General features: G+C 33.6%; 1 protein-coding gene across 5 annotated transcripts; it reads left to right on the forward strand.

Moving 5' to 3' along the window:
• Positions 1-18549: 18549 nt before the first annotated feature.
• On the forward strand, positions 18550-57716 carry LOC118201995 (uncharacterized). 5 transcript variants are annotated; one of them, XM_035374151.2, is made up of 6 exons: positions 46115-46144; positions 46226-46330; positions 48876-49084; positions 50065-50208; positions 53171-54619; positions 56025-57716. In XM_035374151.2, the coding sequence occupies exons 3-6, from the start codon at positions 48892-48894 to the stop codon at positions 56153-56155; spliced, it is 1917 nt and encodes a 638-aa protein (XP_035230042.2). In that variant the 5' UTR covers positions 46115-46144; positions 46226-46330; positions 48876-48891; the 3' UTR covers positions 56156-57716. The 5 variants fall into 5 exon arrangements, with proteins under 5 accessions (XP_035230041.2, XP_035230046.2, XP_035230045.2 ...); XM_035374150.2 differs by lacking the exons at positions 46115-46144; positions 46226-46330 and adding an exon at positions 18550-18693; XM_035374155.2 differs by lacking the exons at positions 46115-46144; positions 46226-46330 and adding an exon at positions 30838-30937.
• The last annotated feature ends 14373 nt before the right edge of the window (positions 57717-72089 follow it).

The following is a 72089-nucleotide window of genomic DNA, read 5'->3' on the forward strand; positions in this document are numbered from 1 at the left end:
CTACATAACAGCCCTACGGCAGGTCACTTTGGAATAATGAAGACCTTACAGAGAGTTCGTGAGCGCTTTTACTGGAATAATGCAAAGGATGACGTGCAAAAGTGGTGCCGATCTTGCGATACCTGTGCAGGTAGAAAAGGACCGAGAAAACGTAGCCGAGGCAAGCTGCAAAGTTACAACGTAGGTGCGCTTTTGAACGTATCGCTTTTGATATCTTAGGACCTCTGCCACGAACTGATGATGGCAACAAATGCATACTCGTTGTCATTGATTACTTCACCAAGTGGCCTGAAGCGTATTCTATTCCTGATCAAGAGGCTGTCACAGTAGCTGAGGTGATGATACAGCACTGGATTTCCAGGTTCGGAGTGCCTCTTCAGTTACATTCAGATCAGAGAAGGAACAGTAATCAAAGAACTATGTAAACTACTCGGCATTGACAAAACCCAAACGACGCCATTACATCCCCAGGCGGACGGCATGGTAGAGAGGTTCAATCAAACCATCCTTAATAACCTCTCATTAGTGGTTTCCAGAAACCAACAGGACTGGTACAAGAAATTACCACTCTTTTTACTGGCTTACCTCAGTGCTGTCCACGAGACTACCGGCTATTCCCCATCACAGATGCTCTTCGGTCGTAACCTTCGTCTGCCTTGTGATCTATTGTTTGGTCGCCCTCCAGATGCTCCTTCATCGTCTGAGGAATATATTCAAGATCTTCAGGCCCGGTTTGAAGTGATGCACAACTTTGCACGAGAGCGAGTCAACTTGGCGACGGAGAAAATGAAGACCCGCTACTACACAAGAGCTACTGAACATCAATTCCACGAAGACGAGGTGTGGTTGTGGAATGCGACTCGACGGAATGGACTTTGTCCGAAATTGCAGTCACCTTGGGATGGTCCGTACACGGTCCTAAACAGGCTGAATGACGTCGTGGTTCGGATCCGTAAGTCTTCGAACTCTAAACCTAAAGTTGTTCATTACGACAGGTTAGCTCATTACTATGGCCATAGTACGTAATGTAAATAATTGTAAATAGTATAAGACCATGGTCCTTTTTGTTTTTAAATGTGTATTTGATTTGATTTGTATTTTTTTTTTTATTTAAAGAAAAAGAAATCCTCGTGCACCACAAAGTATCACACCAGACAAAAAAAAAAAAAAAAAAAAAAAAAAAAAAAAAAAAAAGATTTGTATTTAGAATTTGATTTGCATTTAGTATTTGATTTGTATTTAGTATTTGTTTTGTATTTAGAATTTGATTTGCATTTAGTATTTGATTTGTATTTAGTATTTGTTTTGTATTTAGTATTTGATAGCATTTGATTTGTTTAAGTTAGTTATTGCATTTATTATTCATGTTGTTTGATATTGTAATGTAATGTTTATGCCTCAGTTGCATTTATGCCTCAGTTATAAATTTGACTTCCTTTCCAGGGATTGTACTGCCCGGGATGTGCAGTCCTTGGGAAGGGAGCAGTGTTACGAATTTGGTATTTAAAAAGCTAGTGTTAGTTCAGTTATAAATTACATGGTTTCATTTCCCGCGCAGTGCAGCGCTTGACGAATATTAAAAGAAGAAAGCTAACCCGGAAAATTAAAAATACAAGAGCACGTGCATTTAACATTAAATAAATAAATATGTCTTTTTGATTTCGAGAAAGTACCAGAAAATTCTGGCATGCGATTTAAAAATCTTATAAAAGGAGGAAAACCTCTCAGTTCGTGGTAGTTACTTAATTTGTTGTTGTTTAGAAAACTGCTCTCGTTGACTGTAGCGAATTCGCGGATTAGATTTCTTTAGCTGTTTTGAATTAAGTTCTATTGAACGTTTGAGTAGTTAGAAGATAACTACTGTGATATATTGTGATACTGCACGTTTATTTGAGGACATTTAATCATATTTGTTGTGATAAAAATAAATTTTCTTCATTTTTCATCGGACTTGTGCATTCATTTCGTAACGAACCCGTACGCACGCAACAATATTTTATGATCAAAGGTATTTCGTTGCCTTTACTGCATAGGAAATTTCATAAAAAAAGTGTTGTTTACAATTGAAAGGGCACCGAATTATCATCAAAGATCTTTTATTCAAAGCAAATTACATTTTTATGTAAACATAAGACTTAAAATAAACACATTTTTCAAAGTTAAACTGTGATTTATCATAACCTGAATTTTAATTATTTGTAATATAATAAATGGCGATTATTGTAACATTTATTTTCACATTATCATTACTTCTGTTACAATTTCTGTTATATTAGAATTCAATAAAATTCTTTTTTATAATATATTCAAAATCTTTAAAGATTCTGTTTCTCTATGGATTGGATTGGATTGGATTATTCAATTATGGCAAAGGACACGAGGGCTATCTGCTTAAAGGGAGGGATGCCTTCGTGGAGGACTTTCTAAGGGAAACTGGCTCGTATACACGTTACACATGGAAAAAAACACGAAAATACCCATGCAGCCAGCCCGTTCGCGGGATTCGAACCTCGGACCGAACTACCACTGTTCAGCGTCTTTGCTGCTCGGTCGTTGGACACATCGTTAATTTTTAATTAATTTTATTTCATTTAAAATTTTAATACCTGGGCTTCTACACTTTCCGTCAACTCTGCCAAACGCCACAAATTACGTGAGTGAAATCTGCAATTCAACTATTGACACTATATCTAACACATTCTTCCCGAATGGATAATTACACTGGGCTTCAGATAATTTCTGGCTTTCTTAGTTTAGGAATATGCATTAAGATATCTCGCATAAATTAGGGTGATTAGTTATTTATATATGGCAAAGCGCATGTAGGCTATCTACATAAAGCGAGAAATGCCTTCGTGGAGGACTTTCCTACGAAACAGGTGCTCACATTCAAGTTACACGTGGGAAAAATCACGAAATATATGCAGCCAGTTTATTCGCCTTGATTGGTTTCCGAGACAAACTATCAGCCGCCTAATGCAGGCGCTAGTGAGGCAGCTTACAGTAAGAGTCAATTTATTAAATTTGTAACGTTGTATGGATCCTACCTTTTATTTATTAACTAAGTGTTGGAGGAAACTAGTAAATTACTAAGCGAATAATCGCTTACCTTCAAAACGCTTCTTCCGTTTCAACGAAACCGCATTTGCAAGTAAAGTAAAAACTAGGTTAGAATACTGTGTTTATAATTTCCAGCAGTGTTTTAGTCTTCTCTTTTTAGCAATTCATACAGAGTAATAAAGTTTAATCAAAGTTTTGCCTATTTTGCGTATATTTTGTAACATCATAATCTTTCCTAAGTTAATGAACTTATAGTTAAAACAATGACCATAAAAATTCTATGACGTTCTTTTGTTAGATTAAGGCATTTTTATCAGTATTCGATATTTCTAGATCCGAAGCCTACAGATAAAATTTGAGTCCATTCATTTTGTTTTGCTATGTCGTTGTTCCAAAATTTATCAAAAACAATTTTCCATCTAAATCAGCTTAAAAGTTTCATTCCGAAAAGTTGAAATAAAAGCTGAGTTAGGTGCCAAATTATAGTAAACAGATGTAAATCTTCAATAAAATAGTTACAATAAATGGACTTTTGTTGATACTTCTTAGTACACTGAACGAGTTATTTGAGCGCATTATTTGAGTTTCATTTTGCTCCCCCAACTTGTAAAGTTGTGTGGATCCTACTTTTTATCTATTAATTAAGTGGGAGGAACATAGTGACCTACAAAGCGAATAATCGCTTACGTCCAGAATGCTTCTTCCGTTTCAACGAAACCGCATTTGCAAGTAAAGTAAAAACTAGGTTAGAATAGTGTTTATAATTTCCAACAGTGTTTCGGTCCCTAACTGATCAAATAATTAAAAGGTACTTAAAGAAATCGTAATTTAAATAAATAAAAAATACTTAAAGAAATCGTAAATTTATTCCAAAAATCTCCTTCCGCACCTGCTAGGAGTCAGACCTGCTTAGTTTTTTAATTGTGTGAACTGAATAGTCAAAACATACCTACTCAATAAAGCGTTGCACAAACTTTGCCTTGCAAAAAAGCTGCAAGTTTGTATTAAATGTCTAAGGAGCAGTTACGCAAGTCGAGATATTCCGACATGATGGTGTTTCAGCTCTGAGCTGCCTCTCCACGACGTCGCAAATGTGCTTTAATCGGGTTTACATCCGCGAGTTAGGTGGCCAGCGCATTAATTGAAACTGATCCTTATGCTCCTCGAACCCTTCCAACACAGTTCGACTCATGTGACATTGTCCTGCTTAAGATTATTGATTGATTTCTTGTCTATTGCAGCTTAAGATTCTTTGTCTATTGCAGCTGGGAAGACAAATGCCATGTAAGGCTAAATTGATCCGCAGTTATGTTCAGCTAGTACGCAGCTTTTATGACCTGTTCTACTACAACTAATGATCTCAGAGCTGCTCATGAGAACTCTCTCAAAGCATAATACCGCCACCACCAGCTTATGTATGGCCTGCTGTACAGGGGGGGGGGACACATGTTCGCCTGGAAGACGGCGTACAAGCCATCGAATATATCTTCGAAGATATGGCTAAGTGGATGATAGTTGTCAGTTCGTCCGATCAGGCAACTATCATCCACTTATTCATATCTCGATTTTCCCGGGACCACTGTAGGCGTAGTTGAAAATCACGTTTGGACAACAGAGGCACACGAGTGGGACGTCTGCTATCCAACAGTGTCCGCTGAACTGTGTGTTCCGAAGCACTTGCACTTAACCTGCATTGTATTGGGCTGTTAGCTGAGCCATTGCCTGGCGCCGAATTTGCTGTACCAAACGGGACAGTCTGCGACGTCCTGTTTCTTTGGGGACAACACCTTGGCGTCTACTACTGGTTTCACAGTCATTTATTTACTTCGCATTAATACTAACAAAGGCAGATCGTGAACAAAATGACAGTCGTGCAGTTTCGGAGATATTCGTTGCGACTGTTCGGATCATTAAAATCTGACCTCTCTCAAATTCGCTTTGATCAACAGCCTTTCCTATCACTCGCAAAAGTAAAGTTGAAAATGTCGGGATGATCATAATTTGTTGGTTCGTCAGTGTGTATAATACATATATAATATATATTTGCATAAATAACAAAAAATACAATTACAAATTGTATACAGATATTATTTACATTTTGCAACAAAAATTATTTTCGAAAAAGAAATTCCGAGCCACGAAAGGAGGAACACTTACTTTACCAAGTCTACGTATTATACCCCAATTCCCGCTTGGAACAGACAGCCCTCCATCAGTTTTTTTTTTAATTTTATTTTATTTTATTTTATTTCCAATGGTCTTTTCCTAATAAATAATGAAAAATTATAGAACGTTACTGAAGTACAGTAATTGTCGGAACACTAGGAAATTAACATTTTTACAGTGTATAAAAAAACAGTTAAATGTACTTAGTTCTGAAAACTTTCTACTCAGATTTTTTTATTAAAGCGTAGGAAGGAATTTTAGCATCTGCACTTCATATTTTAAACTAAATGCTGTGCCCTAATATAAGATAAATTATAACTGAAAAAGCTAAGCGCCGATGTAAAATAAAAAAAAAAAAAAAAAAAAAAAAAAAAGAAAGAAAGAAAGAAACACTACTATCTAAATGCTTTCGGATTTTATATTACTCCCAATGGGGCGTTTTTTTTTTTTTTTTTTTCATTTACACATGCATGCATACAAGTTTGTAAGGCATGTTACTTTGTTAAGTTTTGTAAGGGTAAGGGATGTTTATTTTGTATTTAAGCTTAAATGGGAATCTGAACATTTTCTGAATTACTCGCAAATAGCAGAGTTCTGCTCCGATTAAAAGTTTCAAATTGTGTAACCATTTGCCGTGTTAATGAATAGGCTTTATTTTAAAATCGGCAGTTCAAGATATACCTATGTAGTAATACTTTGAAAAGAATCTTAACAGAAATTCATTTCCAGATGTCGTTCGAATAATTACTAAATAATGATAAATTTAAAACGTAACAGTATGTGGTATTAGAAATGCTCTTTTGCTTATCCAATGATATGAACATTTATAAAATATTTAAACTTCATGAAAATATTCCCTTCTCAAATTTCCTAATAAAAGTAATAACAATGCTTTCTTTAAAGGTTCGCAAGTTCTGAATGGAGAGGTAGTGACTTACATCTGATTATCTTCAATTTCCATAAATATTACCTTAATTCTAAGCGTAATTTTATTTTAGGACTGTGGATTATCTAGCTGACCTATAAAAAACTCTTAGTCAATGTGCCTAAACAATTGAAAAAATATATTTATGGAGAATTCTGGAGCAATACATTGTAACGTTGCGCGCTTCCAACCTGCACGCAACAATAGTGGTGACTGCTAAGAACTGGAAGTAGACCAAAGTCTTGAGAAGGGTTTAAATCCCTTTTTATTCAACTTTAGAAATTACAAATGCATGCTCTTGACGCTCACAAACTACACCGACCCGGCGGTAAAAATAAAAATAAGAAACTGAAAAGAGATAATAACAAGTGAACACAAACTACGCCGACCTGGCGGTAAAAATAAAAATAAGAAACTGAAAAGAGATAATAACAAGCGACTAACTACGAGGCTCTCTAAACGTAACTAACCTCACAGCGTTCTAAGATACCGCTGATAGTTCAGCAAACTTCTGAATATTAGGTTGAAAGATTAACCTGAATTACATAGGGGCCTTCAAATTTTGGAGCTAACTTTACAGTAAAATTGTCTGGGGCACTTGATAAAGAAAATTTCCGCTTCAACACTTTATCTCCAACTTTAAAATCTGCTTCACGGCGTTTTCTATCATAATATAACTTTGGTCTATTTCTTGCCGTATCGGAGCTTTTAATCGCCTGGTCAATAAATGTTTGCACATCTTTCTGTTTAAATTCTTGCTCTCTTTGTTGCACAAAGAATAATTTATCTAATGGCGTAATTAACTTTCGTCCTATAAATAATTCTGCTGCGGTTTTTCCCGTAGTATCGTGATTTGCCGTTCTTAAAGCATAAGCTAACTCATTTATGTATATCCATCCCAACGCTTGTGATGTGTGCTAACATAACTTCGAATTATTTTTACAATGTTTTTATTAACTCTTTCTGCTATGTTTGCCTGTGGTCTATACGGAACCATTTTGATATGGCGTATGCCAAGTCCAGTGCATATGTTTTCAAATATTTGACTAACGAATTGTTTACCGTTATCGCTAATGACTTTTATCGGGGCACCGTATTTTAAAATATATCTCTGTAAGAATGCATTTGCGACTGTTTTGGCTGACGCGCGTGTAAGTGGAACAATTTCTGTTCATTTTGAAAAATGATCTACTATTACTAAAAGAAAAGGATTTTTATTTAACTCGCTCTGGGGGAAGGGACCAAGAAGATCTATGACTAAAATTTCATTCGGAAATGTAGCGCGAATGCTATTTAAGTACCAGGCCGGGCTGTAATTAATATCATTTATTAACTAACATTGATTGCAGGACCTGACATACGCAGTTACTATTTTGTATAATTGCGGGAAATATACCGCCTCGCGTACCTTTTTTAAAATCTTTCTGACCCCTAAATGACTCGCTGTTTTCGCGTCGTGTAATTCCTTCAAAATGCTTAATCAAAGCGAGGCTGGGATGACTGGTTTGTACTCGAGATTTTCGTTTGTTGTTTTCGTATAAAATAATAAATTATCTATTATTTCATAGTTTTCTGCTCTACTTCTTATCGCATCGATATCTGTGTGCTCAAAGCTTTCGGGGTCTTTCAAATATGCATAGATACTTCCAAATTCAGGATCAGCTTTCAATTCAGCAATAATTGTATCTCTAGAATCTAAAATTTTTGAAGTCAACATAGCGCATTTAAGTTCATTGCCTTCATCGTCCAGTTTCATACGAGAAAGTGCGTCAGCTACATTGTTTTCCTTACCCGGTTTATATTTGATTATTAGATTATATTCTTGGAGTTTTAAAGTCCATCTTATTAACCTGGGCGTTAGGTTTTTTCCCGAGTAAAGTCTACAAACAGCCGCATGATCCGAAAAGACTGATACTGGCGCTTTGCCGAAATAAACTCGAAATTTGTGTACAGCCATTAATACGGCTAATGTTTCTCTCTCTGTAGCTGTATAATTCCTTTGTGTATGATTCAACGTTTTACTAAAAAATGCCAAAGAATGGCCATTTTGCATAAGAGCCGCACCCACAGCATAGTCCGACGCATCTGCTGCAATTTCCAGGTTTTCGTCTCCCTCCGGGAATTTCAAAACAGGGGCATCGATAAGCGCTTCTTTTAACCTTTCGAATGCGGTATTTGCTTCTGCTGTCCACGTGAATTTACTTTTCTTTCTTTTAATTACTAACAAGGGTTCAACAATATTAGCAAAATCTTTTATGAATGACCGATAATAAGAACATAACCCAAGGAAAGAAGAAAGTTTCTTGGCGGTGTTGGGAGGTGGGAAATTCTTGATTGCTTTTATTTTTGAATCTTGCGTTTCTATACCCTTTTGCGAAATTTTATAACCGAGATATTTAAGTTCTTTAGTTGCGAACTTGCATTTTGAGGCGTTAATTGTAAGACCGGCCTCTTTTAATAATTTAAAAACTTCTTCTAGATCTTTAATATGTTGTTCCAACGTACTACTCGTTATAATTATGTCATCTAGATAGATTAAAGTCGATTTTCCTGGGACAGGCTTTAGAACAATGTCCATAGCTCTCTGGAATGTTGATGGGGCCCCACACAACCCAAAAGACATGCGTAAAAATGCATAAGTGCCCGATTTTGTTATAAACGCGGTTTTATGTATGTCTTCTGGTCTCATAGCTATTTGATAGTAGCCAGATGTTAAGTCCAAAGTAGTCATGTATCTTGTAGATTTAATCTTTCTAATAATTTCCTCTATAACCGGCAAAGGGTAAACCGGGAATTTAGTAATACTATTCAGTTTTCTGTAATCGATAATAAACCTCCAAACCCTTTTATCCGAAGGAGGAAACTCGTTCTTTTTCCTACATAGTACGACTGGACTCGCGTACTCACTATTTATGGGCGTTATTATTTTGTTCTTTAACATTTCCTGAATATATTCTTCTATGATTAGCTCTTTCTGTTTATCATAGCGATAAGGTTTAGTCCTACAGGGTTTGTCGGCAGTTAACTGTATCTCATGCGTAACTATTTGACAGCTACCAGGCCGTTCTGAAAACAAGTTTGAAAAAGTACTCACCACTTGCCGGATGGCTTGACTTTCAGGTTATTCAAATGGCTAAGGTCGACTTGCGGTTCTTCCACTGGTTCCACCACCCTCCGGTCCATCTCCAGCACAATAGAACTGTCCTGAAAATTCAGTTTGGCCTTCGCGGCTTTTAAAAACTCCATATCTAAAATAAGTGGACTTTGCAAATGTTTTACGACAAAAATTAATACTTTAAGGCTTTCATTTTGGACCTGTATGTTTAAAGATAGTTTTCCGATACATTGACAAGTTTGTCCTTGTGCTGCTATGATTTCTGTGTTTTTATTTTTAAATAATCGAAACCTATTAAAGTTCTTCTTCAAAAAAATATTACTCATAAAATTACCTTCTGCTCCTGTTTCGATGAGGGCTTCTACTGGAACTTCGCCAACCAGGACTTGTATAATTGGTAACTGTGAGTTCCTTACGATGACCGTATTTAAGTGTCTTTTTGAGGGTTTTTTCAAAACTTCCGGGATCTGGACCCTCGCTTTCACAGGCCCCTCTAGAAAGTTTAAAGCTTTCCTTTCAACGTCAAAAGTAAAGGGTTTGTCAATGTGCATAAAAATGTGAAATTTGCAGCTGCACCGTAGGGGCTCAGATCACCCTTATAAAGTCTTAAAATTGAAAATTTATTTGGAGCTTTTGAAAACTGGATGACGCTGTGGAGAATTGCCTTTAACACTGACCATTATTTTCAGAAAAGGACAAACAAACTTCCTTCCGCCTTCCCATCTTCTTTGACGACGAAATTCAGTGGACGGATCAAGTGAATTCTCTCGGAGTCACACGTGACAAAAAACTCACTTTTCGACAACATTTACACGAAACTGTCAGGAAATTCAGTATCTCAATAGCTACTATAGGTCCTCTCCTCGGCAGACATAACAATCTGACTATCAACAATAAGCTTATTTTATACAAGTCCATCCTTAGACCTACTTTACTTTACGCCAGTCCGGTATGGGGACACGCCGCTAATACCCACATAAAAAAGATCCAAGTTATTCAAAATAAAACCCTTCGTGAAATTATTAATGCACCCTGGTTCATTCCGAGTTCATATATTCACAGAGATCTTCAAACTGATACTATACAAAATTATATCAAAAAAATTTCAACGATTTTTTTCCTTTCTGTATACATCCAAACCGCTGTATCAGCTCTTTGCGAAGCTCACCTTTTCCTAGGGCAAAACACAAATATCCTTCCGATATTCTAACCTAACATTTTGTTAATTATTTGAAGTACTTACTACCTTTCTGATCCAACTTTTTTTCACATTGATGGTCTATTTTCATTCATTTCATCTTTCTTCGCCGACTGACGGCGGCTAAGTGAAATATCTCATTCTACTATCTTGATTCTTCATATTTTACTTTCGTTGTTCCAGACATTCTTTTATCTGATATAGAGTAGCGCGCTGTTACTCTCTTTCCATTCGACACAAGTCAAGTAAAATTGAAAAGATACAATGCACTGGACAGTAGCTTACATATTGCAACGTAGAGTGCTGTCTCAATCTAAGGAAAGCAAAAACAATATTTTTCTGCAGTATCCACTCAGTATCTCATAATCTTGCCATTTCTGTATCATAAGATAGCTGATACTTCTCTTCTGAGAGGACGCTACATTTCAAACAGAATGTGTCGGCAATGCTATATCTATAAGGTATTTCTCCCGCCTTCCTAGCGTGCCTTCGTGGTGTGGTGGTTCTGCACGCTGGGCCGGTATTCCAGAGGTCCGCGGTTCGATTCCCGGCGAAGGCGTTCGCTAATTTTTCATCTTGCCTGCTTCCAAAAAATATCTAATGTCTCTACAGTGGCGCCCGAACTAAAAGGGTGATGGACGATGATTCTTCCCACCCAGGATTTGGCGATTGGGTTCCCTAAAAAACCCCAGTCACCCTTTAAAAGAGGGAGTATATAAGGTATTTCTTCCACCTTCTTGGCATGCCTTCGTGGTATAGTGGTTAGCACACTGGCCGGTATTCCAAAAGTCCGTGGTTCGATTCCCAGCGAAAGCATTTGCATATATTTCATTTTGCCTGCTTCCAAATAACCTAATGTCTCTACAGTGGCGGCCGAACTAAAAAGGGTGTTGGATAAAGATTCTCCTCACCCAGGATTTGGCGATTTTGTTCCCTAAAAACCTCAGTCGCTCTTTAAAAGGGGGAGTATATAAGGTATTTCTCCCGCCTTCCTAGCGTGCCTTCATAGTGTAGTGGTTCTGCACGCTGGGCTGTATCGCAGAGGTCCGTGGTTCGATTCTCGGCGAAGGCGTTTGCTCATTTTTCATCTTGTCTGCTTTCAAAAAATACCTAATGTCTCTACATATCTACTGAGGGTTTTTTAGCCATAATTTTTAGAAAACATAATCATAGTTTACATACTTAGATAAAGGGGTGATTATCAAATAACAGTTATCTCCAGTTTATGCAATTCAGGATATAACGACTTGATTCATTATATGGACTAGTAAAGAATTCCGAACAGATCTTCCATTAGGCAAATGTAATTCTTTCTTAAATGTGAAAGCTCATCTCTGTGCGAATCCGATTATAACGATTTTTATGAATACACAAAGAAGGTTAAACGCGAGCTTTTTATTTTGAAAAACAGATGAAAATCATTTTCATGAGTTTCCTGGTTTCGATGCCGTTTTCTCAATGATGCAAATAATGAAGAATGTTAAAATTTTCGCCAAAAGATACTAAATATGTGAATATTCAGAAAAATTTCACTTTTGAGTGTCATGTGGAATTTCATAAAGTGTTCAATAAAAAGAAGATTAATGCAAAGATGTTCTAACTGCAGTTTGCTGGCCTCATAACAAATAAGAAACCAGTGTTATGGATTCCAAAACCAGTGTTATTAAAGAAGGGGAAAAAACATACACAGCGTGTTTCAGTTAAAAATGAAATAGGAGCATTTCAAAATTTCTCCCAAGAAGTAGCTGACGGACTAGGTAGTAGCTAAGCTTCCTACTTTCCTCGCGCCTTCGCGGTGTGAAAGCATACTCGAGAGCTCCAGGGCTCAAGTCCCAGCGAGGGCACTGCACATTTTTCGCGTCTCCTGCTTTGAAAAATCTTAATGAGGATCCAAAGCAAAATAATCTTTTACCCTAAATAATTTTCTGAAAAATGGAATGGATCAAATTGCACTACGTCATCTTAAGTTAAATAGCTTGAATGATTTTGTCAAAAACGATTGAAATCTGTGATTTTTTGCTTATATTATCAGGTCCAGTGTTCCACCTTACTTGCTTTGGGAACATTAAATGACTTGACTCGGAACAGGGAGCTTACTAAAGCTATGTTCAATAAATGTGGGAAGTAGACAAGATACACAGGAAGGGTATACGAAACCCATTATTTTTCTCTCTTTACAATGATTTCCGGACTTCGGAATACAGAGACCAATCACTTGTGGTCTGAACGTAAGAATATAAAAATATTAACTAAATTCTAACTAAACTAACTTTGGATTAATAAACAAGTGTCTACTTGAAGATTGGCCGTATATTAACAGAAAGGCCGTATGTAGTACAGAGAACTGTTAACACTACGATACGTTTAAAATTATCAAGAGGAGTAAACTTCTGGCCTTGAAGGCAACCAGCAACCGAGTAAAACTACTATGGCAAGCGGCCTGCTCCTAATCACTCCTTCCTCTTTCTTGCTTGGCAAAAAGCCACAACTTAAGTACTTGGCGTTCGCAAGACAAATTTGCATAAATTAGTTAAAGCTTTTAATTCTGGCCGGAAGTAGAAAATAAGAAGTGATAGTAAAGATTTAAAATAAAATAAACGTTAGTAAAACTTAAGATCCTTACAATATAACTTATAAAAAGATTAATATCTTTTGAATTAATTTAAAAATTAAATTTAAAAAAATCTTTAAGCAGGAATATTTTAGTTAAAAAATTTTAATTATCTGATAATTTCCATGTTTAAATAAATATGTTTATTTTAACCTTCTCAAGACTTAGTTCTCAGACATTGCTCAAACTGATTTATATTGTTCATGTTTTCAAATGCATTTTATTATATTATTCTGAGGCAGGATTTGTTGAGAACTTCGCTTATGCTATCAGGAACGACTGTATTTCATTAAATCATTACAGTATATAAATGCCCTCGGTCAACATTTATATAATTTGCAATAATGTTGTAATGTTCCTTCCTTTTATCTTTTAGTTAAGTGTTGAGGAACCTAGAGAACTACTAAGCGAATAATCGCTTGAGTCCCAAAACAGAAACGTAAACTCAGGGTTAATTGGTGTCTTCCTGTTTGCGCGGTTGTCAAAAACGTTCCTGTTTGCGCGAAATCATCAATTTTCATTACCCCCCTTCCAAAGGGGTTCCATAATGGGGGCCGACTGGGCGTTGGCCTCTTCCGAAATGTAGGAAGGCAAAAATTTTTTAGATTTAAAAAAAGAATTTTTAAAAGAAATAATCCAAAGATATTTACGAAGTCTGAGTCTTTGTATATCTTTGCATAAATGAAGTACTGTATTTAAAAGGGAAAAGATGTTCAAACTCTGCGATGATTTTGGCAATGAACTAAAAGATAGTTTCCTAAAGTAAAAACAGTATTTTTCCGAAATTCTGCATAAAGGTGAATTATAATAAAATCTCAGAATATTTATTCGTTACGAAAAGAAAGGCAGATGAGAAGAAAATATACCTCGAATATCAAGGAAGCTTTTGAGAAAGCTTTGTCCTAGCCAAAAGAAGCTTTTTTTTCCAAGCTGTAAATTGTCATAATTCAGAAATATAGCATCTGAATCTCGATTGAATGGACTTGCTTTACTTGCATTCATCGGAATATCCAAATACATTAATAGAAACCATTGATAAATTTATTAATTGTCAAAGGTAAATTTGTTAGTTTCAAAGATTTAATTCAGAAATTCCAGAAGCATAGCGCACGATTCAGCAGTGATTGTATATATTTATCATACAAATTCAAAATAATTAATTATGTGTATATACTTGTTAGTAATTATTGGCAGTAAATATAAATAGTTAAAGAGTATATTTTAAATCATTTATTTTTATATACACATGTGTATTTGTATATAATGAAATTGCTAATTATTATCAACTTATTTGATATTATTTCATTTTAAAATGCTCTTTTTCTAAATCTCCTATTCATCTAGCTTCTTTTTTAAGAGAAACTGTACTTTGTGAGTCACTTTCAATTCCAACTGTAAATGAGATTCGCAATTTAATTTATTCGTATGGTGGCAATATTAGAAACTTCGGAAACACTGGTTCAACAGTTGTAACTGAAGAGTAAGTACAATCAGCTTCTTTAAGACAAATATCAAACGACTTTAGTTTACTCTGACGATGAATATTTAAAAAAGTGGAGAATTCAGTATTCGTCGAATATTGCGATATTCTGATAGTCCCTTAAAATTCGTGCTCTCGAAATCTCTGATAAACCCTTAAAATGCATGCTACGATTAGAAAATTTAATAAATTTGATTACAGTGTGACGTTATTAGGTTTAATCAATGCAGGAAACGTGAAAAATATGCAGTGCCCTCTCCGAGTCTCGAACCCTGGACCTCTCGAATACACGCCCGAGTATACTTTTAATTAATCACGAAGGCATGCGGAAAGGAGGCAGAAAATACCTTATAACTAAAATTATGAATTTTATCAATTAATCAAAGTTTTTTTTTATACTAACTAGCTTTATATACCTGGTGTGTACCTTTAATAAGGCTTACTTGTACATTATGTAAACTTGTATTTTATGCCAATCGGTCCCCCTCCCCACACATGTTGATGTCAGCATTTATTCCTATTCCTTACATTTTACAGCAATAAATCATAAGTTTGTCTTATGGATATCTGAGGTATGAAGGAATATGTGAAGAACACGTTTCCCCCCCCCTCTTCGGGGCCGAACTTTAAAAACGCTTGAAATTCGTTTTTAGGTATTCATATTCCATACATTTTAAAGCAAGAATCTTACGTACATCTGTTTCTTCCTCATATGAAAAAACATAAAACACGTTTTGCCCGCCGAAACTTAAAAAATCGCTTCTTAAATGACATCTTCGGTACAAAAGGAATAAGCTCTTAAGTTTTGACATCTGTATCTCTAATAGCTTTGGGCGATGATCTGTAGATGAATAAATGAATAAATCAGGAATTCTTCCTTTATGTATAGATTTATAATAAAACATCTGAACAAATAAATATGTATACCAATTAAAAAGAAAACTACTTCAGAAAAACTAATAAAAGAAATTAATTTAAATTCAGTAATGCGCACCAAGTTCGTAACGTGCTAAACGCTTGGCGTTTTAAAAAAATCGGCTTTGACCACGCCGAGCTCCTTGGAGTAAATACACTGCGCGTGAATCTGCGCAAAAGATCAGGGAGGAATCAGAAGGAAACTAGCATCTGAGGGGCTAGACGCTTGTATTCACAAAGAAACTGCCCATCTTTTCTTAATGACTCATCCTGACATCCCCTGAGGAACTTAGGGGGACTGTACTCCCCGATTTCGCGCAAACAGGAAGATTTTTTAAAAACGCGGAAACAGGAATCGCGGAAACAGACCTAAATCGGGTTAATTACCCTTTATTGTTCAAAATAAAGATTCACAGATAGCACCTTTCTCGGGACGTACAATAAAGCCTCCTCTTAGGCTTAACTCAAAAAAAAAAAAAAAAAAAAAAAAGGAAGAAATAAGAACACAACTAACGACTAATTAAGGAGATTTAGCCGAAGCTAACACAATTTCTTAACTAGTTATATTAAATTAGCTAGCGAAGCTATCAAGGGCACGCAATACGGCCGAGCGTAGTAACAGATTAGAGAAACGTAGTGCAAGGCAAACGCGCGCTATTCAGGAATCCTAATTCTCTATACGGAAATCAGTGAACTTTGACTTAAATACTACTCTACTTCTCATTTGCATTTAACGCGATTCTAAAAACTCATTCTGGTAAGGCATTGTAAGCTGAAGCTAGAAGAGACAGGAAAGTGGCATAAACTTAAAATAACTGTTATAAAATTAGGATATACCTTACAATATTTTGTATTTCCAATTTCTATCTATTCCTTAAATATAAGTAAGTATTTTAAACCAAGTATCTTGAAAGGTGATGCTGAATTTTTTCACATTAATTGTAATTCGCACTTCAGTTAGTACAACAGCTATAATATTGTTGCGTGCGTACGGGTTCGTTACGAAATGAATGCACAAGTCCGATGAAAAAGGAACAAAATTTATTATTATCACAACAAATAATGCTGAAATGTCTTCAGATATTCGTTTACTACTGTGAGATTTTGCAGTATTACAAAATCTCACAGTAGTTATCTTTTAACTACTCAAACGTTCAAAAGAACTTACTTCAAAACAGCTAAAGAAAGCTAATCCACGAATTCGCTACAATCAACAAGAGCAGTTTTCTAAACAAACTCTTAAAACAACAACAAACTAACTAACTAATCGAATTGAAATCGCAATCGAAATCGAGTGAATGGTTAGGCGGCATTTAGTAGCCTGTGCTACTTTAACCGTCTCTGTTGGAGATATGCCCTAAGGCGTAGGGAAGAATTAAAAATTAAGGTGATTTACACCGCACCGACAAAGGTGAAGCAGGAACATGTGCTAATGCACGTGAGTTGGTCAAGTAGACTTTGGAGAAGGAGGGTTCAAGCATCTGGCCGCCGTACAAGCTGTGATGTATCTTCACTAGTTGAAGAAAGATGATACGTCGAGGCCAGTCACGTGGGTGGTCACTCACCCAAGTACTGACCCCGAGCTCTGCTGCTCTAAACAGGGAAACCTGTGTGTTGAAAAAGTGAAAAGAAATCGTAAACATAGTGAAATTCCCTCAAATGCTTCTAAGCTGGTGATTACTCTTCACTTTCAGCAAATCTCATCAGTGTCATGGCTGCTTTGAACCCGGCAGTAAACTTCTCAGCCGCGGTTTTTGCAGCGCGGATCTTCTCAACGTTCTCAACTATACTGTTCAGAAACTTTTTGATTTTAAGATCTTGAATCCAGTCTATGACTTCATTGTACTCTTTGGGTGGGGGTTCCAATTTCTTCTTTACTCTATCACTGTAGAGAGGTTTCATGTGGGTTTTACTGCTGTCTCTTCTGGCTTTAGAGGGCATTCTTTACTTCTATGGTGCTGTCCACACTTGCAACATCGCTCAGGATTAATCGAATTGAGAGGTTTTCCTCCTTTTTATATGATTTTAAATCGCGCGCGCGAATTTTCTGGAACTTTCTCGAAATCAAAAAGAGATATTTATTTATTAAATGTTAAATGCACGTGCTCTTGTATTTTTAATTTTCCGGCTTAGCTTTCCTTTAATATCCGTCACACGCTGCACTGCGCGGGGAATAAAACCATTTAATTTATAATTCAACTAACATTAGCTATTTAAATACCAAATCCGTAACAATATAATATAATATGCCAGCCTATTCACAGATCAACAAAATATCAAACAAGGCAATTAACCAAATATAAAAACCATTAGCGAGTAGTGCTGAAAACTGAGTGCGCGCGCACTACGATATCAGGATTGCCAGCTGTAAACTTTTATTTAAGCTTTAAACAAATTATGATTTTTATTATTAATTAAGTTAATAGATATGTTATTTTAACATGTGGTATTTTAGGATATATCAAAAAAATTTGAATAGCAAAAAGTAACTCAAGGCAAAGATCGAGTAGCAGAAAATTCGTAAAATCCCATAGAGAAAACATTTTAACAGCGCTGTTTTATCAGAAGCAGCAAATTTATAAAAATCGCACGATTTGATAACACTGCTCCAAAAACAAATTCTCCCCCCCCCCATACTTTGAGAAGCACAGCTCTGGAACATCACTAAAATTTTAATTGAATGATTAAAAATTTTTTGAAATTTTCATATTAAATATGAAAGAAATAATTACGCATAATGTCTGTTTAAAATAATAGCAAAAAATTTGCTAGAGATATTATAAGGCAATGATAAACATTGTTTTATCTTCATTGTATATCAAACTATTCAAAGCTTCAGTCGATGTTTCGCGTTTTATTTGCAGTGTTTAGATAATTAGTTTTCTTTGATGCTCTAACAGGAGAAATGTACTATATTATATGCTATATTAGTCAGTTTTTTTTTATGAAACATGTGAGTTCAATATTTGGTTTAAAACACGTGATTAAAATAGTGCTTTGTCTGGTCCTGTGCGACATCATTTAGGCTATTATTTTTGTTGTTAAGAGGCTTATCTGATATCTGATACACGATAAATATAAATTTCCCGCAAGTTCTACCGTCAGTAGCCAGTCTCTTTGTGTCTTATCAGCGACGCGAATGTTTTACTTGGTGTTTTTGAAAGGTTCGACGCTCAAGAGTACTCCCGGGATCGTGCTTCAAACTTGGAAAAGACGTCTGAAGGTATTCTAATTCCAAATGCTAGTTGCGTAATATGAAGTTGATTCAAGTTGATCTGCAAGTTGATCATACAAATGAGAGATTTAAAGAGCGAATTAGTAATAACTTATTTTAATCGATTTAATTTTTTATTTGATTGACTTGAATTTGATTTATTTTTTTTTTATTTATTTTAATTTTTTAATACTGTCATCAATAAAAATTCATCACAAGCAAAATTTAATTACGAAAACGATGACTGTTATTTTTCATGTTGCAATAGTTAATAACATTTTTAAATAAAAGGATATGTTTAAACTGTCATAAATGTTAAAATAGATAAGTTAAAATCGCAGTAATTATAAAATAATACTTTAAATAACTGAAAATATTTTCAAAGAAAAAACAAAAGGTAGCGTTTTGCTGAAAGTAGACAGTTCGCAAATTGTGATTGCAGGAATTTTTATCCACTTATCCTATGCATGCCATCAAATGATTTATATAATCTGAATTTAGAATTTAATCAGTTTTAAATTCAGATATGCTTTCAATAATTAATTGATAAACAAGAAAAATATTTGGGATCTATCTGTAATGAAAACATGCTGTATTACTAATTTATCTTTCTTACAGTCATCCTTTTCAGTCTTTCTCTTAAATGCTTTATCAATTACAAATAAACCAAAGTGCATTTAGAAAGTGAAAGATGTTTCTACTCAAAAGATAACTTATTCGTGACAGACATAATCTGTAAGCAAAGTCGTATTTTCAAGTCTGAAAATTGCAAAAGAAAATTTTTCTTATCACGATATTTGCTATTTTTAAATGTTAATAGAGGTGTTTTGATTGTTATGCAGATCTGCTGATTACTGTGTTTTGCGGTATTCCTCTCAAAACTTTCTGATCAAACTGCGTTTATTTATTTTTACATGTTCAGTAACTTGCAGTATCATTAGCCTTCATGTATTTTAGACGTGCATCAAATTTCTCATACTAAATTAATTTTGTATGATAACCATTAATCAGATGTACATTTATTTCCAGTAGTATTTCCGAATTCAATTCCAATAAAATGATTTTTTTAATAATTCCTATTTCCAAGAGTATAATTAATTTAATGCATTAAAATTCCTATTTTAACGCATCCATTACTGGCTAAAATATTGGGTCATTCTATAAATTCGTGAACATTTTTGATAAATTTTTAAATAATATAAAAAAACACAATTTAACATTTTAATCAATTATATATTTTCCTACATTATCTACAATGTCTCGCCATCTTACAGGCAGCTTTTTTATGCCATTGCTGTATAAAGACTCTGGTTTTGTGTACATCCTGTTTAGAATTTAATTTTTTTCCCAGTAAAAAATTTTGTAAGGCACGAAATAAGTGAAAATCACTTGGGGCAATATCTGGTGAGTAAGCAGGTTGTGGCAAAAGCTCCCAATTCAATTCATTCATTTTTTGCAGCGTTGTTCGAGTCGTATGCGGTCTAGCGTTGATGAAACAACACTTTCTTGATATTCATCCGTTGTGGGCGTTTTTTGATCAATTCTGAGTTTAGACGGCAAAGTATAAACGGCTATAAACTTCTGAATGAATCGTTTGATTTGGTTCTAACAGTTCAAAACGACCTGAACGGGGCTCATCATCAATGCTGCTTTTTCCAATTTTAAATTTTTTAAACCATTTCTGGGCAGTCCTTACACTAATATTGTATTCACCATGTAGACTATTAATTTTTATCCCTGCAAGCCTGGCATATTCACCACACGAAAATAAAAAATGTAGCACAGCACGTTTGTACTGATTACCTATATTCATCTTCTACGGTTACTAAAATGCGTTCGATATTTGCGAAAGTGGGTGATGAACTGAATATGTTAGTCGAACAATGACAAATTTCAACAAGTTCAAAATTGTATTGTTTTGGCAAATGCGTCATAGTGAATTCCACGCATACTCTTAATGCGCACGAACTTACGGACTTACCCTATATATAAGCCTTTTAGAAATGAATTTAATTTACAATAATTAAAGTAAAATAATAGATAATAATTAAAAATAATTAATAGTACTCTGTTTCCAACAGAGGGAATCTTATATCACTGACGTTTTGTAGTAATATTATGTAAATTTCAGTGTATATTAGTCAAAACATTTGCACAAATTGCTACAGTTTCCAGCCAATAGCATGAAGATAGTATAAAAAACAAATCTGCTGAGTTTACGTTTTAGACATATTTCATTTCTGTGACCTTTTTTTTTTTGTCTGGGTTAGTCAGGATAGGTACATAGTGTCAAAATAGTTTTAAGGCATTCTTTCACTGAACTGGTGAATTTGCTGAAAATTTAATTTCTAGCTACGGACAGCGGGCTAGTTACATACTGCGGAAGAAATTCAAGATATCTGATCCAAATTTTTGGATAACAATAAAAAAAAAAAGAAATTTAATTCATCATATTGGTACTGGAGCGCCATGATAAGTACCAGTTGTAATGATTCGTGTATTACACTTATAGCAGTAGTGACATTGCTGCCCTAGTTAGCAGCATTTTTCGAAGTATAGAGAAATTTTTAATATTACTTTATCAATATAAATTGAAGGTTTTTACTTCCTCCGGCAATGTTTTTTTAGTCCTATCCTAACAGACGTGGAACGAGGTATAGCTATGTCTGAGAACAACGGTAAAGTCTTGAGACGATTGAAATAAGCTTTTTTGTTTCGATAGAATTTAGACCATGTTGCGACACCATGACCATAGCTCCTGGTGATGCAAAATAAATAAATCAGTCCAAACGACTACATAATTAAATACTGTATTAGAAGTTGGCTCATTAACTCTGTGCCGGAGGCATATTTCACAAGTGCACATCTGTGTACCCACCAAGGGAGTGGCTTCTAGGATGCACCAATGGGCATCCAGTAATATTTCTGTCTTGTCACATGATCTTTCGGGGCGCTTTAAGAGTTAATCAAGATGGTTGAAAATATTTTGCCACGCAATTTTCTATACAAAATAGAGCATCGTCGATTTCTTCTCAAAATTTTCATTGCGAAGTTAGATGAAATGTAAGTAATTGTGAAGATTTCACTACCCGGTTGAAAGAATTTTAAATAAATATAAACACATGTTTGATACTCCGCAAAAATATCCGTTTGAAATATCAATTAATAAGTGATAAATACGATGAAGAAAGAAATATGTGATAAGCATCTGAGCCCAAATGCTAACTTTACATAAAACTATGCATATGAAAAAAAGTATTTACACCAATTATATATGTAAATAGAAGTCAGCACTTTTTATTGCAGTCTATATGAAAATTATGTTCTATAATAGTAAACAGTGTAGAATTTTACTCAAAGTGAACTTTACTAATTTGCATTTGTACACATTTAGTGTGTTAAATTTCACATTTAATAACTGCTTACTGTTAAAATATATTTTCTACGCAAGAAATATTCATCAAACAGAATGAATTTATCTCTCACAACGAATGTATTCAATTTATTCACATATAACATTTAATGTTAACAATGGATATAATCATATCATACACAGTATGTAGTCCGAATCGTAAACTTTCAAAATCAAAAGAATGCAAGCACTGAAATAAGAAAACAGTAGATTCATTGTAACACTTCCAGTCCTTCTCAGCTCAATTAAAGAAACTATACACTTGAATTCTCTTAATCCACAGGTGTTAGTAAATGCATAATATTGGAGGCTAACTGTAGCTTGAGTCATTTTCTCGATGTAAAGAGCGATAATATGCCGTGAACATCAATCCAAATATCAATGCGTGATAAAAATCGCGAAAGTGAAATGTCGGCGATTAATTACACTCATAAAACGAAAGCACTACGAGATTTTCTGCTAAAATGCCATACATTTATATAACTGAGAACCAAATGTAAATTAAACGTAAACAACGTACGCTCACATGCACGAAGATAGCGTCACAAGAGCAATAGAAGCTCATTGGTCCATTTTCGAAACCCCTCCCTTAGTGGCTACGCTGATGTGCAGTTGTTTATTAAATAAACTCCAGGGGGAGGACGCGGGACATATGCCTGTTAACCTCTGTTAAACTTCAGGCGTCCCCGTCCTCCATCACCTGTCATCTGTAAAATATGCGTACCGGAGCGTCAGAAGGTGGGCAACTATAGAACGCAGAGTCGAGTAATTACAGCTATCAGAGCTGGCAGGAAACTAACAATCGTAGCGCGCGCGTTGTGCCTGAAACATTCTCTGTCTTAAAATCGCCAAACTTCAGTTACTCATTTGCATTCTCGTGAGGCGTGCTAAAAGTATAAATTACAGTAAAGATTAAAATAAAATAACTGGTTTATTAGCATAAAATTCCGTATAAAATAATTATTTGTCAATTCACTGAGGCAGTTTTATAATCAAACCCTCCTACTCGAAGATTACTATTAACATCTAACTGTCATCTTTTATGCTCACAGAGATAATCTGAGGGAAACAGCCTGCTCTTCTAGCCACGTGATGACATATACTTACAATGATATCGCATTAGGTGTAGTTAGAAATCACATTTGGTATGTGCTTATGATGGCTTTGCTCTTTTCAGCCCAAATGACGATTTGCAAAATTTTACATAACCGTCAACGCCAAGCCATAAACAGAATTTTTCACTAAAATCTGAAAACTCATTTGTGTACCATTAGTATCCTAGAACGCAAAATTTTGTATTTTATCCCCAAAGTCCAGCAATTTTTTTTTCCTTTATCTACGATAAAATTATTTCTCAAACTACAGACTGGCACAACAGCTTATTATTCCAATTCGCGAATGAAACTTGGTTGAGATACTTCGAAGATACCCCTAAAAAGGTTTTCCGTTACAATTTTTCCCAGGTTAAAAATTTAATTGATTTTAATAGTCTTTAAATTGAATGTCCAGCAGACGACGATAGTTTCTTAATAAAAACAACGTTAAAGTGTTGCATAATATGAAACCGATAATAAAACAAATTCCAATTCCAAATTTGATGTTTCCGGATGCAAATATTCGGTGGAGGATTACGTCATTCAAAATTGAATGGTTCTAGGTACTGTTGTTTGATCGCAATGCGAGAAACATACATACATTTATGCAGATTTTTCATTATTTAATTTCGTTAAATATAACACAGGGCTGTAATACTTGGTGGCAACAATTTTAAAAGAGAATCAACGCAGAGAGTGAATCGACGCAAAATGCCAAAACAAAATTATTAACCTTCCTGGACCAAGCTCCTTTAAGCTAATAAATTTTGTAAATTAATTCAGGCTACTTTAATTTTCTTATTTTTACTTCTTTTTCTTTTTAAAAATTTTTAACTTCGCTGTCTTTTTTAGTAACATTATGCTTATTTTTTTCATTTATTACATTAATGTTTTAACTCACTTCTGTAAGCTACATGGTATTCTTTACGGAAAAGATAACTTTACAATTGGAACTTAAAATAAAAATAATGTAATAATCAGTTTCAAATTAAAAAGTTTTTTCAAATTTTTACTTCTTCCTTTTATATTAAATGCTGTACGTCGGCGCTTGATTCAACGTTTGAAATAATTGTACAGATATTTGGTTATGCTTCATACGGATGCTCATAGTATTTAGTAACGTATAAATAATTTATGATGAATTGCAGTTATAAAGAGCTTCTCAGATTGATATTATTTAATTTTATCAAAGAATTTTTTTTTTTGTTCTAAAATTTTTATCTGCGTAATTTCAAACCCATTTTTTTAAGACAAAACAGATTTTTAAGTGACTTTTAAAGGGGATTTTATCTTTAGACTATTTTCTAATAAGTTGATATTTAGCCTCTGCACCAGAATCTTTCATATACCCTTAGGCATTTACACGGTATCTATACTTCTAATAAAAAAAAATTCTAGGAGTTAGTAAAAATATATTTTTGTAAGCTCTAAATCACGTACATGTGGAGAAAACCAAAACTTCATTGCGACAAAAAGTACTTATTTCGGTATTTGAAGCCTCGATAACTGAAATAAAAGTTGTCTTGTCCATGGTAAATTAATTTTTTGAGAAAAGCAGGTTTAAAATGAGATATTTTGAATTTAGTTTATATATTCAAATAAATTTTCAAAAAAAAAAAAAAAAAACCCTGAAAGACTTCATATTTTACATTACGCTCAAAAGGGGCGCTTTTTAACGTTTTCTGCTTTAGCTTTATTTATTAAATATCATATTTTTCGCACCTAAATCATAAAATTCAGTTCAACAGCAATATCACAAAATAATTTTAAAATGAGCACAACTTTACAATTTCAGATACACAATCTTGCGCGCTGGAGATAAAAATGTTTTTTTTTCGTACAGTGTTGCCATTTCTCGCTTTGAAATCTTAGAGTTTCTTAATTAAAAATTCGTTAAAGTGTTACAAAATATGAAATCGATAATAAAACCAATTCCAAATTCCAAATTTGGGTTTCCAGATGCCCATATTCGGAGGAGGATTACATTATTCAAAATATGATGGCTCTAGGTACCGTTGTTTTATCACAATGCGACAAACATACATACATTTATGCAGATCCCCTATTGTTTAATTTCTTAATATACAATACAGGGCTGTAATATTGGGTGGCAAAAGTTTGAAAAGATAATCAACGGAGAAAGTGAATCGACGCAAAATGCCAAAACGAAATTAATAGCCCTTCTCAGCTAACGTTCCTTCTCGCTAATAAATTTTGTAAATTAATGAAAATTATAACAGCTGTAATAATATATATAAATATATATAGCCAAAGTAAATATTTTGGTTTTAGCCCTATCTGTCTCTGAAAGGTTTCCCACCCATTCGTAATTACAAATTCAAACTTCGAAAACCTGTTATTTTTTTTCTTGCTTACTTATTTAAGGAATAATAGCAGAGCTTCAAGCTTCTTAAATTTTTTCAAAGACTACACCGAAAATATCATCCTTAGATTTTGAATTATTTTCCACTTCAGCATCGGTAATTTTTTTTTTGTTGCTTTGATTATCTTTTTTTATTATTATTATTAAAGCATGTGGTTCATCTTTTATTTCACTGCCACTCTTATTTCCATTTCTGACTGAATCTCTAACAATTATTAGTCTATGTATTTATTCGAAATTTACATCCAAACGTAAGTTCATAAGAACTGCGATCTGCTCCAGAGCGATGTTCCCTACTTTTTATAAGTTTAATTAATTTCATTCCTTCTGAGCAATTTTGTTGCAGTATTTATTTCAAGTCAAGTGGATTACATATTTTCAATGTTTTTATTCGCTCGTTCAACTGAATCTTGTGCTTGACCATGTCTTAATCTTCCATGAATAATTTTTAATTTATCTGACATTCATCAGTGAACTTTAGCCATAATTCAAAAGCAAATTCCTAGTCATTGTCATTTCACAAGCTGCATGGTACTTCCAAATATTGTGAACACATCCAATAAATAATAAGTAACTCCTTTAGAACTTTTCGTTCTAAAGCTCTTAAATGAATTAATTTCGTTAACTAGTTTTGATAAACCATCATAAATTTATATTTTATCCATTTGCAACTGCTTGTCGAAGAGCTCGATTTGACAACATGAACTGAAATCTCTGCTTTTATCCGGTCAGTCCATAAATTCGTGCATTAAGAGTATGCGTAGAATTCACTATGACGCAATTAATAAAACAATACAATTTTGAACCTGTTGAAACTTGTCATTGTTTAACTAACATATTATTCAGTTCATTACCAACGAACGCATTTATTCAATATCGAATTATTCAAATATCGAACGCATTTTAGTACCCATAGAACATGAATATAGATAATCAGTACAAACGTGCCGTGCTACCTTTTTTATTTTCGTGTGGTGAAACTGCCAGGTTTGCAGCGATAAAAATTAATAGTGTACATGCTGAACACACTATCAGTGTAAGAACTGCCCAGAAATGGTTTAAAAAATTTAAAGTTGGAAAAAGCAGCATGGATGATGAACCCCGTTCAGGACGTTTTGAAACTGTCAGAACCAAATAAAACGATTCATTCAGAAGTTTATAGTGAACAACTTTGCCGTCTAAACTCAGAGTTGATCAAAAAACGCCCATGATGGGTGAATATCAAGAAAGTATTGTTTCATCATGATAACCCTAGGCCACATACGGCTCGAACAACGCTGCAAAAAATGAGTGAATTTAATTGGGAGCTTTAGCCACATCCCAGATATTGCCCCAAGTGATTTTCACTTATTTCGTGCCTTACAAAAGTTTTTACTGGAAAAAAATTAAAATTCTAAACAAGATGTACACAATGAACTTTCAAGTTTTTTTGCATAAAAACCAGAGTCTTTCTATAGCAATCGCATGAAAAAGCTGCCTGTAAGAGGGTGAGACATTGTAGAAAATGGAGGAAAATGTATAATTGATTAAAATGTTAAATTATGTTTTTTTTTATATTATTTAAAAATTTACCAAAAAATGCGCACGAATTTACGGAGTGACCCAATAATTATCTTAATAATAAAACTTCTTTTTTAATGCTTTGCTTCTTGATAAGGTTAATAAAGACTCAAATAGCATAAAACTATCCATTCTAGCACTCTTATACTTTTCCTTAAGCTCTTCCATTGGTGTCCGCCGAAAACATCGCGGAGAAAATAACGCAAGTTGGAAACGTCGCCCCACAAAATAAAAATTTAAAAAAAGAAAAAAAAAAAATCGTTGCAGAAAAGTCAAGAAGAAAACATCGCAGTTCTAAAACATCATTGTTGTCGAAAATAAAGCAATTCGAAAGCTTTGCAGTTGAAAACATCGTCGTCGAAAACGTCGTGGTTGGAAATAAAGCACCTATAAATCATCCCATGACGATAAAATCTCAGGCATGAGTTTTTCAGGCTTTAAAAGCTGTAAATGCATATTTTCACAATGATGTGTGAACTCAAAAAAAAAAAAAAAAAAAATTTACTTTTATATTTCGTATTTTGAATTAACAAATAAAGTTATGCTGAAAAAATGGGCAGGAAACATAATCATTCAAAAACTGAAAATTGTGAAAATATTGAAATTATGAATATTATTTAGTTGACATGTTCCGTCACAACTGACAAATCTAAACGATTGATTAACTGCATGCTGTACATGAAAATGTTAATGACACTTTAAGAAGACAAATAAACTCAAACAAAACAAGAGTTAATTGCCACGAGAAGTAAAAGAAAGTAATTTTAGAGTTTGGTAATTAATTAAATAATTTTAATAGAGGTAACCTCATGCAGAACTCCTGTTCTTTTTTCTAATCTTTTTTACTACATTTTTCGCGAAATATTTTCAGAAAAACTCTATAAAAGATATTAATTAAAGAATGACATTTGATACTTAGCTATGTAAGATTAAAACTGTATTAACTGCTACGAGTTAGCATTACCCTTCTACTAAGTTTTTAAATAAGTTTCCTGCTTACGTAGAACACTGAAGTGCTTAGTCGTAGAATATTGAAATTTTGTATATGGAACTGCTATAGCATCTATTTGTGCACTTCTCTTTTTTATCGCAATTAGCAGTTCCAGTTCAAGTTTACACTTACAGCAGTTAATGACGAAATTGGCTGGGATATTTAATTTCAAAATTTTCCACTTTTGATATCATTTTCAACTTTCCTTGAGAGATCAGTTAATTAAGACAGAATAACTTCAGCAAATAAGTTTAAATGAAGTGCAGCAAAAAATGTGCATAATTTAATAGCCCGTACAAGGAAGTAATGTGGTGTCCATATTAGATTTTTACTTCCTTGTACGAAGAAAAAAGGAAGTATTGTAATCGCGAAAAGTTTCAGGTATCATATTTCAACGCAAATATCTATTTTCACCGCTATCGAATGCAATTTAACGATGTTTTTTCTTGACATCTGTACGTAAAGACAAGATAAAGGACTCTTTTCCCCCCAAAAAAATTGTAAAACTAATTTAAAATGAATTCGGAAGAGAATGTTTCGTGGCGTCTGTGCGTACGTACGTAAGTACGCATGTATCTCGCATAACTCAAAAGAGGGTAGCCTCAGAACGTTAAAATTTTGTATATAGGACTGCTATAATATGTAGATGTGAACTTCGTATTTTGGTTGCAATCTGACGCACCAAAGGTATATAAATATATGTATATATATATATGTGTGTGTGTGTGATGTATCAGCTTTAGTCGTAGCTTAAATAATCAGACGATAAGTTTAAAAAACAGGATCCATTTATTATTATTCAGGAGAAATAGCAGTTTCAAAAATCAGATATCCGGAGTAAATAAAAAGAATTACTAATAACTTTTTGTATGAAGTTTACTGCATCGTGACATTTAAAAAAAAGCCCCGACGATATTCCTTTTGCGAGTCTTTTTATAGCCTCTGGAAAGGCGGAGCTTCCAAGAAATGACGTCAGCCTCTTCAGCCAATCGAGTTCGCTTTAAATATTTCCAGAACCTTCTATAACTGTACGTGTAGAAAAGGCGGGAAAAAACAACTTGACTACGGGGCGGTGGATTTAATTCTCGTACTTTCAAATAAGAGAACGTCGCCATTAAAAATGAAAAGAACATACCGTTAGAATTTTAAGTGTATTCTTGACTATGGAATTTTATTATTACATATATGTATATATATATCCACTCTGTTACTAGGCTGAGTGATCTCAATTTCTTTATTCTTATATGTTTGTAAATTGTGTATCTTTTGCTTTAAAAATGATTGAATTATGTTTCTCTTATCTTCCGGTTAAGGTTTGTATGCCTTTAATAAATCTGCAAGCAATATTTGTACAATTATAAACAATTTAAAAGTTGTTTAAGTGCCGCTAAGCCTAATAATTTTTTTCATGTCGGCCATTGCTTGTTTACATTTGAAACAGCAGAATAGTAGATTTGTTGCCAATCTAGAGAAAGTAAGCGTCGCAATAACAAATAGAATCCCTTCTTTCATTATTCCGAATTAAATCATGCTTAATCCATTCTGGAATTTATTCGAGGAAATAAGTGTTTAAAATTTACTTCATAATTTTCAATACAGACATATTGATTTTTAATGTATTTTTGCTTTGTCGCGAAGTGAGAACTGAAATAATTGAATGAGAAATATTGAATCGTCTGTGAAAAACTGTTTCCATTTTGTTTTGTTTGCTTAATTTCTTTTGTACATCGTTTTAGATTTATTATAGTATTTGAATAGAACATGTGGGAACGATTAGCTAATTCTTCAAATGATATAATTTTTGTGCATTCTGAGTTAAAATATGAACGAAATATAACGCTGGTAAGTGAACCTAGCGCCAGAGTATCGCTATGATAAACAAATATAGTGAATTTTAAAGAGTGCATTTATTCTATTGTGGTTTATTTATATGCGTTATCGACGAAATAAATTTAATTCAATCCAATAAGTTTAAATGAAATGCAAGAAAAAATGGGTATAATTTAATATTCCGTACAAGGAAGTCATGTGGTGCACACATCAAATTTTTTTGTACTGAAGTACTATCATATTAATGTGGGTCAAAATTCGGGTTTTAAATACTATTATCTCTAAGTCATGTTTATTGTGTCCTCAAGAACCAAACTGGGAATTCACATTTATCTTAAAATCTGTTGAACATAAGTTTTAATGTACTTTAAATCGCTTGATGTACTTTAACATAAGATGTACTTTAAATCGCTTGATGGTTAAATTTTTCTCTGTACCTAACGGTTCGGTTAATACGTAATCTCAGTGACAGTAACTTCTCTTTTGTAAATGTTTTCAGAATTGATAAGTCATGCAACTCGTGACAGCTATCGAAGTTTAAACTTAGATAAATATCTTAACGCAATTCCTGATTTACTATCTATAGCAAATAACATTTGTCTGATAAAATTAAACAACTGTAAAAATATTTTTGTATTAGTAACCTACTATTTCTGTCTCATTTGCCCTTATGAAAATAACTTGATTAAATCTGTATTATGTAAATAATTTGATTAACTTGATCATTTCAGGAAACATCAGGCATGTTTCATGATACCACTGAGTTAAAAAATAGTAACACACTTTTTACATAATATTGGTGATAAAAAAATGGTTCTTGATATATAAGGTTTATTTAGATAATAAATTATTTTATGCTAACGTTTGGTACCTTCGATTCTCCGGCTAGCTTTCACCAAAATGTAAATTAATTTCCATTTAAATAGCGAGTAAATTTAAGTATAGAGCAAAACCCGAAACTCATGCCGCTGTCCAAAAGAGTGGTGAGTGACTTTTGGACCTATTAAAGTACAGAATTGTTTTTTTAAGTTTGTGGAGTTGAACATTTTAGGCGAAATTAGAGTTACCTGGTTATTTTTTATTAATTTGTATAATTCAGACCCCTCCGCGAGTGAAAGTAAATACTCTTCTTTAATTACAAGCTATAGCAAATGAATCATTAACTTGAATTTTATTTCTCAAGTGCTTATTTGAAGTTCAGTTAGACACTTGATGGTTTCGAAGACAAAATCTCGTCGAATTAAGAAACAGTAAACTATTAAAGATAGATGTGTGTTTAGCTTTAAATCTTAAAAATAGTTCTAGGAAATTTATTTTCCCCATCATTTGTTTCTCTTCTTTTGAAATTGTTGCCCAAACGTAAAATGTGGTTTAACTGATAAGTTATACAGCTATTTAATTATAGAGAATATTATAATTTTGCAGTTAATGAAACCCTTGCCTTTTTAGGTATTAAATTGATAATTATCATAAATACGAGTAATAAGTTATTTTTAAAATTAGTATACTGAATGTTAGAAAAAGGTTGCGGAGGTATTGATTTCGTTAAATATTAAGCCTTAAGAAAGTATAATCTTAACGATACAGAGAAGAAAGGTTTCATAAAAATAAATTTTAATACTTGTATGCTTCCTAGAACGGAAATATTCCAATTAATAAAATATTTATAAGTTTTGATTAGTTTGAGTCAAAAGCTTTCAGAGTTGCGATGTTGTTCAAAATTTGGAGAAATAAGCTTGATAAATATTTGTATGAATAATTAAGGAGCGAGTTGACAATTTAAAAAAAAAAAAAAAAAGAAAATTTGTAAGGTTTCAGATCTTAAATTACGTCTAAAGAGGCGGTTTTTTTTTTTTTTTTTTTTTTTTTTTTTTTTTACATTTTGCGTGTTACCTTTATTTATTAAATATCATGTTCTTCGCAATTAACAATAAAATTCAGTTCAAGAGCAATATCGCAAAATAATTTTAAATTGAGCCTATCTTTAGAATTTCCGATAAACAGTCTCACGCCCTGGAGATAAAAATGTTTTTTTCTCTGCAACGTTGCCATGGCTCGCTTTGAAATCGTTGAGTTTGTTAATCAAAAATTCGTTAAAGGTTTACAAAGTCAGAAATCGATAACAAAACAAATTAAAAATTTCAAATTTGGGCTTCCAGATGCCCATATTCGCAGTAGGATTACATCATTCAAATTTGGGTGGCTCTAAGTATTATCCCAATGCGGAAAAACATACATACATTTATGCGGATCCTTCATCATTTAATTTCTTCAGATATAATACAGGGCGATCATATTGGGTGGCAACAATTTGAAATGTGAAACGGACATTCAGAGTGATTCGACGAAAACTCGCAAAACAAAAACAATAGTCCCTCAGGGACAAAGCCCCTTTGGACTAATAATGGAATAAGTTCAAGCTGAAGCTGCTAAATGCTAAAATCAGAAGCTTATGTTTATTTATTGCGTCCTAAATTTGTCATCTAAATTCTTAAATTTAAGTCCTCAGTAGGCACGAGAACCTATGCTAATTGATTCTCGAAAGCCCCGTGAGTTTCGCATATAAATATAAAACACAATTTAGTTTTTCAATAATCAAATCATTGCGAATATTTTACTAACTGGCATTTTCACTCTGTGGCAATTATACACAAAAATAGATTTTGTTTATAAAGAACTCTCAAGAGACAGTTATCTAACAGTTCTTCGCTTTGTTTAAAGAAATAATGTTATTATATGCATATATTAAAAGGAAACGAAGCCGGTAAACACTTTTTAGACCTCAGATTTTCGATTTCATGCGTACAATCCCAATGTTCGATGCCTTTTAAAAATAATCTGGAAGCCTTCAGAATATAAGAATTTTAAGCTTTGCGAATAATTTACAAAGGCTCCATACAGATGCAAGATTATATTATCTTTCGAAATTTCCGCTGCATTCTAGCAGAAAGCTTGAAATCAAAAAACATAAAGTCGCAGTATCTAAAAATTTAAATTTTATTTATAATTCCGTAATCCTTGCAAAGACTGCGTGATTTGCTATAACATAATCATTTCTGTCAACGACTTTTACCTCTATATAAAACAGTCATTTGCATGAATTTTGAGTTATCGATTTCAAAATTCACAGAAATATAGAATAATCATTTATATAAAGTTTCAACTATAGTAATTAATGCACCTTTTACTATTATTATTATTCCGATGTTTATTAATTGTCGCTACTAATCTTAAGCTTTGAATTACAAAAAATTTGCATGAATTTTGAGTTATCGATTTCAAAATTCACAGAAATATAGAATAATCATTTATATAAAGTTTCAACTATAGTAATTAATGCACCTTTTACTGTTATTATTATTCCTATGTTTATTAATTGTCGCTACTAATCTTAAGCTTTGAATTACAAAAAATGCTTCTAATTTGCTACACAATTTAAAATTAGTTTTTGCTGATTTTCCTATTCCTAGTATGCTAATTAATCAATAAATCTAGGTATTTGTTTTTTTTAAAAGCCTTATATTAAATCCATCCTCATCTTAAAGGAAGAAAAATATTAACGCCACGTTCTTACAAGATCTCGGAAAGAAATATTTCCTGAAACGCAAGATGACAATAAGCTATTTTTAGCATACGTTTCGTTAGCTCACCGATGGACTGTTTCCGTAGGAACCATTTCATTTCCGCACCGGTAACTTCCCTTTCCGCCAGTAAAACGCATATTCTACCGTAGAGTTACTTTCACTCACGCTTGCAGAAACAAATAAGGCTTAGCCAACGAATAAAAGAGGCGTTGATGTTATTTAAGCGACATTTCTCAATATCAATACCCATTTTACTTCATTTGTCGACCCAATTTCTGATACGTAATATTTACTTCCTATGCGCAAAGGTTTATTCGTTTTCCTCTTATTATTTCGTCGATGGATGCGCAAAACCAAGAAACCGAAAGAACGGTAAAATTTAACCATAACCGTAAATGTTTTGGCATTTCACATCTTTTTTTTTTTTTTTTTCCTGTCAATAAAAATAAAAAGAATAAAGGATTTTTGAAATAAATATAATAATAAAAGCAAGAAAGAAAAGAGCAAAATACTGTAACGTGCGTACGGGCTCTTAATAAACTGAATGCACAAAATCGATGAAAAGTGAATAAAATTTATTCTTAACACAACAAATAAAAACAAAATGCTTAAATTTCCTTAGAGATGTTCGCACAGTATAGCAATATCTCACAGTAGTTATCTTTCAAACTGCTAAAACGTTCAGCAGAACTTAATTCAAAAGAGAGAAAGCGAAACCGATTTCACCGCGAATTCGCTACAGTAAACAACAACAGTTGTCCAAACCACAACTGAATTGAGGTGTTTTCCTCCAGCTTTTATAAGCTTTTTCATCTGTCACGAGAAGCTTCTCGTAATTTCTTGAGTTTTATTAAAGGAAAAGAGTAAAATTACGAGATATCTATTTATTAAATGCGCGTGCTCCTGTATTTTAACTTTTCAGACATAGCTAGCTTTCTCTTCAAATAAGTCTCGTGCTGCATTGCACGGGGATATAAAACAATTTTAATTAATACTACTAAACATAGCTAAATAAATACAAAAACCGTAACACTACAAAAGAAAAAAAAACTGAAACAAGATTTTCATTATATACGAATAAAGGTTACTTTCTTTGAATGTAATTCATCTACTTTTAAGAAGCACCTGTTTTATGTGTGTGGTACATTTAATAACTATTAAATTCAATTTAAATTAGCAAACATTCAAAAATGCTTTTGTAATATACACCGGCCACTAGCTTAGAAACCTTTTATGAGTATTTGGTTAGGTATCCATTAAACTGAATCACAATACGCATATTTTTCGTCATTTACGCTACAAGTTGTATAAATGGATCTACGATCAAAGAATAAAAAGCTGTTAGAAGATCAGCTGTCAACTTGCTCACACTGGATGTAAGCAGAATGCTATATCGAGTTAGGTTTTCTAAGTGTTTCCTTTACGTTCTCTGTAGGTCAAATCCAGACTCTAAGGCGACTAACAAAGATACTGGAAGTTGCTGTGGCGCTTTTGGAACGATTTCTGGCTTTTTTGATTGTGGTGGCGGGGAGGGAGATTGAGTAGGATGGACTATTGTCATGTGCGAAGTACTTACATCCTTCTAAATACACTTAATCTTCTACAATATCTAGATAAATTTTATGCAACCATAGCAATATCAGTGCACATATTTCATACCAGCAAACCACATACCACGTTATCTCCAACAGACTTTTGAATTGCAATCAGCTGATAAATTTAAACTGAGTTTATAGCTTCATGAAGCTTCCTTCCCATTCTGTGATATTGGTCAGTACGAAGCAGCATGGGACTCATGCGATTGCGTGACTTGTTTCTGTTTGTCATTATAATTTAGCAAAAGCAAAATTTATTTTTCTTAAATCAGGAGTTATTAGAAATCTGGAGTTTTTAATTTGTCATTCGGTTTTTTTACCTTCCACATATCTGTATGTGGCATATTTGTGAATGACAGTTATGCATCTTAGGCGAGCAAGACGGATTACCGTATACTTTACTTTAGAGATCCAGTCAGATGTATAGTTTTGAAAGCATTTCTGCAACAAGGCGACCACCCACAAAGAGCTCTAAGACTAAGAGCCTACTCATCATGGGATGAATGATTCATTCCATGGTCAGCAGACAAAGAGCAGAAGTAATCCTAACTCGTACCTGCCTTGATGATTAAAATGATTACTATAAATTATTAGTACATAGGGGCTTTTTCCCTGAGGAAATAGTGTTTTCGTTTGCAATTTTGCGTCGAATCACTCTGAATGTCCGTTTCACATTTCAAACTGTTCCCACCGAATATTATCGCCCTGTATTATAGTTGAATAATTTAAAGAATGAAGAATCTGCATAAACAGTATGTTTCTCGCATTGTGATAAAACAATGATACCTAGAGCCATCCAGTTTTGAATGTCGTAATCATACTGCGAATATGGGCATCTGGAATTCCAAATTTCAAATTTGGAATTTATTTTATTATCGATCTCTTGTTTGAAAAACTTTAACGAATTTTTGATTAACAAACTCAAGGATTTGAAAACGAGCGTTGAAAGTGCCAGAGCATTTGTATACTAATTGCTTGCTTCTCTGCTTCATTATACTGCTTACGTCACTCATTGTAATTATAATTAGCAGTAGTATGAGACTTAAACATCACAAGTATGCTTATGTGAGGATGATTTCTAAACTTCTACTTCCCTCGAATCTTCGTTCTCGAATTTTTAGCTTTCGGGAAAGAATAGATAATTTTAAAAGTAAAGCGATTTTTAATTACAGCATAATAACGAGTAAAAGTAAATCAAAATACAAGCCCCATTATTCTTCACCTCACTTGCATATATTATGAGATAATGCATAGCGCCTCCATTAAGGCAAAAAAATCCAGTCATATAAAGTCATATAAAGTAACTTTTCTGCAAATCATTTACAACAAACAACTCTTTATAAGGAGTTGCTATTTTTACTTCCTTGTACGAAGTAAAGGAAGTAGTATTGCAATCACCAAAAATTCCAGTTATCGTATTTCAACGAAGATATCCATTTTGACAGCTATCGAATGTAATTTAACGATGTTTTTGCGTGATATCTATATGTAAGGACAGAATAAAGGACTCTTTTTCCCTAAACGAATTATAAAACTGATTTAAAATGGATTCAGAAGAGATTTTTTCGTGGCATTTGTACGTGCGTACGTATGTATATGCGTACGTACAAACTTGTTTTACTTGTTTTTGAACTTGCGTATTCCTTGCTTTTACGCGGAAACTCTAATTTTAATTGTAAAATTTTTTTTAAAATTCTTTTTAACTCTATTTAGTGCTTTAGGCTTTTCTATAGCTTTCAATTTTTCATGAAAGATATTTTGAGTTTTTATGTATTTTGGCCTTTCCACGAAGTGTGAACTGAATTAATTGAACGAGAAATATATCTCTAACGAAATTCCAGGAAATAAGTGTTTCGTATTAGCAGCAAATATTGTCGCCAATCTGACTCGGACAGAAGAGAATGTTTACGAGTAGCGCATGCGCATTAGGTAAGCGGCACTGAACCGTCTATGAACAACTGTTGCTCTTTTATTTGTTTAATTTCTTTTATACATTGTTTTAGATTTATTATAGTATTTGAATAGAACATGTGGCAACGATTAGATAATTCTTCAGATGACATAATTTTTGTGCATTCTGAGTTATAAAATGAATGCGATGTAACGCTGTTAAGGGAATCTAGCTCCAGAGTGTCGCCATGGTAAATAAATATAGTGAACTTTAAAGATGCATTTATTCTATTGTGGTTTATGCGCTATCGATGAAGTAGAATTCAATGAATTTAAATGAAATTCAGGAAAAAATGCGTATAATTTATTATTCGGTACAAGGAAATTATGTGATGTACACATCAGATTTTTTTTATTATTTTTAAATGTTAACAAGGTTATTGGACCCAATTTACCAAACTTCGGTTATGATAAATCGTATGTCACATGCTATTTAACTTTCATTTTTCACATAGACTAAATATTTTAATCAACCTGATAACTTAAAATGTTAATCGTAGTCAGAAAAGTACTTTACATTCATTGCAAACCATATGAATCGTATTTGTATGACTTTTGAAGTATTTATTTATTTATTTTGAAGTATTTATTTATTTTATTTTGAAGCATTTATTGTATGACGTATTTGTATGTAGAAATTTAACCTTATATCGCTGCCAATTTGCATAATTTTTTTTTTTTTTTTTTTTTAGTCCAAAGAGGCTTTGTCCTTGAAGGACTATTGTTTTCGTTTTGCGATTTTGCGTCGGACTCATAAACGTCGGTTCACTTTTCAAACTGTTGCCACAAAATGTTAGAGTCCTGCATTATATTTGAAGAAATTAAATAATGAAAAATCTGCATAAATGATTGTCTATTTCTCGCATTGTGATAAAACAATGGTACATAGAGCCATCGAATTTTGAATGACGAAATCCTACTGCGAATATGGGCATCTGAAATCCCAAATTTGGAATTTGTTTTATTATAGATTTTATATTTTGTAAAACTTTAACGAATTTTTGATTTACAAACTCAATGCTTTAAAAGCGAGAAATGGCAACGTTATGTAGAAAAAAAATACTTTTATCTCCAGCTCGCGAGACTGTGTATATCGGAAATTCTAAAGATATGCTTAATTTAACATTATTTTGCGATATTGCTCTTGAACTGAATTTTATGGTTTAAGTGCAAAGAACTTTAATATTTAATAAATAAAGGTAACACTCAAAACGTTAAAAAAACGCCCCTTTGGACGTAATTTAAAATCTGAAACATTTCAGATTTTTTTTTTTTTTTTTTTTTTTTGTAAATTAAATTCTTTTAACGGATAGCTTTAGGAAATCCTGCTGTTATATAATAAGTATATTATAATTATTGTAAATATTTAAGACTGACAAAATGTAGGTATTTTAAACAGGTAGTTTATACGTATAATTAAATTTTATTCCTCTTTAATAAAGAAGCATTTTATAACGAAGCTATATAGTATGAAAGCTCTTCACTCTAAAATGCTTAATTTGCCTTTAAAATTAGAGTAATATTGTTTTTACATTTCTAATCTCGTTCATTTCATTATGTGTAATGCTCGTTTTTATTTCTTTACAACAAAAAGGATGCTTGAATTTTAGGTATCTGGAACGTCAATAGGAACGATAATATATCTTCTTCAAATATTATGCTATGATTCAGATGAAAAGCGCCGATTTTATAAAGAAGCAAAATCTTTATCTCATTCCCAAGTCTAACACTCTTCAACAGGGAAAGTGCTCTTCAAGTTTCTTAAAGAAGTTTCCGCTAAAGCCACTATTTTAATCTTTTATGTTATCTTTTATCATCTTTAATCTTTTTATTTTACTTAATTGCTTCTTCAAACAGCGTTTTCCCTAAACGAATTATAAAATGAATGAAAGGAAAATACTAAATTCTCTTTTATGATAACATTCGTTACGCTCAGTGACGACTCGTAGCTAAAATTAGTGGGGGTGCTGTTCCAAAAGAATTAACCTTTGTTTTAAAATTGTCTAAAAGGAAACAAACATGTATAAAAAGAAAATTTATTTTGAAACTTCATAAAATCTTACAAGAAAAAAATTAAACATTTCTTAATTACTTTAACCAAAATTGTTAAAGTTCAATCTTTGTCTATTCATTTAAAAATAAAAACCATTCTTCTTGTTTTAATTTACGCGAAAAGATCAATAATTTTCTCCTCCGGATGACAACTGAGGAAATTTTTCCATATTGAAAGCAAAGCAAGCGCATTTAGTCTTTCCGAATTCCTAGCGCTTCTTAGAAAAGATTTCATTCTTTACAATGTTGAAAAGCAGCGTTCTGCCTCTGATGTAGTCATGGGAACTCTCAAGAGAATTTAAATTTTTATCAGTTTCGTAATTTTATTAAGAACATCATCTAGATTATTTTCGAAGATAAATTTCAGTAGCTCAATTAATTTGCAGTATTCATGGATATCAGACCTACGATAGAATACTTTTAGTTCATTTTCAATCTTTTCTTTGTCAATCATTGGATATGCTTGAGTGGTCAGTACTATTTCTTCTGTAGAATGTTCATTCCTAAAACTAGCGAAGCATTTATTGTTTAACAATTTAGCAGCTGCTAAGTGTTGAGTGGAAGAATATCTGTGGATTATATCAATACATAGTATAAAGTCACATATTTCCTTAGCTTCTGCCATCAGTGTTTTTGAAAAATTCTCACAGTACTTTGAATTTCTTAATTCTAAAATGGCAGTTTTGATATTTGTTATATATTCTTTAACTTTAAACACACTAATTTCTTTGGATTGCATTTAGTTGTATATTGTTTCAACATGAGGCATCTGATAAAAAAGCTCTAACCAAAACTTGAAATTATCATCATTTAGATATTTTAAAATTCCTGTTGTTTTTGCAGTAGGAACAGTTGTTTCATTTGTTGTTGTTGTTCTGCATTTGATGTTGATTGAATTTCAGTAAGGCAATATTTTAAAGGTTGCAAATTTTCATGAACTCTGTTTTTAGTCCGTATGATGAAGTGGAGGAATACCACACGCGCAGAGTAAAAAGAAATCACGTTTCCAACAACATTGCGGCACAACCAGAATTGCGGCACTGCAAGAGCGACAGTGCTTTTCTCTCAGCCCGGCTCGCGTGCTGCTTTCTGTCTGCGCATGCGCAGAACAGCCAAACACCACGTCGCTTAAACTGTGAAGCACGCAGTTTCAAACGAAGACTTTAGTACCTTTTTCACAAATTGGGAGATGGCTACCGACATTAAGTTTAAGGATTATGAATTGTAAAAGTATAAAGAAAGAATTAAAGTTAAAGGGCACACTATATTAAATATTAAAAATAATAATAAGTGAAAATAGGGCTGCTGCAGTTTCACAGTGCTTATTACGAGACGCCACTGGTTACGCTCATTCTTTGATGATAAATTTAATTTTGACATTGCTGATGAAAGTCTTACATGTATTTTGTCAAACATTCTTCAAAACATTGAAGAACAAAAATCAATTTTGCGAAATATTTATTAAGATCATATTGGCTAAAAGAATTCAAATATTTTTGCAGTTAGTTCAATGACACACTGTGAATAATATTATACAAATTTTAAAAATCTAAAAGCTTTGAGATATTATATAACGCCCTAAGGAACTTTTTTTAAAGTTTTGTGTGTTAGTTTTATTTATTGAATATTATGTTCTTTGCACTTAAACCATAAAATTCAATTCAACAGCAATATCACAAAATAATTTAAAGAATTTCAGATACACAGTCTAACGCGCTGGAGATCATTTTTTTCCTCATACAGTATTGCCATTGTTCACTCTGAATTCATTGAGACTGTTAATCAAAAATTCGTTTTATAAAATATGAAATAGATAATAAAACAAATTTCAAATTTTGGCTTCCATATTCGAGTGGAGGACTACGTTATTCAAAATTTGATGGCTAGACAAGATCCAGTGCATCTCGAAGTGATTTTTTCAAAATTTGAATCAGATTTTTTTTTTTTTGATGAAATCGCATCAAATCAATAATTCGCTCTCATGATATCAGAAACACATTCACGCAGCCACTGTTGCTGATTTATCACTGTTGCCATTGTTCGTGATATCAGCACTGTTGCCACTCGGAAAAATGAGGGGGATAATTCTGTGCAGTTTTCAGATTTAATATTTCGCTTGGATACTGGACGTTTGTCACGTTTGTCGAGAGAAGGCAACGGAAAATTAGTTAATTTATTTATTACGATAATTAATATTTGTATTAAGGGATATTGCTTATTTCATTGTATTTTTTATATGTAATACATTTTTTTATATTTTTTTTCGGGGGGGATAACGTTACCCTGCGCAGAGTAAAATTCTGCGCAGTTTTTAAATTTAACGTTTGGTGTTCCCTTTAGGCATTTTCCCAGTACATTTAGAAGCCAAAGGAATGCTGGCTGCGTAGCGGCTAGAGTATTTAAATAAATTTAATAATGAATAATTTGCATGAATGTATGCATGTTTTTTGCATTGTGAAAAACAGCGGCACATAGAGCCCTCAAATTTTGAATAACGTAGTCCTCCACCCGAATATGAACACCTAGAAGCCCAAATTTTAAATTTCGAATTTGTTTTATTATCTATTTCATATTTTGTAAAACTTTAACAAGTTTTTGATTTACAAACTCAACGATTTCAAATCGAGCAGTGAAAATACTGTAAGTAAAAAACACTTGTGTTTCCAGCGCACGAAACTGCGTATCGGAAATTCTAAAGATATGCCGATTTTCTTTTTATAGATTTTAGTATTTGAGGCAAATCTAAGAATTATCTCGCTGAATATTTTTATCATATTCACGTTTATAGTTACGTTCTGTATTTCCTCTCATTTTTATCTGAAGTAAGTACTTTACTCACCTCATCCTCTTCGAAATTCTGCCCATCACCTCACCTGGAATCCGGCTGTTAAATGTCTGTGTATGTGATTATGGCAAAGCCTCGAGGGCTATCTGTCTAAGGGGAGGAATGCCTTCGCGGAGGACTTTCTAAGGGAAGTGTTCAGCGGCTTTACCACTCGGCTGTTGATGGGCCCTGTTAAATGTGTTATTGACAGACTAAATAAGGACATCAAAAATGACATCAAAGCACATAAGGACAGTTTATGGTACGACATGCTCACAAATCTGATACTAAAAATGGTCCCTTCTGGTCACTCATTAAAAATATAAAATTCTCATGACTTCGCATTTTCCCACGCCATGGAAATCTGAAAAAATCATACTCATCCCGAAACCTGGAAAGAAACACACGCAAACAGGCGGCTATCGTCCAATTAGTTTACTTCATGGACTTTGGAAAAATCTTTGAACGTGTTATTTTAAATAGAATCAAGCCTTACTTTCACCTCCCGAGCAATTCGATTTTAGAGAAGGACTTTCCACTACGAAACAGTTACTCATGATTACTGAATTCTGAGGTGCTGCACTTCATGTTAATTTAAATGTTGCTATTCTCACGATAAACGGGTCCAAAGGTTTTGACCGCGACTAGCATGAAGGTTTACTCTCCAAATTGATTCTGCTCAACTTCGATAGAGAACACACCTTGGTGCTTCTCTCTTTTATTACTCAACGCACCTTTTGGGTCTCTGTTGGTAAAGATCTCCCCAATTTTAGAGTAATACAGGCAGGATTGCTCCATGGTTTGGTAACTGGACCAATTTTGTACTTATTTAATGTAACTGACTTTCGCAAACTCAGTTGCATTAATAATAATATGCTTGCCTGTTATGTTGATGACACTTCGCTAGCTATGATATCTGCTAGTATTAATTTTGCCATCCGAAAGTTACAAGAACATATTCTTCCTATTGAAACCAGGTGTGCCAACTGGAATGTTCTCGTTAATACTTCTAAGTCTCAACTCCTTATTATTAGAAAGAAAAAGAAAAATATTCCTATTAAGAAAAATCTTACACTTTTAGACGAACCCGTCCCCATCTTGAAGCAACCTATCTGGTCATTTATCTATCTATCTGGAGCTATCTGGGTGTCATTTTAAATAACAAACTGACTATCCGACAAACTGACTCATCATATCCAGCACATCACAAGTAAAGCTACTAAAGTTATGGAATGTCTCTAGCCGCTCATCAGCAAATATTCAAACTTACATCTTGCCAAAAAACACTTGATTTATCTGTCCATTGTAAGAATCATGTCATACCCTTCTCCTGCTTGGACAACGGCTTCAAAAAATGATACAAATAAACTACAGCTGTGCAAAGCAAATTCCTTAGAATTATGACTAATGCTAACATGTTTGTCAAAAATAAGTCTTCATGACGATCTAAATATCGAAGCACTATCCAAGTATCTGCACAAAACCAACACGAAATTCTTCCAAAATGCACTGGACTTCAGCCACATGATGCATTTTAACTTATTCCATTATGAAATTATGAATGAAGATCGTAATCTGCGACCTTATGCTGCATTCCTCCTTACAGACAACCAGGATTTTTCTACTTAATTTTTGTGTTTATTTTAAACTTGCAAAGCTAAGCTGCTCTGCTGTTGCATGACATGACAGATGAAAATTACCTCCACTCAAGATTAATTATTTTATTTAATTATTCATGGAATTTTTGAGTCTTTCATCTAATTTTAATAGAAAAGGACCCAGCCAATCCGATGTCACTACCTTCTCACGTGACCATGGTCATTTCTCCTACACTTTCAACACCTATTTGAATTATTATTTGTTTGTTACTAGCCGGAACAAATCATGCGTTTTGCTTAATAATCACGGCAAAAGAGGAACTTGGAACTTTCAACTGTTCGTCTTGGACTCAGCTTAGGTATCAGTCAAACTTCCAGGCCCACAGTGGAATACCCCACTTCGAGATCTCAGTTCAGTTGTTTACTTACTTGTTGTTGAATGTAGCGAATTTGCACTGAGATCGGATTAGCTTTCTCTGCGCTTTGGATTGCATTCTATTTAATGTTTTAGTAGTTTAAATTATAGCTGCTGATTATATTGCGTGATATAGCGATATTGTAAGAATATCTTTGAAGAAAAATTCAGCGTTTTGTTATATTTCTTGTGATAAGAATAAATTTCATTAATTTTTTATCGGACTTCTGCATTCAGTCTATTAGGAACCCGTACGCACGCAACAGTTATTGAGACACCATCTGATATCACTGCTGTTACTTCACTCATTTTCTTCCCCTTTTTGTATTTCCCGTGTAAATTTTGCTTTATTCTGGTGTTTTGTAATAGTAATTTTTCACCCGTTCTGCAATAAATGAAATTAACTTTTTCTTATATAGACCACGTGGTTAATCGGTAATGCCGTAACCGTAAGCAGACCAGTGTCGCTAGATTTTAATATTTGAGGCAAATCTAAGGATTATCTCGCTGAATAGTTTTAACACATTCACGTTAATAGGTACATTCTACATTTCCCTTCATTTTTTTTATCTGAAGTAAGTATTTAACTTACCTCACCCTCGAGATTATGCCCATTAAGTTAAAAAGTCAGCGACAAACTTATTAAAATAACTTACAAAAGCTGAATGCTTTCCAATAAATATAAATAAATATGCTAAAAGTCTTTTAATGGTCATATTCACTTCTATTTCCTTATACATATTCATTTATATGAAAATTTTAAAAATTTTTATCTTGAACGTTATTTTATTTATTAATCCAAAGGGCGTTAGCCCAAATGGGCTATTAGTCTTGAAGCGGTTTTGGCTGAGAGTCACTTTAAATGTCTGAATATTTTTTCAAATTAGTGCCGCGAAACTACTTTTAAAGAAATTAAATAATGCAGAATCTGTATAAATGTACGTATGTTTCTCTGACTGTTAGAAGATGGCGTTACCTAGGGCTATCAAAGTTTGAACAACTTAGCCTTCCACACGATCATGGGTACCTGGAAGCCCGAATTTTGAATATCGAATTTTATATTTCATATTTTATAAACTTTTAATGAACTTTTAACACATATAATGATTTGAATGCGAGCAGTGGCAACACTATATAATCACCGTACTGTACGGATTAAAACATTGTTATCTCCAGCGCGCGAGACTATATATCAAAAATTCTAAAGGTATGCTCTTTTTAAATATTTTGGGATTTTGCTATTCAACTGAGTTTTATGTGGCGTAAGTGCGAAGAACATGCTATTTATTTAACACACAAAACGTTAATAATAAAAAGTAAAAAAACTTCTGCAATTCATCTTACTAAGAAAACTGTGCATTGATATGATAAAATAACAAAAGACTGAAAAAAATAGAAAAATGTATGCCAACACACTTCATCGGAATTCTAAACACATGCTGCTGTTTAATTTTTTGTAATTTTGCTGATGAATTGTATATATCTTCAGTGCGAAGAAAATGATCCTTAATAATAAAGCTAAAAAGACAAAAATTAATGAGTTAGCAGGATGTGCACAACAACCTACTGGTAGATTACAAGTAAGAGCGTAAAAAACACTCACAAACGCTTTTGGACGAGCATCAAAACCTGAAACCTTTCGGATTTTTTTTATTATTATGTATTTATCTATTTTAAGAAAATTATAACCAAGACGGAAATTTAGGTTATTTGTTTTGAACAAGAGACTAAATCCCGCGTAAGTTAAATTTGTTCTGAGGTGTCTAAGCTCTTTGTTCATTTTTGACTCTTATGTAATACTTTTATGTCTGCACAAAAACTTTTGAGAGGATATATAGTATATATCAGGCGCTATTAAATAATACCTTTCATTTTGACTGAGCTGAATACCGCATAAGGTACTCAGTATCTAATTCTACAATTTATGGACAATAAAACTGTTTATGTCATTCAGTAGTAAAAAAATTACCCCCTACCTATTAAATTTGTTTGTATTTTACCTTCATGATGAACGCATCGTAAAAATCTGCAGAAAAGGGCATAAATATCTGAAAATGTGAAATCGTTATCTTATATGCTGAGCTCAGAGTTCATAAAGGTGTTGTTTGCAAGAATGAATCTCCACTATCTCCGGGCTTAAAAAAGTAGCACTGCGGCCATTCTTTACATCAGGTACAGTAGCAACTGCGTTTTATTCTGTTAACACTTTCTCTAAACCCTTTAACGCTCTATTTATAAACATTCTCTCTTAAGGAGACTCATACACCTTACAGCCCAGAAGATCTTCGAGTATGGGATTGTTGCAAGAATTTGGATAACTTATTTATTTTAAAAGCAATTACTTCCAACTTTTTACAGGTAATTACGTAATATAGCTGCTTTCTGAAATAGTAATTAGAAAGTTTGTATTTCCACAAATATTTTTTTAAATTCTCAGAATGTCTTGTTAAATTTTTATTTTATTTGGAGTTGAGTTTATAAAATGTATTTTATTAAAAACAATCTGTAATGTTTTCCTGCATAATTTTTTTAATATTAAAATATTCATCAGATTTTGGGTGCAGTTAGAAAATGGTGTCCGTATAAAGAATTCCATCAAATTTCAAGTATGTACCATTAGCCATTTTTAAAATATCATGCGCGCAAGGTGGAAACATGACGAAAATTTTTGTCACAAAGCGGATTGAATTACAAAAATATTTTTGGCAAAACAAACTTTCTGGTTACTAGTTCCCAATATATAGTTAGTTAGTAGTTATATCGATTTATATGGAATGAGAATTATTTTCTTTACTATATTATTGCGCATAATTTAACATGTTAATCTATCATGCGCATATATGATGAATTTTGCCCTCCGTAATATACAAAAAAGTGAAAATAGAACAAGACGTTCAAATGAACATTTTAAATATATCCTTCAAAGCTGTTAATGTGTCTCACAACCGAAATGTACATGGCTTGATGTACTAAACTCATTTTGCGAGCAAAATTTTAGAAAGTTATAATTGCATTTAACTACATTTTATGCACTATATGCAGGCATCCTTAGGGGGTTTGACATAGTATTTCTTCTTCAGGAGAAGTCACAATAAGCAATCAGACATTTGTCTCATTGCGGGGCCAATCTACAAATCCTGTCCATCCATGTTTTAATGGTTGCCTTCCGAACCATTGACGGACAGCAGCTTTCGTCTCAATACCCACATAAAACATCTCAGTTACCTTTACACATTTGTCCTCTGTGACTACAATATAATTGGACCAAGGCTGAAATAATCACTTTTTCGTTCACGTTTCTCCTGAATCACTCTTACCCAGTCCACCACTGTTGTTTTCGAGCCGCTTACATTCAAGGAAACACTTCAGCTAGTTGAAATCATTCAGCACTGAGGAACAGCAAGCTGATCCAGTTTGGATGTGCTCAGTGCGGAACTCTTATTTTGCAATAGATATTGCCGCAAAGACAAAACTTTTTGACACATGATTTATGCCATACCCGTGATATACCACTATAGTTACACATTCTTTTACGCCTAATAGAAAAGGTATTTAGAGTATGTTTTTAATAAAAAAACTGCTATATCCATTTCTATTTTCTAATAAATACCTTTTAGTTTAAAAAGAAAATATAACTGTATCAGGCTCAATAGTTATACAGATTATATTGTGATCATTACTAAATACTAAATTATGTATCAAGCTTTCGGCATATTTTCGTTATACATTGCACATCTTTAGTGGGTCACACGAAGTAGAATCTCCATGTTAATCCAAAAGGTACAATTACCAGGGTTGCTAATTGCTTTCAAACTAATAAATACTAACTAACTCGTTGTGATTCCAAACTAATAGACGTGTGGATGAAGAATGCAAGCACGATCTACTAGCCACTTGAAGTTAATATTGGGTGTACAAATAAGTTTTAAGCGTGTTTTTTTTTTTTTTCCTTTGGTAACTTTGAAGTTTTATTCAGAGAAATTGGAAAGTTGTTTGTAACGTTCCCCAGTGAGTTTGTAACGTTCTCTGAGCTTGTCCCACCAGATGCACAGCATTAGCTTCTTGTCATGAATATGCGGTTTGGCCGTTGAAGTTGATGTATGGCCGGGCTTACTCCACGATTTTCTGCTTTTTGGATTGTCATAGTAGATCCATTTTTCATACTCCATCACGATTCCATGCAAAACCCTTTCCAATTTTGCTTTGTTGCTCGCACTTGAAAAAACGGCGTCCTACTTCTCTTGGCTTGAGTTCATGCGGAATCCAATTTCCTTGTTTCCGCATCATACTCATGGTCTTGAGACGCTTTGAAATCGCTTGTTGGATCACTCACAAGGTTTTGGCGACCTTCTCTAGAGTTTGGCATGAATCTTGGTACAACAACCCCTCCAACTCAGCGTCTCCAAACTTTACTGGTCACATGTTTTTTTATTTATGAAGCATGTTCCCTATATGATTCACATAGCAATCGATGTCCATCAGCTGCACCTTTCTTCAAATTAAAATAAAAATGAAGAGCTTCCGCAAATTTTGTTTTGTTGGTACAAAAGGTTGACATGGGTTGAGCACAAAGAAATTTCGTTGCTTACACTTCAGCGAAATGAAACAGACTGATTTTTAGACATAAATGCTGACGCTTTAACAGGAATATAGTTACAAGATTATCCGATAGGATTGGTTACTAGTAACACCATCTTATGTTAAATCCCTCAAAACTTATTTGTACACCCAATAATTTTATGTAGCTTTGTTTTCGAAAACAGGAGAAGAGAAAAATAAATATACTAGTATAGAGTAATAAAAAGTAAAATTTCCATAACTGTTTTTCTCACATTACACAGAAATTTGGGCTATAGTTGCCAACTTCAAATAATATACACTTTAATATATTTTTATTTTGCAGTTAAAGAACTGACAAAATGAAACGCACGGGTCCCGATAGCCTCAACAGTTGGATTATAGCTGTGGCGTGCTGTTTCATCAACATGATGATGTATGGGATGGCCCGATTATCGGGGGTACTTTTTGTAGCTTCTGTGCCCCGTTTCGGTGTCGGACGAGAAGAAGCATCTTTCCCATATACTTTCGCCAATTTTATGAGAAACACATCAGGTTAGTATACAGTTACTTGACTATATATTTGAAATGCTAGGTTTTAACCATTTTTAAAAAGAAATTCGTGTTCTTTTTCCTTCGGTTTCATAGAATTGATTCCGTATAATTCGTGGTATCTGTTTAATTTAAAAGTTATTTAATTTACCATCGAACTTCAGCATGCACTGTAAGAAGACAGCAGAAGCTAATTCTGAGCAGTCGGAAATTCGAGTTAGCGAGACAGTTGATTAAACTGCGCTTAAAAAAGCCTGGTATTCCATGTTAATGTACGTGTAAATATAATTTAAAAAGCAGAGTAATATTAAGCAGAAAGATTCAAGTACAGAGCTTAGTAAGCTGCAGGAATTGAAATTGTATAAAGTCAGAAAACTTGGTTTTTCTTTATTCTAAAGCAAAAATATGGATCATGATTCTCATCAAGTTAGAGTTTTCTTTAGATTACTTAATGTTTCGTAAATTCACAATAGCAAAATAGAAGTTAATGGAGAGGACTAAATACGCAGATTATCATTCCGCAGCAATGCAAGCTATTTTATACCATTTCTGTAAAAGCTGTTGGACGCTTTACCTCTGTGGTTTAGGCTCATCTAATTTCCCTTTATAAAGAAAGAAATGTAAAATAATAATAATAACAATAAATGTCATCGCCATTCAAAAAAAACCTCTCCCTCTCGAACGACCGTAACGGATGTTCCACTTTAGCGAACACTCCTTGTTAATGGATGGATTGTTCTTGAATACCTAAATCTTCGAAGCAGTTCATCGAATATATTTCGAGTTAAAGAAATTTGAAATTAGGGGGGGGGGAATTAGACATTAGTTTTTAATCATTTTTCTTTATTGGAAGAATGCAGTTTGACTTATTGAACATTTCGAATTTTCAGTGTTTGAATTATCTGATTCTACTGGGATACCTAGGTATGAATTTTTCTCAAATTCATATAAATAAATAGGTTAATAAATGTTTCAATCCTCAGGTCCGTTAGTGGGATACCTTGGACACAAATTTGGCGTTAGATTAGTGACTACAAGTGGATGCTTACTTGGAGCAATAGGAATTGCTGCTTGCTATTTCGCTGAAAGTATACCTATTGTTACAGTACTTTGGGGAACCCTATTCGGTAAATCAGATACTTTTACTCTTCTATAATTGCACAGTGGTAATTTTATGTTCACGTTTACTGTTGTAGTACTTAGAAGAGAATTTTTCTTCTTCTTCTTCTTATTATTATTACTGATATTGCTATTATTTTCCATAAAATAGGAAAGTTTAATTACCTAAAAATAAAGCTTTGCTGGTTTTCTATGTTCAAAAAGATGAGTAATATTTAAAGTAATTTTCTCTTGCAAGATTCTGTACTGTGTACTTCTAAGTTACAGTTGAATGTGAAGAATCTTAAGAACTAGTAAGCGAATAATCGCTTGAGTTCGTGGGATAGAAAACAACAAGTAAGAAAGGTGAAATAACCCTTTTATTATTCCAATAAGGTGTAACAGAACTCCGTTTGGAGTTGTACAATAAAGCCGACACTCGAGCTCAACTAAACTAAACTAATATTAACTAAAAAGATATAGCCGAAGCTATCAAACTTCTAACAGAGTTGGACCCTTGACGCTAATTACTGCGAAGCTATCAAGGGCCTAAAGTACGGCCGAGCATAGTTATAACTTAAGAGAGAGTCGCCTAAAAAAGGGGGACACGTGCTAGGCAGAATCACTGGTTCTCTCTAACTAAAACAGTAGAACTTCGCGGTTAAATACTACTCCTTAAATTTGCATTCACACGTGATTCTAAAAATACTTTCTGGCCGGAAGTTGAAATTAAGAAGCGATAGGAAAGGACTTTAACTCAAAGTTTAATTGTTAGATAAATAAACATAATTCTTACACTGTAATCAGAGAAATTTTTTAACGCCGTGGACAAAAGAAAAGGGCAAAATTAAGCAATGCATGTACATTCGATTAATAATTGTCATAATATTGAATTCTTTCATTTTTCGGGAAATATTTAATGATAAACTGTGTGCTACAAGCATACAGATATAACTTGTTTTAACTCTTGGGAGTAATTTCTCTTGAATATCATAATCCCTTCTTGAACATCATGATTTCCTTTGACTATGTAACATCTGTTTCCATAAAAGAGTCCTTCGCAGATCTTCTTTTTTTTTAACTAACTCTTTAAATTACTGATAATCTAAAATTTTTACTTTTATCAAAATGTATGTTTAGACACTTATAATTTTTTATAAAGCAAAGTAGTAAGAAATTAAAACAAATCATGTAACATGTAGTATATTGAATATTTTACTTGTATTAAAATAATTAAGAAATATGTTTTCCTATGTAAAATTATGCAATTTTTAATTCTTTTGGGGAAAGGTATGTGTGTGTGTTCCAAACCCTTGCATTTCGAAACCGATCGTTCATAAGGCTATTTTTTCGGTTAAAGGGGACTCATACACCTTAAAACCCATAAAATGTTCGAATAGGTGACTGTTGCAAGAATTGGGACAACTTATTTATTTTAAAAGCAATTACTACCAACTTTTTACAGCTGACTACATAATATAGCTGCTTTCTGAAATAGTAATCAGAAAGTTTGTGTTACCACAAATATTTTTATAATTTAATCCGCTTTGTGACAACATTTTTCGTGATGTTTCCAACTTACGCGCACAGTTTAAAACATTCTGTTTCATAATTTAATTCCATATTTAATATATAGCTTTTATAACATTTGGAAACTACTGTGATCCTAAAATACTAAAAATTTCATGTTAAATTTTTATTTTATTTTGAGTTGAGTTTATAAAATGTATTTTATTAAAAAAATTTTTAATGTTTTCGTCCATGAAATTTTTCAATATTAAAACATTCATCAGATTGTTGGTTCAGTTAGAAAATAGTGCCCATATAAAGAATTCCATCAAATTTCAAGTATGTTCCATTAGCCATTTTTAAAATATCATGCGGGCAAGGTGGAAACATGGCGAAATATTTTGTCACAAAGAGGATTAAATTACAAAAATATGTGTGGCAGCACAAACTTTCTGGTTACTAGTTTCCAAAGCAGCTATATTATGTAGTCAGCTGTAAAAAGTTGGAAGTAATTGCTTTTAAATTAAATAAAATATCCCAATTCTTGCAACAGTCACATATTCAAAGATCATGAGGGGTTTAAGGTGTATGGGTCCCCTTAAATGCGTTAGGCGTTTCTGCAATGAAATTCATGCCAATTTCAATGCTTTTCTTTTATATTTATTATTGTCTGACGTGGTTGATTATTTCAGTAATTTAGACCAAAGAAAAGCCTAATATTTAACAAAACACATTTTTACATATTTTTATTAATAAAAATACTAATATATTTTTTAAGCAATAAGTTACTTCTTCCTTTCATTTGAAACACTGCTGAACAAAGTTTGGGAATTTTTGGATATATTCCTCCTAAACTGCATCATCTGAATGAACGATTCATTCATGATGTTAAACTGCTAAACCTCATAAGATTAATAAATATGATATTATTAATACAATAATAGCAAAATTTATTATGAACAGTGCTTTGATACAAACTTAAAAGCTTATTATATATTTACCTTCTATCCAGCATTCTGGCAATGTTCTTTTGCACAAAATATTTCGTGGGAAAACTTACGCTGCACAAGAAATTGATGCCCCTTATAAATTATTTTGGTGCTTGTTATTACGAAACAAATGAAAAGAAATGTAACAAATCCATAAACATAAAGAATTTTATATTTATCTGAAGATTTTTGCATTCATTTTAGTGTTGTTCTACAATACATATTGAATCATAGTGTATATTGCAGAACATCACTAAAAGAATATAACTATTCCAGCTGTTTTCTTGCGTAGTAAAATATTGCATGATATAAAAAATATTGTAAGAGTTTGACTTTCATTTTCCACTACTAGTTTTTGTTTCCATTCTTGGCATTCAACATTTTATTTTATTATTAAAACATTTTACTCAAAAACGCTCAACATTTTACTTATCACATTATCAATTTATGTATGATATTTATTAAGAATTTTAATTTCCAATTTCTTTTGCAGGTCTTGGATTTGGATTAGGGAATATTCTTTTGCCAGTAGCCATTAATCAATATTTTGACAAGAACAGAGCTACAGCATCAGGAATTTCTTTCTCTGGAGCTTGCTTGGGGTCATTTATTTTACCTCCAATTGTCGAAATATTGCTCAACACGTATGGTTTGTCAGGAACATATCTTTTCCTAGCAGGATTCGTTCTGAATTGTGTGCCGGCTGCCTTGCTTTTAAAGAAACCAAATTGTATAATTACCACTGCAAAATCTAAAAGTCAATTACAAAGTGTTGAAGAAGAAAAACAGAGCATTATAGCTGGTAAAAAGGTCAAACTCTACACGGTAGAAAATAACTCTGATAATTTAATACCTGTCCAAGAAAAGAATGTATCACTTCATGGTGTAAATATTAAAGAACTGCAGCAATCATCTGCCACAGATGATATTTCAGACCAACAAAATAAAATTTCAAATCCTGTCATGACTTATGACGAAAGAATAAAGCTATTATCAACTCAGACTCTCCTTTCCGATTATTCCATTCATATGAGTACATCCGAAACATTAAAATTTGATGAAATCATTAAAAACAGCAAAGGAAGAAGGCAAATGGATCCAGCTAATCTAGAATGTGAAGTAAGCAGTACTGACTCTCAAAATTTGGATTCTGAGAGATATGAAATATTTCATAAAAATTCACAAATCTCGCTTTATTCCGCAAATCATAATGTCAAAGAAAATTCATCGGATAGCTATTTTCGAACTTTAAGGTCTTTATCAATGGGCTCAGATTTTTCATCGCCCAAAAATAATTCCGATTTCCGTCCAACAAACAGTTATAATGAAGCTTATTACAATTCTAGCTATCAGAATGATTTTGATGAACGACTACGTGAATATATAGCGCCACAAAAGTCTCTGTATGAAACATCTACATCTTTCACTCCAACGATATTATCGGATTCAGAAGGATCCGAACAGAAATCAGCATTAGAATCCTTCAGTATTATATTTGATCCTATTTTTGTTCTTATCGCAATCACAAATGCAATATATTGTTTTACCTTTGTTTGTATGATTACCGTAATTGTAGACTTCGCAAGAGATGTTGGAATTGGTACATCAAATGAAAAATATGTTTTAATGTCTCTTTCAATTGGTGATCTTATTGGTCGCCTTTTCCTTGGTAGAATAACTGATGAGGGCTACATGACAAAAACCGGATTCGCAACTTTCTGTTTTATATGCCAAGGAATTGCAGCTACTGCAGTTGCCTTCTCCTCGGGATTTGCTATGCTGATATCTCTTGTCGCTTTCTACGGATTATCTGAAGCAGGTTTAATTCTTATATTTCCTTTGATCGTTGCTGAATTTATTGAAGAGGATAAACAGACAGTGGCTATACCTTCAAGTAACTTTCTTTCTGGACCGTTGTGTCTCGCAGTGGCACCATTAATTGGTAAGTTTGAATGAATTAAAATTCTTGAGACTAAGAATCTGATAATTATCTTTTATACTCACAATGTTTTAGATATCGTCTCAGGTTAAGATAATTGCTCATTAAAAAAGGTAGAAAAACCTTACTCTTCTGCAAAATTTTTATTTCTTTTCCTTCGAAATTATAAAATATATATTTTACATTGGTATATTTTGCATTACTATATTTTGCATCGATGGAATACATCGAATTTGGCGAGAACCTCCATGAAGCCATGAAGCCATCTTGCTTACTCACACTGTGCAAGGGTGGAAGTATCATGATATGGGGCATGTTCTGCTGCCATGCAAGTGGTGCCGTGATGTTCCTTGAGGATAAACAAACTGCCACGAGATACCTAGATATACTAGCAGATCAAGTGCACCCTGCTGTGCTGCATTTTTACCCTGATGGCGACGGATACTTCATGGATGGTAACACAATTATACATCGTGCCGGAAATGTTCAAAATTGATTCGCTGAACATCATTCTGACTTCCAACACCTTCCCTGGCCACCGCCTAGCCTGGATCATAAACCCATAGAAAATGTGTTGGATATGTCGGAAAGACGCATCCAACTGCACCCTCCTCTTCAATCTAATTTACAAGGTATAAAAAGCTGCATAATCAATCCATGGTATTCTCTAGACATAAATGCACTCCAGAAGCATGTAAACTCAGTGCCTAATTGAAACAGGGCAGTTAGCTATGCAAAAGGTGGTCCAATAACATATTGATCTTGGGCTCCTAATTCACTGCCCAGCGTGTGTATTATTAGTATAGCATATTAATAACCATTAGAGCAGAGTAATCACATATATGTATGCTCTTTTTAGTGTGTTCTACATTAATCAATTCCCTTTACCTAATATAATCTGAATGTATAATTAATATCTGAATGTGTAATTAATATCTGAATGTATAATTGTTGAAATTATTTTATAATTTAAATGAAACAGTTTTAAAATTTTAAATTTCAAGAACTGCATTTAGAAATGAAATTGTTATCTAGTAATTAAATTTAATTTCAAAATAATTCTAGTTGTCCTTCCCTCCCTCCCACAAATATTGCAAAATTATAATTATTTCTTTTAAGATTAGACAAATCTTTCTCTTAGTGGAATGAGATGCATTCATTTAAAACTCCATTTATTCATAATTATAATTTTCTGATCGTCCGTTTCAATGAAATTCTTTTCACTATGAAATTAATTTTAAGTACTTTTCTCAGAGAAAATTTTAGAGCACACTTTTTTTCTTGCATTTGTCTTTTGTTATGTTCATTCAGCCTGTCAGCTGCCTTTTCATCAGTTTAAAAAAAAAATGATGTTCTTCCATACTTATTTCCTTTAATGCATTATTTTCAAGAGTTCTTTTAATTTCAGGCTACTTCCGGGACGATGTTGGATCTTACAGCTACATATTCTTCGGCATAGGAATCGTTTCTGTGATCTGCGGCTTAGCATGGCTCTTGGCTCCTTGTATAGCTAAATGTAGAAAATCTACACGCGATTAAGTAACCTGAAATAGAAGAGGAACCTTTGAACTATCACACGAATTGTAAGACCAGTTTCCCAGAGAAAAGGATACGAATAAAGTCAACAGGATATAATCTCTGTAGATTTTCAGCTTCATTCAGTGTGAGGAGGATAAGTTAATAATCATTAATGAAATGAGCGTTTAAAGTATTTTGCCTGAAAATAAGAGAAATATGGAATGAAATATGGATATTAAATAAGATAGTATGGAAGACCAGCTCTAGCCCTAGCTCAAAACAAGACATCAAGATAAATTAAACGCCTGACTAATATCCAGATCATTCAGTTTATTTAAAGTGATATTTCCTTTATTAAAGGTATGGAATAAAATAAAGAAGTTAAACTCTGAAGCATATCGATGCCAGTGTAATTGCAAAGAAAGTCGTATAATGTATGTGGATGCACTGATGGAAGTTTTTATCACTCCTTTATGTCGTATGAGATGATATGAGATCTGAACAATTGACGATATCATTATAAATAACAGTGACTGTGCCATTTTTCCCCTTGACATAATGATTACACAATCCTTGTTTTAGGGTCATAACCTTATGTCACGTAACATAACATCATACCCTTATGATATTGATATAATGTCGAATCATTATGTGGCATGGCATAATGATTTATTTCTTACGTACTGAGTATTCTGTGGCTCGTGATTGCACAAGAAATTTTTAATAATTCCGTTTTTAGAAAATTGTATATAGAAATATAAATCCTAACCGTATTTAAGGAAGCTGTAGAGGAATCTTCGCAAGGCTAGTGTTTGCTACTATAAGTTACCGTAGACGATCACTTCTGAAGTTTAATAGAACGTAACAGAACTTAAATAAATATCAGTATTAAACATCATTTCCCTAAGAGAACATGTCCACAAACTGTCAAATCGTCTGAAATTGCGGGTAGTGGCATTAAAAAAGTTTTATTGTATTTTGTTATGTATTAAAGCTATCAGCTGCATAAAATACATCACATAAAAGCTTGTACGTATTAAAACTATCTATAACACATCTATATACGTATAACCTAGCTACAACACACCACATTAAACTTAATATTACCGAAATAGTAACGCTAAATCCTACTAAAATTCAACGTAATTCATTCCATTTAGTATGATCTCGCTGATAATATTTTACATTAAATAATGTTTATGAATTACTTAAAGGAACTTTTTATGGTAATTTCGAATTTCCCACTAACAATAAAGGTAATTGATATACATGATCTACGAAAATTAACTAATTTAATGAACTGTCTTTCATATGTTACGTAATTTAAGCTAAAATTTCAACCAAATGTGGGTGAAATTTAATTAGACCAATGAAACAAAATGTGGTAATAATTGAATACAAAATGACGGATTTTAATATCGCTGATTTATCTAATTATTGGTTGAAATGTGTATCAGTGATTGTTGTTTAAAATTTGTGTTTGGTAATATGCCTGAATGTTTCCAGTAAAAAAAAAAAAGGATGTAAATAATGATAATGAACTGTGTAAAACAACAAATAAATTATTTATTTTCAAAAATACTATTTGTTTAGTGATTTTACGCATCGCTGTCACTGATCGAATCTATGATTGATAAAAGCTTGACTGTTGCATACATTCGTGCTGAGAAGCTAAAGAGCAAAAATAAAAGAAAAACTTTTAATCTAATTAAAAATAAAATCAAATCCATATATGTATTTACAAACAAATCACAAATTGATAACTGTTAGTAACTAATTATTTTGTTCAAAATGCTGCAAAATTAATTAAATATTTAAGAAAGAGATAAAATAAATAGAAAATAATATAAACCCAAAACGCCTAACTCTGCAGTAGGAAGACACAATACATGCAAAATGAAAGTAAAACTATATATAGAGAGAGAAGAGAAAAGAAATTAATGAAAAAAATTTCAGATAAAATAAATAGTAATATTTGATAACGCTTTGGTCTTTGCAGACGAACGTATTATCAATAGAAGCCCGTTTCTTAAAACTTAAAGATTTTTTAAGCTTAAAACGTTTACTTTTGAAATTTTCATTATAAAACACACAAAAATCATCAGATATAGTCTGTCCAAATTAGTGTCACAATAAACAAAATACACGAATAATCAAAATTTTTTAACAAGAGGTTAATTTTACTAATTTAAAACTCGGATTTATTTTAACTCTAGTAACTTGTAAAAGCAAAATGGTATGCTGCACTAAACTCTCAGAAAAAGTCAAATGTAGAAATCAAAACCTCAAAAAAGGTAAAATTGCCGAAATTTTGAAAATGCAAAATCTTTATAAATGAAATTCCAGAATAAAATGTATTAATTTAGACTGAGGAGAAAAGCAGTGAAGAAGCAAAATAGATACAGGGAATTAAATATGATACTAAGTTCCTGTAAAATGAAGCATTGTTGAAAAACAAATGTAAATATTTATAAATTAATATTTCTCCACGTAACTTGAAATTATTCCAATGCATATTAAAGATGGAAAGTTAAAAATTTTTCACAAGTGGAAAATTAATTAATTTAAAATATTTTTTGAAAACTTAGTAATCTGTAAAACCGAAACGGTATGATGACCAAGCAAAACAAATCACCAAGCAAAACAAAATTATCTTTTGTTTGGTGGCTTGTACATTAACATACAGTACACATATATTATGTGTATAATGTGTATAATACATTGCGTTAAGTAAGCCTATATAGACAGAGAATGAAAAATGAATGCAATATTTCTAAGATAAAATCCCGGTTCATAAGGTCAGCTAAGATTCATATGCATTAGTTGTTAAAAATTCTATTTCCAAATTTTGAATTATTAACCGACTGAAGTAGTATTAAGGGTTTGTGTCATTAACTTTGTGCAAGAATCATCTAACAGTAATTAATTTTGAAAGGATGCACTTTAGAGAAGTTTATTATAAGCAGTTACTATTTTTAGCACAGAAAGGGTAACTAACCAAATTAAAATAGGAAGCCAAAAACTAATGCAAATTAAAGTTTTAATAAATAAAGTAATTAATAAACTTATTTAATTAGTTTTAACAATTAAAGTTTTAATAAATTAATTAATAAATAAACTTATTTAATTAGTTTTAATAGTTAAAGTTTTAATTTTGATTTTATGCATTATATGTTATATAATATATAGATATATATGCACATACACATGTGTGTTTCAGCGCACGCGCGTGTGTGTATGTGTAGAAAACTGGATATATCAAAAACACCTAAAGGAGGCATTAGCAATAAGCAGTGACTTAAACAATACCTAAACAATACTGTGTCCTGACAATACTAACAATACTGACAATCCTAAACAATACTGACTTAAACAATACTGTGTCCGAAAATTTGGTGATGAAGTTTGTGAACACTGTGCATACTGATTTATCACATTACCCATATGAATGCCACCTCAGTCGAGACCCATATCTTGCGGCATCCTCCAAGCCTGTCCTGTTAATACTGCGTATAGTGACTTATGACGGAAACAAAGCCCCATGACAATGTCGAATCAAGATCGCTGTGTGAATATCAAAAAACTGCACTTTCTACACTTCTTTGAATTTGTACAGAGCATTCACATACCTATTCTATCAAGCATTCACATACCTATTCTGTCAGGTACCAGTGAGGTACTAGTGAAATGGTCTCAGTGGCCATTACATACAAAACAGTATTTCAGATTACAAGTACTTCTTGAAAATACCATCGTCATAAACTCATTTTTTAACCCTTTTAACATCAAGCTTTAACCAAAAAAAATAGCATCAAGCCGATAACACGATATGAAAAAACAATTTCTCATGAATTTAATCTCATATGGTTTTCAATCTCTGTACAGCCGTAGAAAACCAAAGTGGAAATGGATGTAGTTCATAGGAACAAAGCTTACCAATCATTCAAATCGAAAGCATTATAACTGTGATTCTTGCCCACCTGTGGCCGAGGGATTAAGACAACTGAATATTGGTATACTGATAGTTGGACCGGTTTCGAATTCAGGAAAACAAGCTGGCTGCATAGATGCTTTTCTTGGTTTTACCCGTGTAACATCTGTAACGTGAATACGAGACCTTTTCCTCTGAAAGTTTTCTACGAAGGCATTCCTCATCCTAGGCAGATAAACTTCGTGTGCTTTATCATATTCAAGTAATCTAAATTAAACACAACGTTGTGGGCATTTCTGGCCCGCTATTTAATACCCGGCGCTCTTATTGATTTTGATCAAACCTCCAACTCAACTGAAAAAACACATTGCCCCTTTGTTATGGTATCCAAATGAGAGGATTTCGAGCTCACATGCTCACGAATGTTAACCGACAACCTGTTCTGTTGTACTTTTAGAAAACAGTTTACATCAATTTCATAAACCTTTAGTTTATGAAACAAATGTTTTACGTTCGTTTTTAATTGAAATTTTAGAATACCCACATGCTGCCAAGACGTTACGTATCGAACAGACTCTGATACCACTGCACCACTTCATAATCTTTTAAGGTATCAGTATACATGAAATCTGACAGCTTCTTACAGAATTAAATTCTTAAACAGCAAAGCATGCTAAAATAGAGATGAAACTGCCCTGAATACTCTTTGTCTAAGATATGTCATATTATCTTATTATTTCATATGAGAGCAACCACTGCTGGATAAATCTCAGTAAATTTATTTAGCAGCAACGTCTGCCTTTCTAGAGACAATCATTCAATCATCCACAAAGTACACACATAAATACGACATATTTTTATCTGCTGGTTGATATAAGCATCGGCAAGAAAGGAAATTAAATGCTACTAAATAAGGTAATTTTAAGCATAATGAAGTTTATCATGTTAAGATCAGTCCAGACAGTAATGAGACTGAATGTTTTGCGTCAAGCAAAAGGCCGAAAGGGTGGAAATTGTGGGCAGTACGGATAGTGGGGGCTGTCAGCTACAAAGTCTGATCAAAGTCGGCTGGCCTTGAACCTTTGCAGCCCCTAGATCGTTCGGGAAGTAGACACACGTTAGAAAGTGGCGTTAGGTTTTTCAGAATACAGCGGAGTGTCGAGCAGCGATACGCCCTAACGTTTAGCCTAAAACTAACTAGATCAGCTGCTGAGACACTCGTCATGTTACGAGAAGCCTATGGGAAGGATTCTTTATCCAAGTCTCAAGTTTTAGGTGACACAAAGCCTTCAAGCACGAAAGAGAGGAAGTCGATGACGAACAACACACAGGGCGCCCATCAAGTTCTCGAACGTCAGACAATGTCGCTAAAATTAAAGCCCTTTTGGACTCTGATCGTCGGATGAGTATCCGAGACATTGGGACTTACATAATCATTTATGTATCAAATCGTCAGCAAAGAACTTTAAATGCGGAAAATTTGTCCCAAGCATATTAAAAGGATTTTAACCAATAGAACAGAAGGAAAACCGTGAGTTGATTTTTCGTGAATTACTGGAGTATGTAACAAGTGATCCTAATTTTTTGAAGCGAGTGATTGCCGGCGACGAAACATGGGTGTTTCAGTGTCATCCCGAAACAAAGAGATAGGGTGCAGAGTGGCACACGCCCCAATACCCTCGTCAAGAGAAAGCTCGACTTAGCAAATCAAAAGCAAAAGTCCATGCTCATTGCCTTCTTTGGGGAAGAGTGCACAAAGAGTTCGTGCCACCTGCACAGACAGTTAATGCAGATTTTTACAAAGAACTGCTTCAAAGGTTGAAGAATCTAATCGTAGGCTTCCTTCTGGAGCTCACAAACAACTGGATTCTGCACTACCACAACTCACTGGTCCATACATCCTTCAAAGTGACTCAGTTCCTGGCAAAACACAATGTTACAACGCTACCCCAACGACCGTACAGCTCCGATCTGTCGCCGCCGAAACTTGTTCTATTCCGTTAGTTAAAACCCAGCTTAAAAGTCATCAATTTGACAATCTGGAGAAAAGCGTAACACGCGTTCTGAATAGCATTCCAAGTGAAGTCTTCCAGACGGACATCAGTGGATGGCAGAGTCATTGATTACGGTGTATTAATGCAAGGAAAGGCTATTTTGAAGAATATTAATTTTCTATGAAATTATCTTCAAATAAAATGAATTTTATACTCATTACTTTCTGGACAGACCCTGTCCTATCAGTTATTATGTTTAAGACTGTTAACAATGTCTTTCAGAAAACTAATTTTTATTCTTAAATTTAATCGAAAATTTTTAAGAATGCAGTAATATATGGACTTCTTTAAAATTGCTATGTCAGTATTTTTCAAAAGACTTGAAACTCCGGCGATGTTAAAATATGTATGCTCATTTTAAGTTTAGTATCCCCTATGATTATTAACTTCGGACCCAATCCCTGGTGATTTCAAAATGCGATATATTAAAATCTTTTTTATGGAAGTAGGGAGGTAATAATTTCGAAACATCTGGCTATAATTTTCCCAGGGAAATTGAGGGAATTGATTTATTCGAATATAGCATAAATAATTTCAGTTATTCATGGAATAATTAGATAAGATGATTTAGTTAGAATGCGCGGACGCTTTTCTTATTATTTATTTATTATCTAGAAAATTAATGCGTGTTTAAATACCCAGGCACTAGAGTGCCTAATTTAAAGCTGAAAATAAGCATTTTAAATAAGATGATCATATTGCTGTGTTTTTCTTTTTTCTGACACCAGTTGTTACGTTATTTTCTTCCTTTACGTTCGTACGGGGTTCATGTGGAGTTGGAGTGAATAAAGACGACACTTGATGAAGTATCGAAACACACTTTATTGGCCAGTATTATCAGGACAGCTTCAAAACACGTTTTTACAGTCGTTGATGAACTACTATAAACACGCTGACACGATACCACCGTAAAATCTTACCGGTCTTAATCAGCGACACAGCCTCCAGGTTATCAGGGTATCACGGTGGAGACAGTTTCACGGCAAAGCACTAGAGTACAGCTCCCGACTCTGCTTGGTCGTTCTCGGAACTCCACGTACTCTCCCAATGCATTCGACGACACACAGAGCACAGCTCCCGACTCTTTGGTTCAGTCGTTCCCGGAGCTTAAAACACTCTCTCGACGATGAACTAACCGCGATACACTAAGAGACTCTTTCGGTGCACTCGACAACCCACTCGACACTCGCTGACCGAGTGTCAACTCGATCGAGTCCTGACGAACTGACTAACTAGATACTAACTATCTCGTACTCTAGACGAGACACTCTATGACTGACTATCAGCTCGCTAGACGAGGCACTCTGACTGACTGCGGATTAGCAGGGTTTATATGGCTTTCGGCTTGTGTTTGAGCACATTCTGGGCTAAACCGGTAAGAGTTCGTTCCAGAAGGTTCTCCATCTGTGCATGGTATATTGCCAATTTTATTGCCAAAATAAGCGATTTCTCGCCAAATATGGCAACCCTTCCATCCATGCCATTTTATGGCAACCCTAAAACTGCTTTGCGGAGAAGCCATCTTACCGCGCCTGTACATTTCGTAACAATATGCATTTCTTATACAGAAAAGCAACTATATTTCTGCTTTAAATTTCATAACCGTTAACCTTTAATCAATTCTCGGTGCAAGACCCAATAATAACTGCTCAAAATAAGATTTTACGGTGGTACTCATATATTGGAATAAATGTTAAATGAAACAAAGATTTGACAATAATCTTTCATTTAAAATTTTGACTATAATCTTAGATTATAGTGAAGTATTATAGATTTGACTATAATACTCGTACTTTTACCTAAAGCTTTGTCTGAAGGATTATAACATTAAACACAAATTTATCTCTCCCAATAAAACTGATAATTCACCTGAAAGCAAAACAATAGCAAATAATATTTGAAAAGGATCCCAAAATTTGCCAGATTGGAGTGTGCTATCTGGTTGCCACTTTCTCCAGCTTGATGCACAAATTAAAAATTTAAACTCCTCCTCACTCTTACCAGACCATTTCCTAAATACGTACCTCAACAAGTATCCCTGCTGCAATTTAGAAATGTATTTTATCAACTAGAATAATTCTCAGTTATAATATGTAGCAGTCTAGTACTTCTCAAAAACCTAAAACTCTCTATATATTTTCTCTTGTTACATAAGCTGTTTTATAATATTTTTCATATATTAGCTTTTATAATTATTTTTGGGCAATCGTTTTATCTCAAGCAACGAATATTATTTGAAGAAATATAAAGAGATGATAAAAAGCCGTTTATCCAGTCTACAGAAAGCAAGAAATGTTTCACTCTATCGCAAGAATAAATGTTATTTGGAAGAATCTTGTAATTGAAGTCGAGTACCTGGTTCTTTCGTTTTACAGCAATGAGTCGTGATTTAGTTCTGTGTCCAAACGCATTTATATTTGGAGGAAGCAGGAAGATCCAAATATTCCCACCAGCATTAGGCGATATGTCAGTTATTATTATGACGACGTATCGCTGCAATTATGATGATACGACGTATCGGTGCGATTATGACGACGTATCGTTTCAGATGATGCGATAACGGAAAGATGAGTGATAATTGAACGTGTTTCTCAGCATGTGTTTAATAGACGATTTATATGGTCAAGAGATACTGAAACGAAGTTTCACAATCCTATTTTAAAGTCTTTAAACATGCACGTTGATATAATCTTTGCTTATACATGATATCAAGCAAATTACTTCTAATAAGTAAATATAATAGAATTCATTGCAAGTCAACAGGAGGAACAGGTTCTGAACCTTCAAGAAAAATACTGCATTTTTTAAAATTCTATGTTAAACAAATGAAAACTTTTACACATAGAACAAAAATTTCCCCTAGTTTGAAAAAATTAATTTTCCTTTTTAGAAAGTAGTATACACACACACACACACACACACAAAAAAAAAAAAAAAAAAAAAAAAAAAAAAAAAAAAAAAATCTTCTCCTACTTATGCACTTTATGCGAACTATTCTTTTCGATGGTAATTGTAGTAAAATCAATGTCAAAATTTTCTGAAGAATATGATTTAATGCCGCATGAGTGGACGGCAACATGTAATATCAGCAATCAGGTTAACATTTAATATATTAAGTGTTAAAGACATACTTTTACGCAAGTTAAATTTGCTTATAACTCGTTTTACAACTCTGACGTTTGTAAACATTTGTATTCAGCTTTGATTAACATTTTTTATTTTAAGTAAGGCATTTTCAAAGCATTTTTTTTTGCACATTGCTCTCATTATTATGCTCAAGATTAAACTTTCCTTGAGAAAGTAAATTTGTTATCTTCTTGACCGCCGTTAGACTACATTATCTGCTGTGCAAAGCATCTGGGTAGCACTACTTTAAAGTATCAGAGTTATCTAGAAAGATCCTCCTTTGAGAACTTTCAGATTCGGAATAGCCGCCCAGGCGGTATAGTGGTTAGGGTAGCTGACTGCGATACCAAAGGTAAAAGCACTATGCAAAAGATACTGAAATAATCAGATTATGAAAACTATTCGGAACTTCGAAGTTGTCATAATCCTCATGTCAGATTGTGTCAGAAAATTAGTTTCTTCAGAAATTGGCCTCTTATAATTAGGATACAATAAAACGCCAAACAAGTATTAATTTAGAAGTCAAACAACAAAAATCAGTGTTAATTTTGCGCTGTTGCAGCTGAGGATGATGGTTTCGTAAAAACCATCGAAACTAGTCTTGTGAAAATTTGTAAACATAACACTGATTTTTGTTGTTTGACTTCTAAAGTTATCTTTGGACTGAAATTTTAAGATCTACTCAAGTTTATCAGAAATGTTATCTCTATAAATTTGTTTTGTTAATATGGGATAATATTGTAATATCTTGTTATTTAATAAATTTATTTATTAAATTAATTTATTGTTGAAGTGGCAGCGCCATATTTGTATTATGTAACCGTTGCTCAGCAACGTGAGAAATTGTTTTAAAAATTAGAATTCTGAAGTTTTTACCAGCTAGTAGTAACAGGACTTGTATTCCTCTTTACTTGCTTTGGAAACATGAACTGTCCTGACTCGGAACAGGGAGCTTACTCAAGCTATGTTCAATAATTTGTGAAGTAGACAATACACACAGGAACGGTATACGAAACCCTTTATTTTTCTATCTTTACAGAGCTTTCCGGAACTTCGGAATACAGAGACCAACCACTTGTGGTCTGAACGTAAGAATATAAAACTACAAACTAAAACTTTAACTAAAACTAACTTTTATAAACTAACTTTAACTAAACTAACTTTGATAACTTAACTAATATACAAGTGCCTAACTTTAAGATTGGCCGTTATTTAACAAAATCCGTGTGTAGTACAGAGAGCTGCTAAAACTACGATACGTTTGAATTTATCAAGAGGACTAAACCTCTGGCCTTGAAGGCAACCAGCAACCGAGTAAAACTACTATGGCCAGCGACCTGCTTCTAATAACTCCTTCCTCTCTCTTGCTTGGCAAAAAGCCACAACGTAAGTACTTGGCGTTAACAAAACAAATTTGCATAAATAAGTTAAAGCTTTTAATTCTGGCCGGAAGTAGAAAATAAGAAGTGATAGTAAAGATTTAAAACAAAATAAACGTTAGTAAAACTTAGGATCCTTACATACTTCCCGCCAGAGTTAATTAGTTTGAAACTGAGGTCTAAAATGACCTTGTTGAAAACTTTTAGCTCTAGAATCTAACGCGAGGCCAATCTTTTACAAACATTTCTCACTAGAAACTAGAAATTAAAAAGTCGTTTTTACATTATCAACTCCATGGACAAGTCATTTTCATCTGTACTGCATCTATAAACAGGAGTTTCTTAGTTGAAATCTGGTTCCTTCCAGAGATCTGGAAGGAAAACTAGTTTAATGAAATGTTACACAATCAAATGGCAAGTAACATGAATACTTATATTTCTCTTTTAACATTCTCATTTCATTCATGACGTTATTTAATTATCTCCCCGTGCTCTCTGACATGTGTTGTAAAGGAAAACACCAAACACGAGCGTGTCTATGTACAAGTGCCTGCAATCAAAACACTAACGTGTTAAAATTCAACTTAACAAGACCTCAGAACACACCTTATGTTCATCTCTGAACCCTGAGGTACTATTCTGAAAAGTGGTTAACTCTGAAGTGTAGCGTCAGAGAGCCTAACTACATTCATTCAACCTTTAACACATATTCACAATAATTTGCTCTTTTTACAGTCACACCAATAAGTTAAAATTTTTGGCATTACTCTAATATTTTCACTTTTAACATATCACAGTATTTCTTAACTTTTAAGATAACAGTTCACATTGTATATAAGGACATATTAACATGCCGTTAATTTTACGCATGCATTTTAAAACATACAGTAGTAGTACATTGTTAACTTCTATTCTTGCCCAAGCAAGTGCCAATTCTTCTACATTGAAATACTACATTTCAAAAGTCTTTCAGACTAAAACTTCTTTCTTGCCAGAATCTTTTAAATAAAATTTTATACAATAATTTTTACAATTTTCTTAAGGTACCTTTCTCAAAGATTATCAATGACTTTACAATATTCAAGTATTTACACATTCCTATTATACATTAATTTTAGTTTTACTCGCGAGTAATTGAAAAACAATACCAAAATAGGTAGCAACTCATTTCTCGCCTTTTTGGCGATAAAGGTAGGCCTCACATGAGGTAAAACTTCCTGAATTCTGCCACTTGCAGCAAGAATGAAAAATTAACTTAAGGTTTCAAAGTACATTAAGTTTTACTTATCTTTGTGATACTCAGACATCCTTTTTTCTGCCCAGGCTTGGAAAGTGGCGAAGACTACAGTCTGGTTGATCTTCCGTCTTGTGCGGGTTCGCCCTTCGGTTCCTTCCTCCATGAGCTTTCTTTTTCTTCCAGAGCGGTCACCCTTGAAGACCTTCTTTTTAGCATCTGCCTGTGGTCTCGGCCGTTTGATGGCAGCTGGTCTTGGCGGAACCGAGACAACTGTCTCTCGTTGTTGCCTGGATCTCGTTGCTGGCTGGGCCCACCAGCGGCCGAGCGGTAAAGTCGCTGAACACTAGTAGTTCGGTCCGAGGTTCGAATCCCGCGAACGGCCTGGCTGCATGGGTGTTTTCGTGGTTTTCCCCATGTGTAACGTGTATACGAGCCAGTTTCCCTTAGAAAGTCCTCCACGAAAGGCATCCCTCCTCTTAGGCAGATAGCCCTAGTGTGCTTTGCCATAATTAAATACACCACACCTCGTTGCTGGCTGTTCAAATTTTTCTTGCTTCTTTGCATCTGCAGCTGATCTTCCTTCATCAATTCGTCGACATTTGCTGCGTAGACTCCTATCGGATGGGTAGATCTTCCGTTTTGGAGCCGTGTTATAATTGCTGTCATTTCTCCTGGCTCTCTTTGCATTAGTCGTATTTCTCCCTTCTTCATTCTGGGGGTGGTCGTGCCCTCTCTTTTCTGGTCGGTGGAACGGTTTCTTTTTCTTGTTACCTTCAGTTTTCTAACGGGGGAACTTTCTTTTCAATTGCTCCTGTCTACTCATGGCTTGCCCTTGTGATTGTCATTGTTCCACCTCTGGAGATTGTGCCTGCCGTGCCGGATCCTGCAAAAGATCTTGAAATATTGGCATTTTATTACGATTATAAAATGGTTTTATCTGGTCAACATTTGCGGTGCAGGTTTCACCACTCCTGGCTTTTAACACCACTACAGCCTGAGTTACTTTTTCTATGACATATGGTCCTTCAAATCGTGGATAAAATTTGGCAGTTTTATCTTCTGGTGCTGAAGAAAGTGAATGCTTAATTTTTAACACTTCATCCCCTACTTTATAAGTTACTCCCCGTTGTTTCATATCATAATAAAGCTTCTGTTTTCTCTGTGCTACTTCAGTGTTCTTTTTTGCTTCTTTAATTAATTTTTCTATATCGCCCATTTTAAATTCTGGGCTCTTTGTTGAACATAAAATAATTTATCTAACGGCGTTATAATCTTTCTGCCTAAAAATAACTCAGCGGGAATTTTGCTCGTCGTATCATGTTTTGCGGTCCTAAGGGCGAAAGCTAATTCATTGACATAATTATCCCAGCTTTTATGAAAATTTTTAACATGACTACGGATAATTTTCACTATATTTCTATTGACCCGTTCCGCTATATTTGATTGCGGCCGATACGGGACCATCTTTAAATGACGTATGCCCAGTTTTTGGCACATTTCTTCAAATATATTACTTACAAATTGAGGACCATTATCCGATATACCATAACAAGGAGATACCGACTTTTATTTAACTGACTTTTGGGGAAAGGGCCCAATAAATCGATGCCAATTATTTCATTTGGAAATTCCGATTTAATGCTATTTAGAAACCCGGCCAGGCGGAAATTAATATAATTAACTGCTTGATCTGTTGGGCAGGACTGGACATACGCCCTTGTTAACTTTTGCAGCTCAGGAAAATAAACTGCTTCGCGTACGCTTTGGATGGTTTTTTCGAATACCAGCATGAGAAGCTAAAGGGAAGTCGTGTAACTCCTGCAGTATATTTAATCTAAGACTAGTTGGGATAACAGGTCGAAATCCGTTGTTGGAATTCGTAGTTTTTGTATAAAATAATAGACCATCTATTAGTTCGTAATGGGCCGCCCTATTTCTTATCGCCACAATATCTTGGTGGCTAAAATTTTCAGGATCCTTTAAATAATCATAAATATTTTTAAATTCATGATCCTTACCCAGTTCGGTTATTACAGTTTCTCGGGAATGTATCGTACATGCTGTGAGCATTGCCACCTTTACAGTATTCCCTTCTTCATCTATTTTTATTCTGGATAGGGCATCTGCTACGATATTTTCCTTTCCGGGGATGTGCTTAATTACAAGATTATACTCTTGTAACTTGAGTGCCCATCTTATTAACCTTGGGGATAAGTTTTTCCCTGAGTACAATCTAGTTACCGCCGCATGATCAGAATACACTGTTATTGGCGCCCTTCCAAAATAGACTCGGAACTTTTGCACTGCTAACAGAACTGCAAGTGCCTCTCTCTCAGTCGCGGAATAATTTCTTTGTGTTTGATTTGAAGTTCTACTAAAAAATGCCACGGGCCGCTGATTTTCCGAAAGTACCGCTCCTACCGCATAATCTGAAGCATCCGCTGAAATTTCTAAATTCTCATCGTTTTCAGGAAATTTCAAAACAGGGGCTTGCGTTAATGCTTGCTTTAATTTTTCGAAAGCACTATTGGCTTCGGCCGCCCACGAGAATCTTGCCTTTTTCCTTTTTAATTTTAACAATGGTTCAGCAATAGCTGCAAAATCTTTTATAAAGGACCTATAATATGAACAAAGTCCTAGAAAAGAAGAGAGCTTCTTCGCCGTATTTGGCGGCGGATACTTTTGCACAGCGATTATTTTTGATTCGTCCGTCTCGATTCCTTTCTGAGATATTTTGTAACCTAAGTATTTTAATTCAGGGGCTGCAAATTTGCACTTTTCGACATTAACTTTTAGACCGGCCTCATTTAATAATGAAAACACCTGTCTTAAATCCTGTACATGTTAATCCAGATTATCACTAGTAATAATGATATCGTCTAAATAGATAAATGTGGTCTTTTCCTAGAACACAATGTCCATACATCGCTGAAATGTTGCCGGTGCCCCTGAAAGGCCAAACGGCATACGCAAGAATGCATATGTGCCAAACTTGGTTATAAAAGCAGTCTTAGGCACATCTTCTGGTTTAACACCTATTTGAAAATAACCAGTCGTTAAGTCTAACGTAGTCATATATTTGGTAGAAGTTATAATCCTTAGAAATTCTTCAATAATAGGTAACGGATATACCGGATATTTAGTCATGGAGTTTAATTTACGATAGTCAATTGCAAAACGCCACCTTTTCGGATGTGTTACCGGATAGTCATTATTTTTCTTACATAACACAACCGGGCTGGCATAACTACTTGAGATGGGCGTTATGATCTTTTTACGTAACATATCTCGAATGTGCCACTCTATAATTTTGTCTTTATTCTTATCATACCGATATGGTTTGTGGCGAACTGGCAGTGAATCTCCGGTGTCGATACTATGGTTAGTAACTTGAGTAAATCCGGGAATATCACTAAATAACAAAGCAAATTCACTTACCACTTGGCGAATTTTTCGTTGCTCTCCCATAGGCAGGTGGTTGAGATTTAATGTCAGTGGTTCTCTTTTTTCTTCTCGAACTGGTTTCATCGTCAGCTTAAGGGACGCTTCGTTAAAATCCAGTGTTGCTTCTGCCTCTGAAAGAAAATCTATCCCTAAAATGACATGTGCTTGTAAATTTTTTACGATAAAAAACATGATCTTTACTTGCTCGTTCTTGATACGAATATATAATGGTATTTTACCTATGCATTTGCATCTTTCTCCCTGCGCAGCTAACACTGTCGTATTCTCCGAATTATATATGCGGTATCTACGGAAATACTTCCTAAAAAATCTTCTGCCACACAGGAACACTACGCGCCTGTATCCAGGAGTGCGGTGGCTGGGATGTTGTTCACCAAAACTTCAATCTTTGGCAGAGTCAAATTTTTCACAATAACTGCATTTAACTTGAAGGAAGAGGGGTTTTCTTGGCTATCGGATTTCCGCACCCTCCCGTCAGCAGAAATCCGTTTTAGTTTAAATTTTCTTTCTTCCTTTCCATGCCTTCCTTCTTTTTCCGCTGGCCTTCAGACTTTTTTTGGCTTACTATTGAACTGTCGACGTTCGCCGGTTGTTTTTGGATACTCAGGTTTCCTTGCCCACTGATTCGATTTGCTTCCGTAGCCGTGTTCTTGTCTTTGCTGTGGTCTTGGCGCACCAAATTGGCTTCGTTGCTCATACTGGCGTCTTCTTTCAATGTCCGGCGTTATTCTACTTTCAAACTGGATTGCTAGCTCAAATAACT

This window comes from Stegodyphus dumicola, chromosome 1 (genome assembly GCF_044657685.1).
Source record: "Stegodyphus dumicola isolate Sdum_Otavi_A_Nest chromosome 1, ASM4465768v1".
Lineage (NCBI taxonomy): Eukaryota > Metazoa > Arthropoda > Arachnida > Araneae > Eresidae > Stegodyphus > Stegodyphus dumicola.

What these genes read in the sequence shown, in the direction of transcription:
- LOC118201995 (XM_035374150.2), top strand. Translation starts at nt 48,892, where the DNA reads ATGAAACGCACGGGTCCCGATAGCCTCAACAGTTGGATTATAGCTGTG. An exon ending in TTTTATGAGAAACACATCAG is followed by an intron (nt 49,085 to 50,064) that starts GTTAGTATACAG and finishes TTCAATCCTCAG; the next exon opens with GTCCGTTAGTGGGATACCTT. An exon ending in CGCAGTGGCACCATTAATTG is followed by an intron (nt 54,620 to 56,024) that starts GTAAGTTTGAAT and finishes TTTTAATTTCAG; the next exon opens with GCTACTTCCGGGACGATGTT.